The 60,948-nt window shown below is 42.3% G+C and overlaps 2 protein-coding genes across 2 annotated transcripts; both read right to left on the bottom strand.

The window, feature by feature from the left end:
* Window positions 1-2,538: 2,538 nt before the first annotated feature.
* Window positions 2,539-12,878, bottom strand: LOC146962137 (26S proteasome regulatory subunit 4). Its single transcript, XM_085771094.1, has 11 exons — window positions 12,837-12,878; window positions 12,275-12,328; window positions 11,667-11,763; window positions 11,210-11,334; window positions 10,923-11,108; window positions 10,540-10,668; window positions 9,759-9,855; window positions 6,356-6,545; window positions 4,769-4,920; window positions 4,016-4,170; window positions 2,539-2,809 (listed from the first exon to the last, which is right to left on the bottom strand). Exons 1-11 carry the CDS (start codon window positions 12,837-12,839, stop codon window positions 2,675-2,677), a joined length of 1,323 nt encoding a protein of 440 aa, XP_085627220.1. The 5' UTR covers window positions 12,840-12,878; the 3' UTR covers window positions 2,539-2,674.
* A 4,173-nt stretch (window positions 12,879-17,051) lies between these two features.
* Window positions 17,052-28,472, bottom strand: LOC146962136 (potassium channel, subfamily K, member 13-like). Its single transcript, XM_085770508.1, has 3 exons — window positions 27,775-28,472; window positions 21,680-22,464; window positions 17,052-17,757 (listed from the first exon to the last, which is right to left on the bottom strand). The coding sequence occupies exons 1-3, from the start codon at window positions 28,109-28,111 to the stop codon at window positions 17,602-17,604; spliced, it is 1,278 nt and encodes a 425-aa protein (XP_085626634.1). The 5' UTR covers window positions 28,112-28,472; the 3' UTR covers window positions 17,052-17,601.
* Window positions 28,473-60,948: the final 32,476 nt, after the last annotated feature.

The following is a 60,948-nucleotide window of genomic DNA, read 5'->3' as shown; positions in this document are numbered from 1 at the left end:
TGTGTAAAGTTCCTCCAGCCTGTGTGAGTGTGGAGTGTAGGTACCTGACAAAGGCACCACTCAGTGGACAAAGTGTAGAAATGAGGAACAGTTGTTTACAGCAGGCAGCAACACGGAAGGAAGACACTGACTGCAGACAGGACACGTCTCATACGCAGAGTTTGGGCTGTGGACATTACGTTAACCTTGTGTGGCCTACATGTATCTCAGTGGCTGAGCTGTTTCTCCACTCAGAGCTTTGCTATTGGTCTTCATCAGCATGTGAACAGACTCATCATCAGGCCTGGTAGTAAGTTGTACATTTGTGTACATATTCAAGACCTGTGAAGGTATCACTGTAAAACAAGAGACAGGCAGTGTTTGGTTCATTAACCTACACATACTTTGTTTTGTTTTACCTGCTATCACCTGCTTTTACACCTGTAGTCACATCCAGTATATTCACTTTTGGTGCATTTACATCATGTAGGCTACCCATGTTTTTGCAACAAGGCAGAGTAGAGCTTGTCAACACCTAATGGAGATCCAAATAAAGAACTTCAGCTATTTAATATTTTAAAAACTCTTTGAAGATCTTTGTTGTAGTTCTTTAAGTAAAATGCACAAAGTCTCTGCGGTTCAGTCGCGGAGCAGGCTGTTTTGCAGTCTTCTCATCAGGTCAAGTTACTCTAACTCAAGTTGAGCTGTTTCATTTGTTAATCTACTGGAACTAATCGGGACTTCTTACTGAATTTGTTCGGTGAGTTTTGCCCTGTTTAACAGGAGAAATAGCTATTACATAAGCAGATATACATTTCTTTTGCTGCTTTGCGTCTAGCTGTCTCCCTCTCTCTCTCTCACACACACACACACACACACTTCTCCTTTGTATCGCAGCAACACACAGGTGATAGGATGAGCGCCGTTGTTATATCCTTGGGACTACATTTCCCTGCACATTTGGGGATTTGAAACGACAAAGCATGACAACTCCACTTTCCAACCTTAAATCTCCTGCTGTCTTTTAAAAGGCTGAATAAAGCAGGACCTGAGGTGTGTGATAAGGTCACAGCCCACTTGAGGTTTGCAGTTGTTATATTAAGGTAAAGTTACAGTCTTTAGGATGTCTTCAGTAGCTCTTTGCTTTTTTTTGTGTGTTTGTGTATTTCAAATTTTGAAAACAGGGCTTTAACTTGCATTTTTACGCAGAGGAGCTACATTTACCAGAGCACAATCTGTACACACTGTGACTGAACAATAATGTGGATGTGACATTTCAGAGAATGCCAACACCATGGTCAGCCCTGCTGATCATCCCCCATCAGTGTCTGTGCCGCTCACGGGGGCGGTTTAGAAATACCCAACCCGGAGTTTGCCTTAAGCTGACAGGGCAAATGCCTCATTAGAACGCACACTCCTTTTCTTGTAACCCTCCCAGCCTTTCTGGCCCAACACGCCACACTTGATTTAAGTGTGGGTGGTGGTGGTGGTGGTTTGGGAGGGGGGGTGGGTTCTTCCATTTGCTGAATGTGCTGCGATGTATGAGCTGCAGTTGAAATGCGTGACTGATTTAATAAGGAGAGTGTTTCCGAGGAGGGGGCTGCAGTACAACAGCAGCGAGCAGCAGCGGCGGCTCCGGCTCCGTTTCTCACTCCAGCCCAAAGATGGCCCTGTAAAGTGGTTCGATGCTTTGCTGCATGGGGCCACTTTCTGCTGAGCACTGAGTTACACATGGCTCCACATCAAGAGGAATTAAATCAACGCCGCTTGCTCTCCACATGTCAGACTGCAGCAAAGGCAGCTTAGCTGGATTTACTTAACCGTGCTGTAATAACTTACAAGGCTGATTTGAATGGAGACGGCAAAAAAAAAAAAAAAAATCAAATCACAGACCACGCTCATCCAATCCCCCCTCCATGTGCGGAGACAAAAACATGCACCGGGACTCGCTCCGATTTCTCTCTGTTGCAGAGGAACATTTCCCTTTAAACACTTATGAGTGAAGCATTAGTGCATTGACATTACGCAACTCCTGGAGGAAATGTCAGAGTAAAATGCGACAGTCTAGGTGTTTTCTCTCATTTCGTAACCCCGAGATTTAATTTTGTGCATCTGTGTTGTTGTCAAGTGTGAGGGTGTCATATGAAGAATTCTGGTAATTAGTGAATTTCTCTTAAAAGGAGGAAACAAGCAGTTCCTCAGGGCCTTTACTTTGCCCCTGGGCTCTTGAAATAAGAGATATGCCACGGTGAGGATGTAGGCGAGGAGAACAATATGATAACAAACATGACTATGCATACTGACAGGACCAATTGTTTGTGACACCGAGGGCGACAACAGAGACTGAGCTAATTGAATAATTCATGCGATTAATTATCCCAAGATATTCCAGCACGGAATCAATATACAGGAATCTAATAAAGAGCAGACGTCAACAGATGAGGCAACTGCAAGTCCGAATGCTCCTGTAAATACAAAAAGGAGAAAACTGATGGGTTTTTTTTGTCATTTTATTTACTGTCTTAACACATAACGGTAGAAGAGTGGGATAAGCCAGACATGACATGCACAAAATATATCAAAACTCTCTCTGGGGGAGACAGACAACTCCACGGCTGCCTCCTCTCTGTCACACAGCGATAGATAAGGGTGGAGGGGTGAAGGTGGGGGTGGGAGTAACATAAAAAGTTTAAGGTTAAAGGTAAAGCCCCTCTGGTGTGCCCTCCTGCTTCTTGTACAGGACGTTTTCCTTGGACTTCTTGAAGTCTTCGTTGGTGACTTTCATACGGCGTTCTCGCAGAGCCATGAGGCCGGCCTCTGTGCAGATGGCCTGGAGGAAACAGGGAGAGGAGAGAGGAGAGAGGAGCAAGAGTCACACTCGGTCCGGGCTCTAATAAAGGTTATGCCTAGATCAACTGTTGTTTAACTCTTCTTTTTAACAGACTCTTAATATCCAAAAAGGGGAAACTAATCAATGTTGAGACAGTGGATTTGTAGAACTAACAAACACAAATAATTTAATTGACAATGTTGTTTATTGTAAAAATATAGAGTATATTAAACTAAAGATGGCTGTAGTTAGAGTTTGTTTTACTTGTATTTCACCATTACGAGTGCAACAGATGAACTGAACAGCGACTTGTCATACAATCAGATTTCTGGGTGGATGTCTCACCTTATTCATATCAAGTTCTTAAACAACAACTACCCGTATGTAGCTCAAAGTTATTAACGTCTGCAGCCTTGTGTTGTGTTTTCTTTATGATCTTCACTGAATTAAACTGAACAAGAGTCTTGTTTTTATTATCACGTGACATGACACGATCATTGACCTGCTGATGATAAAGACAACTGGAGATTATAATCTGTAAACTACTATTTGTACATTTCCATTTTTGTATCATCTCTATTCCCTTACTCTGTATTCATGACTATAAATATAACTATTTTCTGATAGTTTTAACTTCCTTCGTGTTTCTACTGTATGTTGTGTACTTATAACAAAGTGTGATTTTACAATAAATATGGACATGATTAGATACAATCTGCACTCAAGTCACTATTTCAGATGGAGGCCCATTGAGAAAGCCGTTCTCCAGTGTCCCACATGGGGGCAGCAGAGTTGAGTCCACAAGACTGTTCAGTAAACACTGAGGATCTTTCTGAATGGAGGATTTGAGTCATTTAGAAAACTTGCTATTAAAATCTTCAAACAGCTTCATGTCACTTTGGCTACACTGCCACAGTGTGAAGCCCCACACTGCCCAGATGTGTTGAACTCAGTCACTAAACCAGGTCTGAGCACGGCACTGATGCAAATTACCTGGATGAATCTATGATGTCACTCTAATATTAAAGGCAACATAACATTTCAAATACTACCACATCTGCAATGGTTTATTGTTTTATGACACATTACTCTGAAGAACAATGTGTCAGGTCGGGATGTGAGGATGATTTGCAGGTTTAGGAGTTCAGCTACTGGCAGGAGACTGAAAACCATCATGAAGCTGAGAGACAACAGCCTCGCCCTCACCTTGATGTCTGCTCCTGATAGGTCGTCCTTAGCCAGGATGAGGTCGTCGAGGGTGACATCATCCGCTACTGTCATGCGGCTGGTGTGGATCTGGAAGATCCTCCTCTTGGTCTTCTCATCCGGCAGAGGAAACTCGATCTTACGGTCGATTCTCCCTGAGGAGATGGAGATGGGGGGAAAAGAAATGTGACGAGCTGTTTTCAAACCAGCTCTATTCACAGGTTTCCTTTGTTCTGCCATTTTATTCAGTAATTAAAGCCAATGATAATCACTCAACATCAGTGTGATTAATAGGCAAAGCAGTGCACTACTTCAAGCAATCATTATTTTGTTAATTAATCAAATGTTGATCTTTTAAGAACTCAATTAAGGAAGTGCCTTTGGGTATGATGACTTTAACACTTCAGTACTCCGATATCAGATCTGATCGCTGATCACATAGTTCAAACAAGTGCGAACAGCTCAATCACAATCAATGCAAGTGAATGTGTAAATACAGGCTTTTAAATGAGTAAAACCATGTTTTTCGTAAAAATGTAAATTTATCATTTCGTCTTTTGTTTATAATACCAAGGAAACATGGAAATTCATTTCTTGTGCACAAGTGAGCTCCTTTATCATGATCACAGTTTTTAAAGAGGGCTTGACATTCTAGTTTCTGCTACCTGCTGTGGCTCAGAAACAGCCCTTTCCCACATGCCACTGACTCATACAGTATGTAGATGATACAGTCAGAGGCAGAGTGCTACCTACCAGGTCTGATGAGAGCTGGGTCCAGGGTTTCTATCCGATTGGTCGCCATGATGACTTTCACGTCTCCCCGCGAGTCGAAGCCGTCCAGCTGGTTGAGCAGCTCCAGCATGGTCCTCTGAATCTCCCTCTCCCCTCCAGAGTTTGAGTCATACCTGCACAAAACACACAGGAAACACGGTTACCTTAAAAATTCATGTAATACACTACACCGGCCTACATCTTCAGACTCCACGGGCCTTGATCATGTAGTCTTGTTTTCACCAGCACATTTCTCTGAGCTGTCTGTCGTTTCCGTGTGTAGTAAGAAGCCAATGTGAGCTCATTTATTATTTAAGTCAATATCCAACCAAAGGTAGGTACAGACTCAATCATTTACTTGTACCAGTACATCATGTAGCAAAGCTAGATCTGATATTTTTACACTTTGCCTCTGAAAGGGAAGAAAAAAAAATCGACACACTCCCTATCGCCGCTGGTCTTGTATGTACTGTCTTACATCACACCCACCTGCTAAACAAACTGACAAACAATGATGTGCATAGTTTGTCAACAAGCTTACAAGATAGATTTTTAAAGGGATGCTTCACCCAAAATCAATAATTCACCAATTTTCTACTCACCGTCATGCCAAGCAAGGAAGGGTTTGGAGAACTTTTGGAGTTAAAGGCTTTTGGAGTTCCAGGGGGGGTCCGGCTGTCAACGGATTTTCATATAATGACAGCCGATTGTGCTCACTTTTGAATCGTCCATAACACACACTATGAAACATCTAAATACCTCCATACTGCTCGTCCGTACTGACCCAAGTGTCCTGAAGCCGCCACATGAAAAAGTTATTTGGATAAAAATAATTTGATCTCTGTTTTTATCCTTGTTATAGTAGTAGCTCCCAGTGGCTCTGTTGATGTTTGTGCACATGCACGAGATTTGCTGTGAGATGTTCGTTCGTCGTTGTAAACCATCGGATGTATGATGTAAACACAGAAGAACATCTCACAGCAAATGTCACGCAGCCACTTGGAGCTACTACAACAAGATTAAAAACAGACATCAAACTCATTTTTTTCTAACAAATTTTTCACGTGGCAGCTTCAGGTCACTTGGGTCAGTACAGACGAGCAGTATGGAGGCATTTGGATGTTTCATAGTCTGTGCTCTGGACGATTCAAAAAAAGTGAGCACAATCCATTGCCATTATATGAAAATCTGTTGCCAGCCGGACCCCCCCTGGAACTCCAAAAGCATTTTGATGACTCTGAAAGTTTTTCAAACCCTTCCTTGGCATGATGGTGAGTAGACAATTGGTGAATTATTGATTTGGGGTGAAGTATCCCTTTAAATCTTGCCAGACAATAAAACATCTTCAGGTTGGCGATGAAAAAACAAACTCTGCAGCCTGGAGCTGTTGATGTGCTGTCACCAACTGGATGAAAATACATATGTGGTCTAAAAAAAGGCACTGCCAGTTTTCACACACACTAATCTAACACCTCGTCATCCACTTGTGACTCCTCAGCTCCACAGGAGCTACACCGTCCCTGCTCTGACGCTGTCGCTCTAAGCAGCTTCAAGTGGAGCTCTTTGTACCTTTTAGTGCCGATGGCGTCGATCTCGTCGATGAAGACGATGGAGGGCGCGTGCTCCTCCGCCACCCTGAACAGCTCTCGGACCAGCTTGGGTCCGTCCCCCAGGTACTTCTGGATCAGCTCTGAGCCCACCACGCGCAGGAAGGTGGCTGATGTCTGATTGGCTACGGCCTTGGCGAGCAGTGTTTTACCTAGTACACACACACACACACACAACAGGGGCAAGTTCAGCAAATAGACTGACACATTTCACAGTTTACAGGCGCATCTCAATAAATTAGAATATCATGGAAAAGTTCATTAATTAAGTAGTTCAATTCAAATAGTGAAACTCATATTATATAGATTCATTACACACAGACTGAAATATTTCATGTATTCATATATTTTAATTGTAATGATTGTGGCTTATGTTTAATGAAAGTTCAAAATCCAGTAAATCAAAAAATTTGAATATTGTGTAAGTTCACTATTGTAGCCTAATGGTGTCATACTCTAATCAGCTAATGAACTCCAAACACCATCAAAGCTTCCCTGAGCCTTTAAATGGTCTTAGTCTGGTTCAGTGGCTACACTATCATGGAGAAGACTGCTGAGATATCCTCATTTATTGAGATGCGCCTGTATATTTAGCATAGCAAAACAACAAAAGACTATTTCATCTACAAGAACCATCCTACACACTGCTGAAGACCATATGAATGTCATTAATCCATAGCAGGGTTGAATGGAAACACTCTAATGAGATTTTTGAGACATTTAGAGAAACATTTTCAGTAAAATGGTTAAGAGCTGGTGAACAGTAGCTATTATTTCTAAGGCTCTGGCAGGTTTCCATGGCATTTTTCAAACACCCAGCGCTGAGACAAAGTATGTGGACCTTTTAGAAGTACATTGTTTCGGCACTAATTGGTCATAAAATGTGATTGGACCCTTATCCATGTCAAAACTACAGGCAAGCATAATGTGCTAAAGCTCAAAACATAAAAATTAAGATTTTTATATCGTTATTCAACACCAACATAAAATATTCACTGAGCAGGTTGAGAAAGTGAGAGAACCTTTGGATTTAATAACTTTTCAAAGCTCCTCTGGCAGCAATAACCTGCTCAATGTTCAGAAGGACCTTTGGACTTGAAAGCACAGTTTAGGATCAGATATATTCTTAAGATGTGTCATATAAAGAGTTTTCTTCCACAGAAAAGTTCTGAGCTCTGACTGTAGTTTAATTCATACAGTTCTGACTGCTCCTAGATGACTCTGTAACCTTTTCCTGCTTCATGCAAGCCAACAATTCTTGGCTGTCTGTCTTCTGACGTCTCTTTTTTAATGATACGTCACATCAGAAGATGCTTCTTGTGAACAACAAACTCAAGTGTGAGAGTGAACTCCAGACTTCATAGGTCCTCATTCCTAATATCATTTATAGATGTAACAGGCTGAAGGGTCCTCTTTCCATGGATGTTCGGTTTGGAGGACAATCTTAATGAGAAACATACACGAATGTGTGTGCTGTGAGGTAACGTACATGTGTTTGACTGTAGTAGTAGTAAGCTCTCCCTATTATTTAAAAACGCCCAATCACTAGGAACCACCGAAATGACACAGACCGGCGGTAGGGCTCAAACATACGTCGCTCCTGGTCTTAATGGGTTAAACATAATTTCAATGGGTTCAATTTCTTCTTCCCACTGTATCTCATTTAAATGTCTCATTTCTTTTGGAGCAAGGGAGGAAAGTGCACGCTCATCCAACTGGTAGGCAGGTGTAGGACAAAAAAAGTAGTGAAAGAAAAAGAAAAAATGTCCGCACACTGGTCATCTGATGACCTGAAGAAGACCCAAAAGTGGTCGAAACGTTGTCATTTCTAATAAAAAATCGGGAGCTTTATTGAGCAGTGTGCGGACATTTTTTCTTTTTCCTTTCATTTCTTTTGGAGCACATATGCAAAAGTTCTTTGCCCCCCGGCACATTCTATATTTTGTGGATTTTTTGTTTTATCTGGAAAATCACAAGAGATTTCTGGGGAATGGAGTACACAGAAAGGGTACAAACTGATGCAAACTGATAACATTAAGAACTGTTGGATGCAAAAGGTTGGGCACCCCTGAGCTAATTAGATATTTTGTTGAAGAAGTACATAAAACCCCTGCAGCCAACTAACATTAAAATAAGCCTATAACCCAAAATGAGTGCTCTGTTACTTTTTATCTGTGGTCTTGAAAGAAATGAAAGACCAAGAAAACTTTTGTTTCTTCTGGACAGAAAAGGCAAAGTGTCTCATTTGACTGCAAAGCAGCTGCAGAAGGGTCGAGCTGACACAGGAGTGGTGGAGCATCGGTCCACTCGGCAATGTTGATGCAAAAACAGGGTCGGCATGAGTCATTAAAAAAACTCAGCTTGTGCTTCTTGAGGTACTTCATGGTGGGTGTGAGGCCGGCGTTGGATAATTGTTATGTTTAGGAAAGCAGCTTCTTTTGAGTTTTGCTTCCTTGGCTCGCTGTGTGACATTTGCATCCGTAATGTCCTGATATTTAATGGAATCTATTCCTCCCTCTATCCGTGCCACTGGCTGCCACACAACCCTAGAGCAGAACACTTCTACCCCGGAGCTTAACATTTGGAAAGTTGTCCTTTTCATTAAATGCTGCTCCTTTTCCCCCTCTAAACACACCACTAGTGACTGTGGTCAAAAGCTCAGTATAAATGTAATCTGTCCACAGCACTTGTTTTCAAAACTCCTCATGTTGACTTCATTGCTGGTACATAAACACTGCACTTCCCTTACAGTCCCCTTTACTGTCATATGGGAGGTTTTGCTTTACCATTTCTGTCCAGAAGACATATCTGAACTTTTCTTTTCTTGATCTCCAATTTATTTTTTGGTCTTTCTAAGTTCTTGGAAGAAAAGTAATAAAGCATAAACAGAAGAAAGGTTCATTTAAAAGTAGGTGTTCAGCAGGTAGACGCCTCAAACCTATAAAATATTAAATTTGCACCACAACCAACCGTAATCATAACTGTAACCAACTACTTGTACATAACTGTTGAAGTTCATCACTTTATACACTTTGGATATTTGCCACGCCTGGAATTGTATATTCTATGGTTTCAGGACCCTTACAGACAAAAACACCACACACCATCCAATTCAAGGCAAAATTATCTTGGCATTTTGTTGCCCTATGGTAATGTAATTTGAAGTACTTTCTGATTACTGTTGTCTAGTCATAGTAAACTACTATGAACTGTTGTCACTATCCCACTGAGCAAACGGCTTGAAAGCATTTCATGTTTTCTCTACAACATGATGTAAGGCAGCGAGGATAATAATGATAACAACTTTACTGGTAGGAAGGATAGTAGCCTCTAAAAACTTTTAGATGTTTAATGGAAGAATTTACCTGTGCCAGGTGGACCATACAGGATGACACCTTTGGGAGGTTTAATACCCATCTCCTCATAATACTCCGGGTGTGTAAGAGGCAGCTCCACAGACTCCTGTTTAACACAACAGAGAACAACAGTCAGCTTTGACCTTTAATCATGATGTTGAACTGATGTTAAAAACTTCACATTATATGATGGTTGATTAAGAAACGTAGTTCAAGTGATGCATACACGTTGCTGTGTGGAGGCTATAAGCATTAACGATGCAGTTGGCTGTATTGGGTCAGTGTATGTGTGTTTTTCAGATAACCAAGCAAGCAGAACTATCATATTAAAGGGATAGTTCAACATCTTGGCAAATTGGCCCATTGCCATAATCCCTATAGTTTTAGGAGTAGGTTTCTCACCTTTAATTTTTAGAATGGTGCAGCAGAGCCGTGAGCTGCTCAGAGCTATGCTACGGAGGCTCTTGAATTTGAATGAACAATACACAATCCAATAACTGCAAAACGCTCTCAAGGACAAGTTGCAACCTGCACATTCACCAAGCTAAGAGATAATAACAGAATGTGCAGGTCACAACTTGTCCACCAGAGCATTTTGAAGTTGGTGGATTTTGTATTTGATGAGTTTGATAAGGGAAACCAAGAAATTCCATGAGCCTCCGTAGCGTAGCTCTGAGCAGCTCCGCCGTTATAAAACTGTAGGGATTATGGCAATGGGCCAATTTGCCAAAATGTTGAACTATCCCTTTAAAATGTAGACTTTGGGCTCTCACTTGAGGATACTACGTACCTTGATCTCTTGGATCTGATTGTCCAGTCCTCCAATGTCAGCATAGGTTTCTTGAGGGGCCTTCTCCACCTTCATCACTGTCACCAAGGGATCAGTGTCATCCATCAGCACCCCAATCACAGCATGAACCTAAACAGGATAGACAAACACAGGAGAACTGGTGAGGATTATTTAAGAAAGGTGGCTGTACACAGTGTTGGAGAATCATAAAAACTAACTGCTAGGACTGGTGGACTGTTGAGTAATTCAGATACTACGGTAATTAAATAAAATGAAAAATTACAAATATCAGGAAGCCACAAACTGCAATTAACCCGATTAACCTTCTTGCAGGCAAAAGAGGCCTAACGTCAATATTCGTATTATTTATGATAATACATTACCTTGTGGTTGAGCAGGACGGAGCAACCTGGCTCTAGCAGATCCTTATCAACAAAAGACAAGATGCTAACATAATGCTCTGATCCCACTGAGGTGGAGACAATGGCGTGGTTGTCATCAATGATTTCTTCAAGGGTGCCCACAGACATAGGAGTCCCTCTCAGGTCATCCACCTTGGACCTCTCCTCCTGTTCAGAAAACAAAGACACACCGTTGATTACTTTCTCTAAGTTTTTCCAAAATATGAAAACGCATAAGCATGTGATTTGCTAATGCCACAAAGACTGACCTCCTGTTTCTCTTCCAGGGGTTTCATCTGTTCCTGGTTCCTGATGAACTCTTCCTCCATCAGTAGGTAGTCTTTGATGCGCTCCTGCTTTAGTAGCTTCAGGCGGCACTGAGTGTGAGGGGTGACTGAAATACAGATGGTGTAGACCTCAATATGAGAAATTATATAAACACTGGGACAATAAGATTTTGGCTTTCCTCTTGAATGTGGAGGTCAATATCGTGCATTTACTCCCTCCGGCTACATCAGATCATATTACTATTGCTTACATTCTCTTTTTTCTCAGTATTGCTGCTGACTGCACACCTCCAAAGATGGACAGTGGAGCTCCAATTACACAGTGAAACAGCGAATAATGAGAGAAAACAGCAAAGTGGTGTGGGCAGTGCACTACACCTGAGAAAAGAACAGTACTGACCAATATGTCTTCATAATTCATTGTCTTTTCAGTTCTTACCCAATGGTAGTTTGCTGGCAGCATCTGGTCCCTTGGTCTTCTTCTTTTTCTTACCAACTCTGGTGGGAATTGGAGGTTCATACTTCTTTTTCTTATCCTTCAACACACACACACACAATACAGTGATTAGACACACCAAAAGGAAAAGTACATCAACTATAAAGTTGGCCTTACACAGAAATGTAACAGACATATCCATATTTGCAGCAACATAAGCACAACACAAAAATCCCTTGATTATTATGCTTACATTATCAGCCAACCAAGTGGTATTTTCTCTTTACATTCAATGGATTATTGTAAATCATTGTTTAATCGTAACATGTGTAGTTAACATATCCAGTGGTAAGAAAACTAAATATTAGGGGACATTACTAAATGTGAGGTATTGTGAGTGTACTGGAGTGTGTAGCATATTGCATGGCTGTTACAAAGAACCATCCTATACATAGGTTAATTCATCAAAACACATCAGACGTGCTAATGTTGGTTATTATTTTACTCTAACAATTTAGTGCCAATAACAAGCCAGTAATTGAGGTGATTATATTTGGCTATCACAACTTGCAGGTCCAGTGGCGAGCTAGCAGAAGCTGTGTCATTCTCACCTTGTCATCCTTCTTGCCTCCCCCCGGACCATGGCCTCCACTCTGGCTTTGACCCTAGAAGATGTCCAGATACCAGTCGTTAATGTTGAGAAAGGAGTACCGTAGTTTCTCTGTGTTACAGTGTGTGTGACAGTGATTTCTTTATTATCTCATTAGCAGAACTGTTTACAACAGTTAGCTCACGTCGCCGTTACCTGCTCTGTTAGCAAAACGGGTCAGTTTCAATGAAAGGGGAGCGAATAATAACAGTGTCACTGAAATTCACAAAGAAATACCACTGAGGAAAAAGCCCTCTCGACACTATGAATGACTTCGCTGGAAAAAGCAAAAATATGACTACCGCTAACCGAGAGAAAAGCTAACATCGCTAGCCTTAGGCTAGTGAGCTACTTCAGACTTTTAACTCCGTAGTTACTACAGAAATAAAACACAAAACCGTTTGGAATTACATGGCAATGGGAATATTTACCTTTCAATCACAATGAATTATGTTACAACGGAGGATAATACGTTACAATGTGATAAATATACGAGCCACGGAGAAAATTGCTTGCTCACTTACCATTGTTGCTTGTCGCTCTGGTGTGACGTCAGCGGGTACGGCAAGAATGTAGGACCAAACCGTCAGAGGGAAAAAAAACAAGACACCCACCTGTCGATATCAACAGGCCAGTGTGATGTACTACGGGTTTTATTCGTTTATTTAAAGCATCTTAGTTTGAAAGGTGCTATCAGTATGTTTCTGATCAAACATTTTTTTTACTAAAATTTGTCAATTTGATTTGTCAATTTGTCTTAACATTCAAACATTGTGTGTTAAGACAAACAGTTACAAGACAAAACAGAATAATGATTTTATTGGGGCATCTCATGTAGGCCTAGGTCTACATTAAAATTATTTGAATTGATTGGAGTATTTCCAACAAAACATTTTACTAAATTGTATGGCAATGGTAACTTTAAAAACATATTTGGTGATATCATACCTTCATGCTCTGATTTCCAGTTTGGCTTCCACAGTTGTCTGCAATACAAATTTCATTGTCTGTACTTGTGAAACATACTCTATTGTATTATGTTGTGATCAAAGGTTTCACTTTAAAGTTTATAAAACACATTTTAAGGAACATAACATACAATGTTATGGTTAATTATGCATATTACACATTGTAGGCCTATAGCTAACTGAATAATCATCAGTTTTCTGAACGAGAACGACACAAGCAAAACAAGACAACATAGACTTTGATGCATGACTTTAATGAGAGCATCCTTAGTGCTGCACAAGGTCGTGAATGTGCACAGTCAGCAGCAAGGAATGTGGAATAAAGCATATCCTTGACGAACATGTCACTTGTGCCTGGCTTGCTTGCAATTTACCCTGTCACACTCAAATGCAAATGATAAATCAATAATTATGCACATGACATTGGCAATGCATTCCTTCCATCCTAATTAAATCATTAGGGTAATTTGCTAATTGTGCAGGGATACCATTGTTTGTGTTGCTAATCCCCCCCCACCACCACCACCACCACCACCACCCACATCCTCCCTCCAGCCCATCCGCTGTCTAAAGTGCATTAAGGAAAAATAAATCCACTTTCATTTATGTCATTTATTCTCAAAATAACACAGGACTGTTCCATCAGAGCACATATCCAATAGTCTCCAATCCAGAAGCTACCAAAGCTGTGCCACATGCTAAAGAGTTTGTATATCTGCATCCATCCAAGTCTCACCTGCAACACAAAGGCATACTTGCACAGTTACACAAACAGACACACAATCATTTCTTCAAAGCTATTATTATCTGTGTAGGCACAGCTTCTCATGATATTTTATGAGATTCTCTATTTAAGCCTTTTTATATTTTCCTCCCAGTGTGTGTGTGTGTGTGTGTGTGTGTGTGTGTGTGTGTGTGTGTGTGTGTGTGTGTGCACGCAGCATACATGTGCATGAGCGCGATGGCAAGGAAACATCTTTCTGGTTTGTGTACCAGATTATCTGTCTCAGGGTGAGACTGTCTCCATAGCAAAGAGTGGAGGCTGTTAGATTCAAGTTATTTTTGTCTGTTTTAGTATTCTGTGTAAGAAATTGGATTCCAGCATTCAGGGTATATTATATTTTCCTTCTGTACTGATAATGAACTAACTTACAGATGATCTCTAAGACAAGGCTCAATGTTGGTTTTAATGAGAGCAAAATGTTATGTAGCCCAAGTTGAATTCATAAAGTCAGGTAGGAAATGTAATACTTTACAATCTCAAATTCAGTAGTACAATTAAACACAGTGAAGAATCGTTTCAGATTAACTCATTAAAGCAGCTGCAGTTGATCACTCTCTCAGCCCCCCTGTCCTTAGTTATTGTTGATACATTGTTGTCAAGCTTCAGTTCTCGCTTTAGAGCTTATTTGATGCAGTGATAATGGGGTAATTTTACAGCTTAGTAAATCTTAGTACTTAGTAAATCAGTAAATGGAGTGCACAAAATCAGGCTTCCTATTTCTACCTTTTAACCATCTACAATGCCTACTATAATGACCAGTGCTGCCGGCAGACTTTAGAGAACTAAGAATCAAATACCAGGTCAATGCTTGAAAGCTAATGTTAGCCTCAACTATGATGGCACCCAGGATTGACCTCATCAGAGAAAAATGACATGTTGTAGGCGCTTGTGCTAGCGAGAGACAATGATGTGCTTTTATGCCTCGATGTGTGTCTTTGGCGGTTATGCTGAGTTGCGCAGCACTCACTATTGGAAACTTTACATTCACTTTGAATGGGATGGCACGGCAGGTTGCCAAACTGCATTTTGGTTCCATCGGTCCACTTGCCGTAGAACTTGAAACAAAAGTCAACTTTTCAAGCATCACAGACAGCACAGGTGTCAGCCAATCAAATTGTGTTGAAATGCAAATGTTCCACAGCAGCCTCTAGCCAGTCACATTGCATTGCAAATATTCACAGAGATCCCAGTGGGCACAGGTCTTCATGAAAATGGAGCAGAAACTGATTTTTGATGATTGAAGTCACAGGTATTATGCTCTGTTGGATGACAGCATTTTCAATTTGAGTGCAAAACACACTGGAAACAAAATGTGAAACTATAATAAAGCAGCAAACTACTACTTTATACTATTTCAGAAAAAATATATAGTTATATAGCTATGGGGTCCTAAGCAGTTCTTCTGTTTTGGTATGTATGTACAAGCTGTCACAGTGCAGTCTGTGTCATCCAGGTAAACTGACCTCAGAGATTCTTTTTTTCCGCAGAGATCACTGTTTCATCTAAAATGACCCAAAACCAACCAACATACAAGTGACATACCAGCTCTTCCATGTTTTCCTGCCAAGGCTAAATTAGTTTCCCAGTCCGGACCCTGGTGCCAACACTGGTCTGTCCTCACAGAGGGGAAGAGACCTGGCTAGGAGCTGCTGAAGGACATGGACTCAGAACTGGAATTACTTCTCTTCACTGATATGAGTGAGTACTGCAAACATAATGCTACAAGTGTGTTTAATGGCGACTTACATTCCGCTGACTGATGAGTAAAGTGAAAGGAGGTGTGTGTTGTTTTGGTCCAACATGCTGGTGGTCTTGTGAAACAAATCTAGTGGCAGTGACGAAGGCGATCACATACAGAGCGTCTAATATGCTCTACTGTTCCCTCAGTAGTTTCGTTTTTTCCAGGGGTATTACGAAAAGACACCAAAGTCTAAAAAGCAATTTCTTAGTGATTACAGCTTTTACAGCCAATGTAGCTATGGATTGAACAGTGTATCTCTCTTTCCATACAAATACATTTTTGATAGACATGTTTAATCAGTGCTCTGCACCTGGATCTCACCTCTTCTCAGTTTGCAGATTTCAGTGCCGCCTCTATACAAAAATATTCTCCTTTACAGTTTTTTTTTTTTTTCATTTTATCATGGGTGTTGTGCCTCTGTGCCTGCACTCTGTAAAATCACACACACTTAAGTCAGATATACAAAAAGCGCAGCTGGAGACATCAGAGGTGGAACCTGGATGATCCTCAGACTGTAATTTTAGTGCACTCTCAGGTGCATTTACATCAGGCATGAAGATCACTATAAAATCTGCCTAAATGAAGCATAATGTAGTGTCCACACATCCTTCTTGCTCTGGCTGTTCGCACATTTCAGCCCTGCACCCCACAGGCTATGTTATTAATTATCTTGCCTCTGTCTTTTGTCCATTGTGTTACTGTGCTTGCAGTGAATCTATGTGCAAACAACACAATGCTGACACTGCTTAGGGGAAAAAAATCAAATAATCAAGCCTAGCTTATTTGTTTCACGTCATTTTCATCAATACCAACCACCTGCAGGCCAGGGCCGCATCAAGGTGTGAAAACGTCCCAGTGTTTGTATCTGTGCTTGGATAATGTGCAGCAAAGCTGAAAGTGAACAGCAGCCTCACATAATAGGTTTCACCTCGACTCACATTATTGCTCATTCAGCCTCTGATAGGTCCATTTGGTTTGTAATGAGGTTCAGTTTGGAGATTTTGTCTTCTATTTGGCGTGATAATGAAGAGTGCAGTGCCAAATTGAGTATAGGGGTATAACATGGCTGTAAAACATTTGTCTGAATCATGATGTGAATGAAGAGAACCAGGGATTGTCTGAATGCAAACTTATGTATTCTGCATTGATGATTAACATGTCAGTTACCTGCAGTTGGGCTTCTTTTTTTTTATTTTCTACATGATAGCCTACTGTGGTTTATGTAATAACTACTGTTAGACACAAAACCAAGAAACACTCATTTTATTAAAACTACTTTCCTCATTAATGTCCTCAGTAGAAACCGTAGATACCGTATGGATGTGGGCAGAGTCGTAGTGGGGATTGTAAAGTACTGCAGATGAGTGGAAGTTGTGGTTAGGTGTGTTAAGTAGCAGTGTAGTTGTGCACGAGGTCTTAAAAGCGTAGATACAAAGGCTCTAGGCAGGCTTTTTTGTCACCATGGAAACTGAACTCCTTGCGAGGGAACATTCCGGCATCTGAGCCTGGTCCAGATGTGAGACTCCAGCAAACTATCATGCATCATTCATGCAGCCGTGTTCTTGACAGGAAGGTGGACTGAGATGGTTTGATTCTAAGATGCAGCTGCTGGGGGTCAGCCTGCTTGTCAATGGAAAGGATATATTATGTAGTCATGAATTCACTGTCTTGTAACACCAAGCAATTCAGGTTTCATCTCCAGGAAGGTTATAGTCCTCAGCGTCTGTTTGTGCTCACTAGCCTCATCCTCTCACCCCCATAATATCCTTAGAAAATACATTCACACTGCTTTCCCCCTATCTGTCCACACTAGTCTCTGCCAGCCGGTTGTTCATGATGCCGAGGGCGCCCACCCCTCCTGAGAATCCATTCTGACGTGAACTGGAGCTGGACTGGCGCGGGTGCCCGATGGCCATCTCCGATAGCTGTTTCTGCATAATAGCCAGGTTCACCTGCAGGGATGGGATAGAAAAACCAACACATGAGGAAATATTTGCCTTTTTTGTGTTTGGAGGTGTACGTACAAGCTGAGAAGCGTTATGAAACAAGAATTAATGCAGTCTTGTTGGCAGAAGGCACATCTGATACTGCAGGTGTGATACAGCAGCAGCACGGGGTGTTTTTCTTCTCCTTGCAGTGTTGATTTAAGTCAACAAAGACAACAATACTGACAGAAACCAGATATTTACCCTCCCACACAACAACACATCCCTTGCATTTTCCCTCTATAAGCAATTTGCTCTGTGTTCTAAATTTGTTCAGTCAATATTAAGGTAAATGAGATGGAGCTATTTTATTTTTCTCAAAATTATATATAATACTATACAGTATATTTTTTAGCTTTGCTAAAGAAGACATTCAGCACTTTGGTTCATAACAAAATGTTAACGACACAACCTGAGTACAACATGATTTGTATGTTAATCATAACCAATATGACTGCAGGGCTGTCAATGGCTTTCCATGAAATATTGCACAGACCTTCATAACCCCCTTCATAAAGGATAAGACCCCCGACTTCTAGTACAGCATTACCATGAAGTTGACATTATTGTTTTTGTGTGGAAGATTTTTTACAAATATTAGCTTGGTTGCCATGAAATGTGGTTTAGATCATGAGATCAAAAATGTAATTTTGTCCTATACTTTGGTTTAGGAACAACCTCAGTGATTTTCCCTTTCTATTCTAATACTGTATTGTAAATGTTTGCATGCTGACACACCAAGCTAAGAGTGAGCATGATGATGATAACCATTATTGTCATTTTGAGCAGATTAGCATCTTAAACGTAGCATTTTGCTGAAAGCAGCACTGTCTGTGTCTAAGTATAGCCACCTAGAGCTGCTAGCATGGCTGCAGACTCTTGTTATGACTGCAGCATTTATGAAACATTCATCAAATGTTTGCGCGCACCCGCAAGTTAACCCTTTCATACATGAATAATGAAAGCCCAGGTCAAGATTTTTACTGTGGTTTTAGACTTCATAGATTAGACATGAATTTTTTAGTTTATATAGTTAACATATATTTTTCATTAGGTTTTTGACATGTGCACTCTGGTTGACAGCATTAGTTAAATTTTAAATACCTACTCATGTGCAATCACAGTGTAATAAACAGAATATTGTGAAAACTGTCAAAACATTATCAAATTAATTTCCTTAAATAACAATTGTATCTAGAGCTGCAGTTATTATTCTTTTTATGAATGAGATCAAACATTGAAGTCTATTTTAAAGCAGTATTTCACCAGTTGCTGCAGAGAAATTTACAGTGTTGTTTGCATTTGAACTGAATACCTTTGGGTTATTAATGCTTTTAGATGAGTTAACTTCTACAGTATGCTAAATCATAACAAGTAATGTATGTTCATTTTGATACATGATTTTTTCTCTGCCTGTACAAAATCAGTATTTGGCAAATCTAACAATAATAATTTTCTATCTGCAGTCCTCTTCTATACAGCCACTAGACATACAGTATATTCCTGAGGTGCATACTAGGTCCATCTTGTTGGAGTTTTTAGCTGCACTTACATTTGGTTGCAGTGAGGTTTTACTCCATGGGGTTTTCAAGGACCGTCTACTGAACTGACGGATCCAGACCAGTCTTGTGTACAAAGATTTTTGGGGATTCATTAATTTGAACTTATAACGACAAAATATTTTGTTGAAAGATGGCAGTGTCTAAACTCCATTTAGTTTTTCTCAGTAACTGGATGTGTCTGAGAGGGGGCCATGAACTGTTTCTCCAGTCTCTGGAAGAAGTGTTACAGTAATAGATCTGTTTTTAAGAATTTTACCACCTTGTGCAGCCAGAAAGGCCAACGCAAAAGTAACAGCGTACTCCATTGACACTGAACTCCAAAGGTTATTATGAATTTGAAGTTGATGTTGCCACTGAATTCCACCTACAGTACATGGCATCGACATTCAGCTGTCCCCGACTGAAAATGAAAAGGTCAGCGTGTTACCTTGTGCCGCTGCAACATTTGAACTTGTGGAAGTCTGTTAAATGTTTTTATCTCCAGCTCAAACTCTGTCCACTCTCTTTTATTCTTCTCTCCAAGGGTACACCGTCTACACAGCCAGGCTTTACATGCGCCTTTTCAGAGTGAATGTTCACACAGGCTTCACTGAAATGCTGTTGTGATGTGTTTCATTCATTCATTGATTATTATATATTACAGTATATAAGGTGCTGAACAGATCAGGGAACAGCAATTCAAAGGTCTGGAATCATACATTTCTACTGACAGATGGGGAAATTACATGATTTGTGGGGGAAAAATTGCTGTCAGTCAGCACACAAAAGTGAATACATGTGATGTTTTCAGCCAGCTTTGTGTCTGAATCAAATTTTAGACAAGTTGTTGTTTTATTTTGAAAGGAGACCAGATTGTGTTTTTGGAGTAATATATATTTTAATCAGTGTTTCTATGCAGAGAAAAACAAAGCTATAGCACCATTTGGATGTATCTCTAGAGGAGGCAGGATGGTTTGAACATTAGCTGCACTTGTAAGTGGTTTCAGCAGCATCTGGAGCACGTACAGCATGTGGACAGTTTCTCATAGCAATTACCAACTGTTTTTCTGCAAACCTGCTGGTCCTCCTGTGGTTTACATCTCACTTGGGGTGATGTCCTTGTAATTTAAAGTGGACGGATTTTGTCTGCAGACAGAGCAGTGTCTCCTGTTCAGCCGAATTGAGCACTTGAATTGAACATTTTTGTGCTTGCTGTAAAAAAAAAAAATTGGTGTAAATCCAATTTTTTTTATTATTATTATTCTGGCAAAAACATGTTAATGCATTCATGATTTATTGGTTGTTATTTTATCTATTTGGAAACCAACATGAAAACCATCAGAAGAGCAAGGGTTACAGTGTTACAGACATGATTTGCCAGGGCTCACTGGTTAGCATGCTAGTGACACTTTAATTGATATATTTTACTGATATATCAATGATATAACATCACAATTGTTAAAGTTAATGATTTAACCTAAGGTTTATAGTTTGGTTACATAAAAAGCGATTTGATGAAGAAGGTGAAAGCTTTTGTTGGTGTCAGACTTAGAGGTAGTTCATACAAACATATGTATCACAGATTTGATTCTATATTTTGCACAAGCACTAATCCTCAGGAAATGCATGGTTACACTTTGATCAATGTGTGTGTTGTGTAAGCATGTTTGTTAAGTTTCTGTGTTGGTGGTTTGACGTCAGTTTATTTTATCACATCCTTGCTACAGCATCACCCAAAAAAAAACCCTGGGGCTCTTCGATCAGAATGATCATGAGGTGTGAAAGTGTGGTTTTGACATTCAATAGCTCACACTGCTCATACCTCTTACCTCAGTAACAGTGGGGTAGCACTTACGGAAATGTGTAGACAATTGACACCTGTAAGTGTTTATAAGGACTGTTGAGAAATGTTACACCATGTTTACGTAACCTAGAAAACAGCAGCAAAAAATAAACTGCCGCTCTACAGTATTGGCAGCAGCCTCTTATCAAAATATGAATCATTATTATAAAATATTTAACCTGTTGCTTATCATTTCATACAATTTTGACAATTTCTCCTAAGATTTGGAGTTTTTATAGTAGTATGTATGTTATTAGTTCTGAGTCATGAGGATTCTGCATTGATCGTTGTGCTGCTTTACAGAATAAAGAATTCAGTAAGGCTCATAATGATGGAGAGAGAGGGGGTGAAGGAGTTAATGAGTGCTACAAGCACAGCTACAGGGAAACAAGTGTTGTCTGCTACACATGAGAGCAGGTAAATCAAATTACCAGCTGAATAATATTGCATGCAATAACATGTGAAATGTCACGGCCACAGCCTGCTCTGGCCTTGCAGCTCTCACCTTATTGGCTGCTAAGAAGTCCCTCATGGAGATCATCTCCCCAGACATCCTGCGGCCAGTGTCAGTCTCGCTCTCATTGATGGCGTCTGTCTCTATGGAGGGGTCCCTGCGGGTGCGCAGGTGACCCGGGGCCACCACGTTCCGTCTGGGATGGCGGTGCGGGTGGTGACCCCTCCTGGGGAAACAGCAGCGGCAGGGGGCCTCCAGCCTCCTGAGCAGCCAGTTGAGGACCTGCTTGATGACGATGGAGATGACGTTGAAGAGAGAGTAGATGCAGCAGACGCCGGTGAGGATGAAGAAGAAGTTGCCCAGCCGGTACGCGGCCGTGGCGTGGCCCTCGTAGACGACGCGCTGGCTGCTCACCATATCTCCAAAACCGATGGTGCTGAAGGCCACGAAACAGAAGTAGAGGGAGTCCAGGTAGCCCCAGCCCTCGGCCGCCGAGTACATGAAGGAAGCGCAGCAGGACACCAGGATGGCTGCGGCTCCCAGGATGAGCATGACGCAGTAGACCGAAGGCTTCCAGCCAGACAGGTCCTCCGCTTTCCCACCGCCTCCTGCAGCTCCACCCGCTCTGTTCCCCTCGGACACTTGCCGGCCATTCTGAGGGAGCACGGCCTTGTTGTGGCGTCGCTCGTGACAGGACTTGAGGACGACGGCGATGACGGTGATGACTCGCTCCAGAAAGAGGTTAAAGAAGAGGATGGTGGCCGCACAGCCGAGCAGGCCGTAGAACATCAGGAAGACTTTTCCTCCAATAGTGGCAGGAGTAGTCATACCAAACCCTGGAGACACACAACAAATATGGAGTCAGTAGAAGATCACACACTGGAACAGGAGTTTCGAGGTTAAATGAAGAGAATGTGAAGAGGAGAGGCTGAAATTCCCCAATATTGAGTCCTTGAATGAACTATAGCACCTTTGAACAAAATGAGAGAGTAAAATAATTACTTTACATAAAAGCATTAGATTCACTTAAGTCTTACTCAGTGCTAGTCTGCCGTACACACACTTAAGTGCTCTATGGACATGAATGGATTATTTTCTTGGAGATGAAGGTGGTAATTGCCTCCATCTTATTTTATTCACCTTTAAGACCAAACTTACGTCTTTTTTTGTCATTAACAAAGATGGCTAGGCGAATTACTGATCTCTCCCTGGAAGTGAATAATATAGTCACACAACAGCTTCACTCCACTATGTTGCCATTAGTGATGCTCCTCTCTCTCTCTCTCTCTCTCTCTCTCTCTCTCTCTCTCTGTCACTCACTATAGTCTGAGGTGTTTTCAGTTTAAGCACATCACCACAATCAATTCCAATGTGTCTCTTAATGAGTCAGTTGTTTGACAACTAAAAGACTCAGTTGAGCCATTTCCCATATTGATAAGTTTTCTCATATTTCCAAAAAATCAAGTCCAAGTGCCTGGGGGAACTGAAACTTTCTTTTTTTCTTGAGAATGGGCAGATGAACAAAGTGAGGAGGCTTCCTATTGACTGCAGTCATGTATCTTTTACATCCCTCCCTCAGCAATGAAAGCTCAATAAAGGGCCATCTGTCTGCCTCCTCTCCTTTTCCTCCCATTTATTACATTGTTGAAAATCTGAACATTTATAATTCTCATGCTGATTGCCGTTAGATGAGCAGTGTGCCAAATTGTCTGTTGTCAGGTTTAGCAGCCGTAAAGTCTTACAACACCAGCTCTTTCTCTGTAGAAAAACAAAGAGGAATATTTCCAGCGTCATGAAAAGCATAGTCTGCAGCAAGGCTAATTGCCAGTGTGCCACAGGCAGGCTTCTTGTGGAGGATTTGATTGCCTCCACATTCAAATCGGTTCTCAAGGTGCTAATTGAGCTGGAGTTTTTCTTCCAAATACGGCGATAAAGCCAAATGAGCTGGATTTTATCGGTGTGTTTTTCTTTCCATCTTGTTTTGTTCGGCCCGCTTAAATGCAATGTTTATGAGTCATTTAACCTGTTTAATAAAATATACATCCCATAAAGGAAAGGGGAGAAAGAAGTGTGCTACTGTGTCAGTCTGACATCTGTCAGGATGGCTGTGGAACAAAAGCTGTGAGCATAGTGGGTGTTAATGAAGGTGCAGGACTGTGCGACTCATTCCTGACATTTTCCTCCTGAACACAGCCACACTCACTCAAGAAAAACATTTCAACTAGTGCAATGTCATTTTGGGAAACATACTGAAAAGATGACTGATAGCACCAAATGTCTGTACAGTAAATATAACCAACAGCTAGCTGCCAACACAAATACAGGAATACAGGGAAACCATAGCTCGACTCTGACCTTTTAAGATAACTCTTCTTTCTGTATAGTGTTCGTGTTTTTCTTGTTGTCCCGTTCTGTATACCCATTGTAACAATTTTCTTCAAAAAATATCCAATATCATGGAAGCATGCTTATCTGTCTCAGGAGTTTGATAAGTAAGCAGACTGGTACCATATTTAGACTACCACTAGTCTAAATATGACCTAGAGCCAGCAGTGGATTAGCTTACTGGAAAACAAAACAAAGATCAACAGCTGCCAGGTCCATATTATCTTTTCTCTCACTTTGTACTCTCGCAAACAATATAATTTAATATGGAAACTGTGGATTCTACTGTACAATGTCTTGATTATGTTGGATTATGCCGTGACCACCTCATTTAATTATTTCAGTGTCTTTACTGAGAAACCATGTTCTTATGGTGAGTTTGGCAGAACAGATGGGTTTACATAATGCATTGAGATATGGCAGTGGAGAAGAAGCCATTCATTCATTCATTCATTCATTCATTCATTCATCCATTCGTTTGCCATAGTGCTTAATCCTTCAGTGCAGGACAAGTACACAGTGGACAGGTCTCCAGGCCAGGGCTGACACAGAGACAATCATCCACTCAACCTCACATTTGTGCAATTCAGAATTACAGTACCTGCATCCTTGGGTTGTGAGAGGAAGGCAGAGTACAACCAATAAGAACACCCATACTATCTAAACCTCACCCAGTGAGCCCATTAGGCTCAAATAAACAACCCTGCTTCAAGGATCTTTCTGGGCAAAATGCACCCAGCCGTAGTTAATTTCTTCCCATATTTCTGTATGTGCACAGGCTTCCACATTTGACTGTTTCTCAATTAACTTTTACTGTCTTCTCTGCAGTTTCATACCCATCCAAACTACAGAGATGCACCAGCTGCGACACACTTAATAAAACAAACATGTGGAGTGTGGTATCAACCTAGCAGCTGTAGGTGGCTTTGACAGTAAATCAGCCAATGCACAATGTATAATACATTTAGTGAAATGAAGTTCCCCTTTTCCAGTCTTGTTTACCCATTAGATATTGAAAGGATGCAGCACTCTCTTGTCCATCCTCCATGTATTCCTGGATCCAATAGCACTTTCCTAGAGGATGCAGAGTGATGCTGTGTTTGTGAAGGGCTTTACTCCAAAAACAATGAAAAAAAGATGAAAAGGATGAAGATTGCTACGGTTGAATACACTCAATTAAATGTAAGAAAATCTCTATCTCTCTCTCTCTCCTTCGCTTCAAACTGCTGGATTCAGAGAAACAAGCAGCACAGTACAGCATACAATGAGGACAATACTTCATACTTGCACTGCTGTAGCTGTAAACCACTTGTGATGGTGCGATGTGCGACTGTGGAGTGATTTGCCGGATCATTTCGAAACTGTCCGCATAGCCTACACAGAACAACAATGCTCTCTCTCTCTCTCCCCCCTCTCATGGGGAGGCTACTTGAGTAAAAGATGTGATGAGGTTTGTGTTTAAAAATCAGGATGTTATCGTCACTACTTACCAGAAGGACTGCAAGTACACCAGAGGAAATCTGTCTTGGAAATTGTCAGAGGCCTCAGGAATAATTGGATCAATCCTTGCAGTCACCTTTGTTTCTAGGCTGCGATCAGTCTAATCAATCTATAAAGAAACAGTCTAAAGGTAAAAGGAATTGATTTGTATGGGTGGGAAACTCCAGAGGTCCTGCGATACCATAATATCACGCTACTTGTGTCTTGATACGATATTATTGTGATTCAAATGATGTCTCTGGAAATGAAAACTTTGTTAACATCTGACTAATAATATATGCGATACAACATTGCCACATAAAATATCGCTCGATACTATGCTGTATGGATTTTTCCCTCCACCACTACCATACATTTGTATAATATGTGATCGCTGAGGATGGTGGCTGAACAAACCAAAGGTCCAGCATCACCACCCTCCTGATCTACATTGTGATCATCGAACCGTGGACTAACATACTGTAGGCCTACAGTGGCATGCAAAAGTTTGGTCAAAATATCTGTTCATGTGAACAGTGAAGCAAGTGGAAGATGAAATGATCTCCAAAAGGTGACACATCCCTTTACATTTTAAACAATATATGTTCTAAATGACAGAAAAGGAAAAGGTTTGGGCACCCCATAGTTAGTACCTAGTAGCGCCCCCCCCCCCCCCCCCCCCCCGGAAACTATCACAGCGTGTAGATCGTAAATATCTTGTCTGATACCTTAATTGGTCAAAGTTACATGTCTGAGAGCTCAAGCCTCCTGGGTTTCCCATTCTTTTGCAGGGGTGCTGCTTTGTTTCCCTTTTTCACTCTAAAATTGTAGAAAACAAAAATAATACACTGATATTGCTTAAAATACTGCAAAAGAGTTTCATGTTTAACTTTATGCCTTTTGGAGATCATTTCATCTTCCACTTGCTTAGATGTTCACATTAACAGAAATTTTGACCAGCGGTGACCAACATTTTGCATGCCACTGTACAGTACATTCAAAATCACTATAATTATAGAGGTTGAAATGACACTAACCCACCCTGAGAAGTGAGCACCTGAATGTGCAGAGGTGTCAATAACAGAGGTTTCAGCGCTGTTCCCTACAACCATGGCTTTATCGTCACGCTGACTCAGACACCTGCCTGGGCTGAAACTGACAACAGATTGTCAGGGATGAATCTGGCTTTTGCAATATTACTTTTTTGTTGTTGCAGCCAGAGAAACAGAGGGCAGGGACTAATGCCTCAAAATGAAACTCATCCATGGTCAGAGAGGAGATCTGTCAGACAAACACAGGTGGAACTAATTACATTAATTACGGCTTCATTATGATCAGCTGTGTGCTACAGCCAGGGATCACTGCCCGTATGGTTTATTAGTGGGGGTGGGGGGAGTCCATAACTCACAATGATATATTTGCCTGGCCTCTCTCTACTTTTTATCTGTTTTGTGTGGAAGTTTAAAACCTGTAACTTGCTTCCTCACCAGAAATCAAATGTGAACGAGTGAGAATGCTTTGTGTCATAGAAACTGAGTGACCCACAGCCTTGAGTTTGTTACAGTAGGCTGTTTGAACAGTGTGAAAGAGCTGCCTGTGTGTGAGTTATAGGTTGGTGGGAAAGCAAGAAGCTGCAAAGACACACAACATGCTCACACACACATAGGGTTTTATGTAGGTTTTTTGGTAACACTTTACTTGAAGGTCTCATCATAGGAGTAGCATGACACTGTCATAAAAGTGACATGTCACAGTCATGAACATGTCATAAACCTTATGTCAATTTCATAACACCCGGTTTTGTAGGGTTAGGGTTAACTGAATGACACTTAATAACAACGTTATGATAATCATAATGTAACCCTCTTATGACAGTGTCATCACTCTTATGATGAGACCTTTAAATAAAGTGTTACCTCTTTTGTTATTGTGGTCACTTTTTGTTTTGCCACTTTAATTTATAACCACTGTGCACCACTGAGTTTATGTTTTTTGATTTGGGATGATGATTTATATGTATTGTAAAGATTGAATGTAAGTTTTTGTTGGCTTGTATTGTCTTATTCATGTCGTGATTGTAAATGTTTGGTTACTTAAATGTGGACCCCAGTAACATATAGCGGTGCTCTAGACAGTTAATGGGGATCCTCACAAATAGAACAACAGGCAAATTATCCTCGGACAGAGGTCTAAGTGAATGTGTTTTTGGAAAACATGCATCCTGCATGGCAGCTTTTCTTTTCTTTTTCTTTTTTAAAGCGCCTGTTCATTCTTCATCTCACCAATGGTTGACACCACAGTTCCCACGAAGTAAAAAGCGCCGGTGAAGTCCCATCGAGGTCTGATCGTGTCCACGCGGATGCCGGCTACGTTCGCCTCCTCGTAGTTCCTGAGGAAGTTGTTGAGGTCCTTCTTGCTCAGGTTGTATTTCTGGCTGAAATGCTCAAACCTCTGCGCCCAGCGCTCCTTCGCCTCTCGCTCCTTTGGCTGCTCCAGCGCAGAGAAGACCGCCGCGCCACAGACCAGATAGATGACGATGAACAGCGCCAGTAGCAGGAACCGAGCGTTATCCTCGTTTATTGGACCGGAGCCGCAGCAGCAGCCGCTCCTACATGCCATTATGTTGCTGTAGTCACCGTGGTGCCGTTGCAGTGAGGGACCTGTGGCATGGTGGTCTCGAGGCTGAACGCGCGGTCCTCGGGAGAAACGTTTAAAAAGAAAAAAAAAAAATACAAAAGAAAAGTAACGTGCAAGAAAATAGTCGGTGAGGTTATAATGGAGCAGTATCAAGGCAGTGGATTTGGCATTTTGCCAGCAGGAATCTGCACCATCCGGAGTCCAAACCGTTCACGCAAACTCGTCCGTTAACGACTTCTCAGTTCATCTCTACCGACTGTACTCTGTGGTGCAGGTTGCCAAGGTGCTCAGAGAGGAGGAGAGATCAGCGCAGCAACCTGTGGATGCGGAGAGTCGTGCTGTTGAGCGCTGTGATCCTGCCTCTCTAAAGCGTAGTCTCCACCCCAGAGCGCGCCTTTTTACGCACCGCGGAATAACCACCAATATAAGAATGTACAGTACAGTCTCCGTCCAGTTCTCACCGTTTTTCGAAGTCTATCTTTGCAAATCTACTGCTTCCAGAGCTCGCTTTCCCATCTCAGCCCGTAAAAAGTCATCATAGGAGCCCGTAGAGTGATAATGAGCTCCAAAACGACCCGAGAATGTTCGACCTGACCCCAGCTTGGGATGTTTGATTCTGACAATATGGAGCGCGTTTGCATAGTGAGATCAATACCACTTGACCTTTCAGAGCTCTGATGAGGGATTCATGCTCCTGCCCATGCTTACCCGGGGACGATGTGAGCAAATGTCACAACGGAATGACGGCTGGAGATAAATTATTCAGGATCACAGGGACAACAAAAAGCTATTTCTGTAATATGGGGAATTTAACACAACGATGACGAGTGCAAGGCCATTTCAGCACCATGGACAGAGCGCTGGGTCACACCTAAGCTTTTATTTTTTGGAAATACCAAAGTACTTACCTACATTAAACTACTTAGAAAATCAATTTAAATGTGCTCAAAGTAAACCAGAAAGTGTCCACTGGACCAGCCATTAACATTTTGTACTCCTTAAAGCCCAGATAAGACTTTGGGTTTCAAAGTGAGTTGTAATAGGGCAGGCATCACTGGGACACCTACTTGATGCATAAATTATATTATGAATTCTGAATATGTGGTGCAACATTAGGCTACTTTGAAGTAAGTAATATATGCAGCAATGTTAATATTCAATTCAAGATTTCAACTGACACAGTCAGAATTAATTTGAAACAATAACTAAAGTGGACATTTTGGAACTACCCTTACTGACAAGTGCAGTACCACAAGCTGATGTTACAAAATTCATCATTAGAAAATTATACCATGGGATATATTCAACATTAGTTCCAGACTCTACACTTAAATCTAAGGGCTCTCTGGAATTAATGCACTGCGACATAACAACCACCTGCCTTTCAATGGCAGCTCATCAGCTTGGATTATTCCTGGTGATTGTCCCTGATCGTGGGCTACAGCAAGACAGGAGTGCCAGCAAAATCTTTGAAAACTCAACATTAGAATTACTGTTTAAGGAAGCAGACCAATCTTTCTCTGCCATGCACGGGTCATATGACTGTAAATGAGGTTTTATTCTGAAATATTCTAAACGTAACCATGCTGACTGATATTTGCAGAAGCTACAGGCTGACTGATATAACAGCCATTCCTCTGTCAAATTAGATTCATGACCAATTTATAAAAGTAAGACTGAAGGAATGGTAGGTAAAGTCAATAAAATGGGTCAATTTGACATTAATAAGAAACACAGTGATGATATAAGACAAATGCCTGAACAGAGAAGTTATATTTTCTGAATAATTGGTGTATGAAGCCTGGTAGTTATACACAAAGGAGGTAAATAACACATTTTATGGATGTTTGAAGTCAGGGAACAGTTATTCTGATCGTTAAACATGAAGGAGCAATTGATAAATAGAGAAAACACCTCATAAAACAATACACCAGTGAAAGCAAACAATGGACTATATTATTTTCTGTCCACATGACTTGCAGCCACCTTGCTACTGATTTTATAGACTGGACTAAATCCATACCACACTGGAAAGTATTGATATTTCATGGGCAATTGGTTGTAGATTAGTGTTGACCTGAGTGTTGCTGTCAAAAGGTAGAACAAGTAATGAAACTTTAAAATGTACATGACACTGAAACAAAATGTTCAATCCCACACACTCACTGAAGGTTACACAACACTATTAATTCTGCTGTTTCTTATTTACAAATAACTCAGTTGATACAGTAAGGGTTATGATACTCTCTAGTCTCTACTGCTGTATAGTTTATATTATTATAGTGTTGTAAAAGTATAATATGGTGGATAGTATAATTAAATGTGTTAAATTTAGATAGTGAGAGGTTTTATGTGGTCAGGTTTAAGACGATAAGAAAACAGAAAATAGTTTGATTAATTTCTTCATGAGCCTGGTTTTGTGGAAATTGCTGAAACTCCATAGAGATGGACAGTCAAGTTATCCACAGCCTCTAGTCTCCTGTTGTTGATAGAAGAGGAGTTATTTCCTAAAAGTGATGATAAAAGTAGAACAACTGTGTGCAGCTCTAATCTTTGCTCTTACTGAAGACCTTAGTTTCTTTTTCCTTTCAGCTCTTCTTTGACCCTCTAGACTTCCAAGTGTTGCTAGTACCTGGATATGTATAAATATCAGGTTAATTTCCCATTTGGTTCTTTATTTCACAAAGATTATTGGACTGGTGGTTTTATTAATAATATAAATCATAGTAGACAGATGGATATTGAGCTTCCCGTTAATTCTGTGTACCCTGCAGATATGGACTCAATCCAGTTCAGTTTCAGCAGAAAATGTTTTATTAATGGTTCATGACTTGTTTCAATACACATCTATTGATGGAGACATGAGCCACACCCCTTTCCACACTGCTTTAAATGACTGTTGTCTATAATTAGATGTTTAATGCTAATTTATGAGATAGTAACATGGCTCTGTGTACATACACTATATATTCATGTTTGTGCATGTATGGCCTCAATTATTGTCATTAATTGTCTGGGCATTCACAAGAATGTGTGTGAGTCTGCATATGCCATTTGCTTATTTATGCATGCACACAACCACATACAATATTTTCTGTATGTGGCTTTGATGCTGTTGCCTACAATAGTTACCTCTTTCTTTAGAGAAATTGCTTACAGCCTATACGTGGCCTCATTTTGTACAGCCTTCACCTGCCATGGAAAATAGGCCTTGGTAGAAGAATATACGATTTTCTGAGGACAGAATACCATATTTCAAGCAATCTACACACTCTTGTTCTGTTTTTATCAGTAGGCACTTTTCCAAAGTTTGGTGCCAATCCACAGTGCCACGTTTTTTTTTTTTCTTATAAAATAATAGTTTGATATACCATGTGAAAGACTTGAGTGGTAAACGGCCTCCCATCTAACTCAGTCATCAAGCTAATGAGCATATTTTTAAAAATGCTGAATGATTCTCTTATGTTGAAGTCAAATTTCAACAATCAAATGCAGGCACAATTCATTAACAGAATTAATATTTTAATTAGCGTTTGAGAAAGTCAAAAACATACAAACAAGCAAGTAAAGCTACATTTTGAAGGTTGCATGTTTTGTTTTGATATCCATAAAAAGATCTATTTTGCGGGCATGAGGAAAAGAAGCTCTGATCCTGTCCTGACTGGCAGACTGTTATCTCGACACAAGCAATGTGTTTTTTGTTTTTTTTTTGGAGTGAGATACATTGACAAAAGTAAAGCAGCTTTATAATCCAAAAGACATCAAAGTCCTCAGGTCTTGGACAGTACTTAATTCTACATTTGATAAAATGCCTCTGCTGCTGGGTCTGGGGACTATGAGGTTGAACAGACGTGTGACCCACTCCTCATCTCTGCTTGAGGCCAGTCGAGGTGAATTTTACAGCTTCTTAGATTACACTCTTACATCTGTGACAAGATGCATTGTGGATATTTGTGGATTCTAGGTTTTGAAAACAAAGAACATTACCACACTAAATTTGAAGGATTTTGTCTTCTTTCCTCTCCTGATTCGGGTTTTAGTAACAAATCCATCAATATGAAACTTGCTTTCCATAAGGAGTAATATCTCAAAAAAAAAAAACTAAACAAATCCTATCGTGTGTTTTCATTAAAACCATATATACAGTCATCAATGTGGTAACTCAACAACTGAGTCTCTGAGAGGGACATTTTGGGGTTTTTCATTTATAAAAGACGCTGAAGCAAGTAATCGTTTTATGAAATTTACTGTTGTTTGCTCTGGTAGGTATGAGATCCGTTTCCATGGAAATACATTTTGAATATTCAAATATGGGTTATTCATGAGCTGAAAGTTAACATATTTTGTGACCACACATTACAAACTGATGTAACATAATTCGTTGATGTAATGATACTGTTCCAGCTTCACTACTGGCTGTTATGACTTAGTCTGGCAAGGTCACAGCCATTTGTCATCAGCCTCTGCTTCTGTCAGAGAGCACTTCACCTCATTTCGCCCTGGCTTATAAGCAGCATCATTAAGCCAGTGCTCTAATCATTTACACACAAACATACACGCGCATACACATATACAAGCAGGACCCTATTTTAAGCTCTTGGGTCCACAAGCATCCACACTGCTGAATCGTCCTCAAGCAAGACAATGGACCTCTGCATATCTCTAGCAGCTTTAGGCTTTAGCTGTTTTTTGAAGCTGACCGTAACCTTTGATCTCCCAGTGGAGGGAGAAAGAAAATAGAAATTCTTGTAGAGCAGTGGGCATTATTAAAAATTTTGAACATACTAAGTCACCCTTTTAGAAAAAAAACTGAACTTCAGCTTCACTGTCTTATATAATCAAAAAAATATAATTAAAACCTTGAAGAGAATCCAATCAAGTTTTTTGTCTTTGCCTTTAAACTGATTATAGACCACACTGTGTTAAAATCAAAAGCAAAAATGTAAATAGTTAAAGCACAACCTCCACTGAGTTCTAAAAATGGTTTGAAGTATCTTGAATAATGAATTCCATCAAACAGCCAAACTGTAGAGATCTGCTCCTGCCTCCTGCAGGTATCTCACACTGAAATTCATTCTTTCAGGAAAAGAATCGCTCTGACTGGGCACACAGAAAGAACAGTTCAATGCTCATTTATCTTAAGGCCTTCCCTGCTTAAAAAAGTGGGTGGGCGGCATCACCAGATGTTTGGCTGAGTTTAGAGCAGCCCCGTGTAAAACAACACCAGCAATGCAGCTGTTGGCTCTAGCAAAAACAACAACAAAAAAAAGGCAAGGTCAATCTGACAAAAGTCGAACTGGGCCAAACTTTTGCTGCAATGCAACAAAACATCATCCAGCGAGACTCAGAGGTCGCCAACTGGAATACATGGAAGCACACTCCTTCCAGACACCCCTCACCCCCCCAACGCTGGTTTGAACCTTTGACACCAGACTGCACAGCTAGAAGATTTGCAGCATGACAACTTGTGAGATCGGCTTTCTGTAACCTGCTCTGCTGTGACTGTTATTCAGAGAAGAGACAGGCTTTGACCTTGTCCTCAATGCAGTTTGGTATAATAGGCCTGTGTGGATGTGGTAGACATCAGTAGGAGTCTGTTCCCTGGCTCTGTGTAAAAACATAAAGTTAAGTCGGTGAGACTGACAATAAAATGTGTCTTTATTCATCACTTATACTATTATGGATAGTGCAGTGTTTTGCCCTTTTTGACCTTCAGACTTAGATTTATTACTCAACTCACTGCTATTACAATTGGATATGTTCTGGGATATATGTGCGTGATGTATGTTTTGAGATATCATGTATTCTATTTTAGTACTTGAACGCACATAACCTGATGTGTGTGAACAATACATGAAGCCAGATAGTCTGACTATAGCCTGCTAAACAAGAACAAGATGAAACTGCTGAGTCCTCAGCACACACATGTTGCTTATCACATTCTGAGAACATGCATGGACAGTGGCTGGCCTGTCCACGTTACGGGTAACTGGCCAATTATATTACTTTTGTACGAAAGACTTCTCTGGTTTGTTCTTGGGCTTCCAATATAAGACTCGGGATAACACTGCTTCAAGGATCATATTTCATGTCATGACAGAACCTAAAGCAACACAACCCTTTGCTCTAAAGTGCAGGGTTGTTCTCAGGTTTGTTAGTTAAAGAGACCCCGAGGAGGTATAGGTTATAAAAGAGTCTGATATTAATGTGGACGAATCTACATTACCCACACTTGCGTCCATTTTCAAAACCGTTTTGTCTTTATAGTTATTTTGATATTATTTGGCCGACTCGCCCAGCATTTCCTACTTTCGGTTTCCCGGACGCTGCCCAGCGGATCATGGGAATAACGCCGCTGGATCGCTAGTTGGCATTGTTTATGGTCGGAACTACGACGGTATCTGATCATCTTCGAACCTCCAACTTTCGTTCTTGATTAATGAAAACATTGGCAAATGTTTTCGCTTTTGTCCATCTTGCGCCGGTCCAAGAATTTCACCGTGCGCACGATCCCTTTAATCAGTAAGAGTTCTGTTGTATAGAGTGGATAAACAAATAACAATTAGGTACAGAGCACCACGTTGTGGAGCTCTGTCTTTATTAAAGCAGATGTAAGCGGAATATTGTGTTAATATAAGTCTTAAATAGTTATATCTTCCGACAGCAATCAGAGTGTTTGGTCTGAAACACGGGTCTGTCAGTCACTCTGCTCTGCTGTAAGCCGAGGAGAAAACTTTCCTTGTATCCTACAACCTTTATCCAATGAGGAGAGAGAACGGCATAAAGGGCTGTGTGTGCAGCCAAGGGATGCGCGTGAATGTGGTGACGTAGGGACGAGGGCGGGGGCTGCTAACTCCATCGGCTGACAAGAAGTTAGCCAAAACCACCGGATCGCTTACTTCTGCTTTAATTAAATATTGTGACCTATGTATGTCTCATAAAGTTCAAATACACAAATAACTAGCCAAAGCATCTGCATTTACTTGTTCACCCAACACTATACAGTATAGTATTTGAGCTGTCATTATGGTTTTCTTTGGGCAGTGCTGTATCCCTGCTTTTGATTAATTTTGACTGTGCTTTGTGAGTGTAGATGTGTTTGTGCTTTTCTCTTAAGTGGACAACAACAGAGCAAATGAAACTCTTATTCCATTTTAACCAAATCACAAAATTCAATTCAGTTTTGGCTAATACATTTACAGCACGCATCTCTCTCTCTCTCTCTCTCTATCCCAACTCTCTCTTTTTCTCTCTCTCTATCCCCCCTCTCTCGTTTTCTCTCTGTGATAGAGAGACATTGAGCATGGGGGTAACCATAGTAACTAAAAACTAGGTTATAAAGTACTGTATATAAACAACAGTAAAGTGCACAGGAGCGTACAACGACTGTACAGATCTCAGACAGTCAATATTCTATCAACTAGATGTTCCAGGGAGAAACGTTGAATATAAAGTGTTTTTTGTTTGTCAGGATATAGTCAGTGTCTGACTGTGTCTGAGAGTCGCCTTTGTCTCTGCCTCTAATTTCTTTATCTGATTCTCCCACTGCTTTCACAGCTCATACGCAACCTCGCGGTTATATTCCATGGGCTTCAGCCATACACAAACCTACTGTATGTGTCAGACCAATGTGGACATGGACTACATTAGAGGTGGTTATGATACTCTGTCCAGCTCTTATATACACAGCCTCCTCCACTGACTCTTATATTACACACTGAAATTAGACATGCAGCAGAAAGCATATAGCAGAGACTCTGGGCCCATAAATATCAGAATGTATTTTTTCCAAAGCCTGCTTTTATTACAGACATACCCGCATCATTCGGCTGCACTGTCAGTCAAGGCAAATAGGCCAGGGCTGTTATGTGATTGGATGTCAGTGTTGTCTGAATAAGCATAACCGTAATTCCTATTCTTTATCTGTCAGTCCTCACTAACAGATAAAGGATGAATTATTCAGTATGGTACATATCCAGAGAAGATCATTGTCCACTTACTATTAAAACACACCAGACTCACTGTTCCATTATATCCATGAATTTGGGCGTTATGTTTTTTATTCCAAGTCAACACCTACTTACACTTCGTTATTGTAAATGCTCTAGCCGAAAAAGATATTAATCCCCAGCTGAAAATAGTCCTTGAAAAGATGTATCAGAAAGTTTTTTTTTGTCAGAGAATTTATATTTGTGACACGTTTTCTTTGTTACCATGTGGGAGTGTAGCTCAAGAGAAAGTCAGATAAACTCTCCTTCAGATGACATGAACAGGCAGGTGTGCAAAACAAGGTAATTTTGAATTCTGTCAGGACCACTATGTCAAAAATAATATTTATTTACTTGCACAAGTTTAATTTGGCGGTATGGTACTGTTGGACCCCCTGCTCTTCCACGCGCTTGCGTGGAAAGCCTGAGGCAGGAAGAGCACCTCCCTGCCCTTCACGAGCCATCATGAACGGGATAAGCAGGGAGCGCAGCAGCAAAGAAAACCCAGACAGAGCAGAGCAACCAACATGTACAATGACAGGAGGAGCTGGGGCGGAGGTGGGTTGCAAAAAAGCCGGCAGAGGAAGCAGCAGCAGGACTAGAAATGCATTGCTGGTTTGGTGTTTTCATGGGATTTGTTGACAATAAAATGTAATTAAAGTAGATTTATCCATTTATTTGCAGATCATGTAATGAATAAAATATGAATTTAAAGAGTTAAGAAACTGTTACATAAAACATTCAAACATTCATACAGTTGCTTGTTCAAGTTGAAAAACTCACACAAACCTGTTGCAGCTGCGGTTGTGGCTTGAGATAAAAAATATTGATTAACAGACTGAAGTTTAGGGTGCACAAGAAAAGTCTCCCACTTTTATTTGCCGTGGCTTCAGATGATGGCTTTAATTTTCTCTGAGGCGAATTCTTCTAGGTTTTTTATTTTTTTATTTTAACCTTTTGTGATGTAAATGACTAAATATGCTCGTGTGGAAACCTCAATAACTGGACCGGCGTGTTGAACTGAAAGCAGCGAGCTCCTTCTCTATTGCACAGGAGTTGTATCAGCAGCCAAACAGAGCTGGGATTAGTTTTGAGCCAATTAGCGGCTTTGTGCGCTATGGCAGCTGTGTATGTGTATGTGTGTGTATGTCTGTGGGGGGAAAGCATATAGACATGTCTCTGTGCATATCTTTACATATTTATGTGCGTCTGCTTATTCATGAGAGGTTTTTCTTTGAGAGAAGTGTGTGACTGCATACAAGTTTGGGTGTTGTTGGTGAATATGTGCAAGGCCTTTATCTCCAGTGCCTTTGATGCTCATATAGCCTTCTCCTGTCTTTTGTGAAACACTGGATGGGGAGGGGTTGGGTGGGGGGGGCTTGGGGGGGACTGCAGGCTCTTAAGTACACTGTAATTGGTACGGGAGGAATAATGAGGTTGTTGCATTTGAGGAGGAGTGATGGGCAGGAGAGACAGAGGAGCTGTGATAACAAAGCTAAATTGGAGAGACCTGTCCTCCATCCTGGCCCCACGCCATCGCTGGAGTCAAGGAAGTGATTTGTCATCCCCCGGGAAGGTGATGACAGCTGATCTGTGGTCGGTCACCCTGACTGATGAAACGTCTCCCACCTCTGCGGGAGGTTCATTTTGTCTTATTTGAAAAGCAGCAAATACTTCAAACAGGACCCAGCATGCTCTGCTATGAGCTCCCCATTAGAACAACCAGCGCCGTGCCGGCAGTGTCAGGTTATTGCCACATGCGATGGAGCTACAGTAATCAACGGTCTCTGCCACATCTATGGACAGTATCGATGTTTTAAAAAGTTGTGTGTACCTATTTTTAGCCATGCTACCATCTTTGCGCTGACTATTCCGTGTTGAGGTGTTAGACCATATCACAGCTGATACAAACAGAGGCTCCAATGTTGCACCGTGGCTGACCTGCTCCCTGGAAATATCCCAATTTTTACCTGTGAATTAAAAACAGGTCAGAGAGAGAGGCAGACGTCTTGGCCGGCCTCTGGCTTCAAAAGTGAGGAGTCGCCACCATTTTGTCATTTTTCAATGGTGGTACATCTGATCTAAGTATACTTTTGTACTCATGACAGTTAAAGCAGAAGTAAGCGGAATATTTGTGTTAATATAAGTCTTAAATAGTTATATCTTCTGACAGCAATCACTTCTATAGAGTGTTTGGTCTGAAACACGGGTCTGTCAGTCACTCTGCTCTGCTGTAAGCCGAGGAGAAAACTTTCCTTGTATCCTACAACCTTTATCCAATGAGGAGAGAGAACGGCATAAAGGGGCGGTCCTCTCTGTGTGTGCAGCCAAGGGATGCATGTGAATGTGGTGACGTAGGGACGAGGGCGGGGACTGCTAACTCCATCTGCTGACAAGAAGTTAGCCAAAACCACCGGATCGCTTACTTCTGCTTTAAAGGGACAAGGAGAGGTTTCTATTCGGTTATAAAAAAGTCTCACGTTAATGTGGATGAATCTCCGCTACCCACACTTGTTAATGGCTCCATTTTCGATAAATATATCGTTCTGTCTCTATCGTTATTTTGTTATTATTAGTGGTGGCGGAAATGCTGGTCGAGCAGACCAGCGTTTCCTTCGTGGCGAGTCATGAGAATAATGCAGCCGAATCGCCGTTTATGGTCGGAACTACGACGGTATGTGAACCTCTTTGAACCTCTGACTTTAATTATTGATGAATGAAAACATGAGTCAATCTTGCGCCGGTCAAAGAATTTTACGGTGCGCGTGGAGGCTCATAAATGTAGTGTGAAAACGCTTCGCTTTTCCAAAACTCCTCGTTGTCCCTTTAAACCGTTGATAAATAATTTTAAAAAAACTAACAAATTAATTTCTTGGTGTGTATTGGCAAGAATCTGCAGATAGATGTGTATCACGATACAGGGGCAGTGATATGATATATTGCAATCTATTTATCTATATATTTATTTTTTGACTGCTAAGTTAGCTAACGCTGTGTCGATGTGCTGAATGACTGCTGCCAACCATCAGTCAGAGTTCTGAATGCAACGCAAAAACGAACCACTGCCATTAAAGGCTGCCCGTAGATGTTAATAAAAAGTCAATACAGTGATTTTGAATATTGATACATTGATTGGAATGGCAAAAACATCTAAATTATTATGTGTTGGTTGTAAGTCAGGATTGTCAGCAATAAGAGTGTTTGGGTTGTGACACATGGCATTCAGACCAAGAGAGAACAGGGTTGTTTCCTCCTATCACACACAAATTGCCCTGTTTTAATAGTTACATGGTCAAAATACATAAAAAGTGGAAATGTCTCCTTTTTATTTTATAGATTAAGAATGTTGGATATAGAACTAGAAACTGGAAATGAATGCAGCTCTCATTCAAGAAATGTACTCATCTTTTTATAGGGACTATTGTGAATGGTCAGTCTGCTCATGTTCTCTCCTGATCCCAGTGAAAGTTATTAAAACTGAAGCCAACACTGATAAGTTAAAGAAATATTCCCACAAGTCTTTATTCATACACATACAGCCAGTGTTTTACAAGTGTGTGTGTAGCCCACTGTTGCTTTTAATCAGTGAAGAGAGAGAGAAAATTAAAGAGTCACTGTGCAATATGATTAAAGCATAATACAGCCCAATCATGTGTAGGCCTGTCACAATTATTATGTAACTGCCTGATCGCAATTATTTAAGCTGACCGCAATCATTTTGCATAATGGTTCAAATAGTTTCCATTCATCTGTATAAAAACAGCTGGATGAAACTAACAGAAAAGTCCTATTTCTATCATCACTCTCCACCGTTTGAGGTTTGACGGGTCCTGCTATGGTTTCATTAGTGGAACGCCACAAACTGTTTATCTGGAGGCTCTTCATTTCTAATATTTGATGGCCGCATTTCGATCATGGATTATTTGCAAAGCCTAAAGGCAAACAGAAATGCAGTTTTTATTAATATGTTCCAATGTGTAATTCCAATAAATGGCTCTTCCTCTTCTTCTTTTCTTCTTCCTCTCCTTCTTTTTGTGTGTATTATTAAACTATGTTTAGGCTAGGTGGCATGAAACGATCAGGAAAAGAAAATTACATTGGTAATCGAAATTATTTGTATGGCAATTTCAAAATTTCATGATTGTGACACAACACAACAGACATGTCCTGTGATTTTCTATGATTATATTTATTCTAATATAATATTTCCACCCCATTTAATATGAAAGGAGGCCCCGATATCCCTTTTACACTGCTGACTCATGCGCATGATCCTTAACATGAACTCTTCAGATTCAGTCTTTTTCTCGTGGTTAAGTAGGTGCTGATGGTTTTTTGGTTTCATTGCTCCTTTTTGTTACACAGCTCGATGGATGTTACCATTAAATAAAGTTAGCGTGGCTCTTTCCTTACAGACTGAAGAAATTAAAGTAATTTATCTATCAAAAAAACTCATCAAATGTTAAGAGATGACTTGCACTTTTATGTTGCTCAATATCCCCAACAGAATAGCTTCTAACGGTGCTCCTGCTGCCAGATTGATTCATTTTTCCACCCAGGGATTTTAAATTAAGTTTTGTTTTTTCTCTAGGTGCTCCTCAGCGTGGATCCAGAGCATCTGAGATGTGTGATCGACATGTGGCCGCGTGTTATAGACAAACTCACCTGTTTAGAACCTGCACAGCTACATCAGCATAATATTATGAAGCTATTACAGTGTGCAAATGATTTAGTCAGTGATTGCTGCAACAGGGAGTCCAGGAGGGTTTTATATTTATAAGTTTTGGCAGACGTTCCTATCACATTACTGCTCAGTATTCATGCTTCAGGGACCCAGTAGGTGTTCTTGTCTGTTTTAGCCCATTAACAAATAAATAAATGGGAAAGACAAGAAAAAAGACACATATTTCTATCCCCAGCATCCAGTGTTTTAGATCAATTACACTTTTGCATTTTTGAACCATTTTGCAGTAAATGAACAATGTTGCAAAAAATTATTATTTTTCATTTACTGAGAGTTATGTTGTCATCATTGCTCTTGCAGTCTTGCAGTTGCATAAACCTGCGTTTCATGTGGTCCATTTTTGTCCCTTTCATGCATCAGGATTTCATCAACATCTGATCCTTAAGTATGAGATTGTCTGAGTGTCCTCGAATGCAGCAGCAACTGTGAGGAAAAAATGTGGTCTGGTGATTGAAGTTGTTGAGGAGAAAAATGTGGCTGCTGGCCAACGTAGAGTAAAGACACACCTGACTCTAAAGCTTTGATGTGACCAACACTGCAGTATCATGCTGCTTCACTTTTTGTTAAAAGTGAAGAGAACACAACCTTTTTTTTCCTCACATCACACAAATCATTGCACCTCTGCTGGAATCTCTTGTGTAGCAGATACTTGCAGCCAGAAGTTCCATCGTTTGAAGGACTGCTCTGCTTCTCAGTCGGGAGTTCTCTTTAATCTCATTTATATTTTTACGCTTGGTTCTTGTGGTATCAATTTGAAGAAGCGTTAAGATTTTGACTTTTCAAATGTATCGGTACAAAATATAAAAAGCAGTGTAAGGGCGCTGGCTGAATCAGTGGTGTGTGGCAGGAAGGAAGCACCAGTAAAACATATCTTGTAGATGATTTCCCTTTCAGCAGAGCTGTCACGCATTTTGAACGAGCATTTTGCATGCCATCAAACAAAGTTGAAAGCGTTGGGTGTGTGACGCCTCCTTCTAATTTTCTTATCTGTCCTCGTATCCCTGTGAAACAGACATATCATAAAACGACCTAAAAGACCTCACGCAGTGTTTTTGCCCTCTGTGGCGATGTCATGGTGAGGCAGACCGGTTGCCATGGCTATTTCCAGTGGCTGACCCTTTGATGCGTCACAGCAGCTTTTGCCGCCCGTGTTGTAGCACACTCCCTACTTCAATCAACCAATTAGATCCCAACTGGTCCTCGGATGTTTCATCTATAGCCACAGCATCAATACAGCACTGGTGCGAGCCTTCTAATCACTTGTAAATGTAAATATTGTTTAGCTCAATGACATTTCTGAAATGAAAAACAAACCAAGTGCTTTGTGAGGATTGTTCAGTTTTATTTAGCATCATTGACAAGAAGAAATCATTGATGATCGGTACAGACCATATTTACGTAGCTGTAGCTCCACCTCTGACAGGTGGATCGTGGGTGGACCTGGCTGTCAAAGTGCACCATGGGGGTTTTGAGAGGCAGAAAGAGCAGTTATAACATGATGGACATGGAAGGTGTGGGAATGGCTGAATGAATGGATTAATGAATGAATGATTATAATTAGAGAAGAGTAATTAGGTGTTATAGAATAATTGCTTTTGAATTCAGGGATGATGTAATCCGTTATTCCACAGAGAATCTCACATTTGACACAGCAGGCCCATAATAAATGCCATCACTATGGTTTCAGGGTAAGGCTCATACACAGTAGGAGGTGTTGGAAAGTGGCTCTTTTCAGGAGAAGTTTTGAAAACTGCTGCTTTTTCAATTGAAGCTTAGCGAAAGTTCAGACAGGAAGACTATCTCTTTAACCCTTTGATGCACAACATATGCACACCCCCTCTAATGCGCAACATGGGTCTAAAATGACCCGCATTCATTTTCCATGTGAATTCATGCTGGGTGAGTGTTTCTTTGTGGTATCTTTTAAAATCAATATATTTTATGATTGAATCCTCCAAGTATCATTTGAATATCTTGTTTTTAATTAGTACAGGGTGTTATTTCCATTTTTACTTTCTTATTTTATGAACAAATAGACAAAAAGTCTCAGAGAGTGGACTAGTTAGCTAGCTAGCAGTTGACATTTCTACATTCTACTGTATTAGTTAACTACAGTAGAACATGTCACCAGCTAGCTAGCTAGGTAGCTGTTGACATGTTCTAGCTGGTGACAACAATAGAATATTATTCTATTGTTGTCACCAGCAAGAACATGTCATCATGTTAACAGTTAGCTAACTTGCTAATATTAAGGTATTTCCCTTTATGACAAGTAATGTAGCTACTTATTCAAGGTAACTAAAACCTTATCATTTATGCACAGGTATCTTTAATGAGTCATCAAATGTTTCTTTAGGTAAATTGGAATAATTGTAAAACAAGTAAATATGATTATATGTGCTTAAAAAAGAATATTTACTGAAGAAAATGGTAAATACTGTGCAGTGATTTCAAAGATGTAACATTGAAATAGCCTACTCAGATAGAATAAACTATGGCTATGTTGACCACAGTAGAATATGTCAACAGAGCTATTAATGGGGGGAAAAGGACAAGTAATGACTAGTCATTATTGTAATCAAGGAAACAATGGTCTGTTGTTGGTATAGATAGTGAGGGAATGCTAAAATTAAAGTATTCTTGCTATAGCCTACTTGTTTTTTCATCCACTCACTGAGACATTTTTGTTCATTTTTGTTCACAAGTAAGAAATGAAAAATGGAAATAATGACCCCACTAATAAAAAACAACATATTAAATCAGAGCCATCCTCTTTCTCTTCCACCAATCAGTCATTAGCGTCAAATTTAAAAGTCCTCTCTCTCTCTCCTGTCGTCCAGCCGTCATTTCAGCAAACTCTCAGCCCACCTCCACCCCTGCACCACCTCCATCAAGATACAGACTGTCTTCTATGGATCTTCAACCGAGAAGTTCCCTCATCAGGCGACTTCAAGCTTCCCTACCACCACCAGTGTCTAAGCCCGGGGGGGATATAACGAAGGTTACGATATTGTAACCCTAGTTATATTAACACAGGCGGAGCCCTCTACTGGACTCTATGGGTATATCTCTCCTCCAATCGCGTACGCGCGATGGCCCACTGAAATTTGCATGTACGTAGCCGGCCAGTATGGCGTGCCTACCTTTCCCGCCCTTAGCGGGCTATATAAGCAGATGCACTGCCAGCTGCCCTCATTCCACCAAACTTCAGCGTAAGGCGAAAGAGCGGCAGGGCCCTAAGTAGAGGGCTCCGCCTGTGTTAATATAACTAGGGTTACAATATCGTAACCTTCGTTATATCTCACACAGGCTTCGCCCTCTACTGGACTCTATGGGTACAGTAGGCGAAGCCCCGATTTATGTACTCCCTGTCGCGGGAGAGGCTCCGCCCACTGACCACACCAGCTACCGGTTAGGTACCAAGACCCAGTCACCACTTTATTAATCTTAACCACCGTATGGAGTGATAACGGGTCCAACTTCATCCCAGTTAGCAGCACCTGACTAGGCTGGGTGAAGTTGTGGTCTAACCTCGCAGGGGTCTCAACCCTAGACCTCCTGCGCACCTCATTGACAGTGTCCTAGTTCATGAGGGGGAGGGTGAAAAGCCTCCAACTGGATGATTCTGGACCGAAATGAGCTCCTTATGTTCTTAGGAAGAAAGGAGGGGTTCGGTTTAAGGATGGCACCACTGCGGTCCCCGCGAAGGAGTAAACAACTCGGGTGGACTGACAGGGCACACAATTCGCTCACTCTCTTGGCTGACGTCAGAGCAAGAAGCAACGCTGTCTTGAACGACAACACCTTTAAGGAGGAGCGTTCCAAAGGCTCATAGGGGTCCCTTGTGAGGGCCTCGAGTACCAGTGGTAATTCCCACTGTGGTACAGAAGTGCGTGCCACTGGTCGTAGCCTTCCGACCCCCTGCAGGAACCGTTTTACCAGAGGGTGGGCGAAGACTGGACCTCCGCCCAACCCTTCATGGCATGATGAGATGGCTGCAGCGTAAACCTTAACAGTCGCGTGAGACAGCCCTCTATCAACCAAAAGCTGTAGAAAGGAAAGAGTGTCTCCCACTGAGCATGTCAGTGGGTCCACTTCCCTCTCTTCGCACCAATGCTGGAAACCTAACCACTTAGCCCTGTAACAGGCAATGGTGGATCCAGCCCTAGCCGCTTGGATGGTTTTCACCACCTGCGCAGTCAGCCCAGTCCGCATTAACCTGTCCCTGGCCCAGGCTTGAAGTGACTGGCCCAGGATCGGCAGCGCCTGTATCGCGCCTGCCTCCTGTGACAGCGCCCCCCGGATTTTGGGAATGGGCCATGGTGGGGCCGCCATCATTGTGGTCAGCTCTGCGTACCACGGAGCCGACCGCCGGTCGGGAGCCACCAGAATGACCCTCAGCCGCTCCACTCTCACTCTCTCCAGTAGCTGGGGGATGAGACGGAGGGGGGGGGGGGGCATAAAGTAGCCCTCTTGGCCATGGAGCGTGTGCAAACGCGTCCACCCCCAAGGGTGGATGGTCTTGCGGGCTCAGGGAGAACCAATGGGGGCAGTGGGTGTTTGACCTGTTGGCAAACAGGTCCACCGTTGCCCTCCCGAATCGTGTCCAGATCTGCTGTACCACTTCTGGTTGCAGTCTCCACTCGTCTTCCAGGGGGCCGCCCCTTGACATGAGGTCGGCCCCCCTGTTCTCGATTCCTGGAACGTGGAGGGCTCTCAGAGATTGTAGGTGCTCTGAAGCCCATGACCACAGGTTCTCCGCCATCGCTAACAGGGCAGCCGAATGTACACCGCCCTGTCTGTTGATGTAAGCGACTGTGGTGCGATTGTCGGTCCTCACCAACACGTGTCTCCCCCTTAACAGGTGACTGAAGTGTTGGAGAACCAGGAACACTGCCTGTAACTCGAGGAGGTTGATGTGGCGGTCCTCCCCCGGAGGCCACACACCACCTATCGCCCTCCCCAGGCAGGTGCCTCCCTGCCCCATCAGGGATGCGTCCGTGAACACCGACGTGTACGAGGTCACTCGTCCTAGTGGTGTCCCGGTCAACAAATGTCGTGGGGACCCCCAGTACTTGCAGGTTGCCCCGCACTGTTGGGGGGACCGTCAGCAGCCGAAACTTCTGCCTCTTGAGGTCTAAGCATAGGCTGGCGAACCATCTCTGCAGGCGACGCATGTGCAGCAGTCCTAGTGGAACCACCGGGTGAGCTGCTGCCATGTGCCCCAGTGCTTGCATGACGGTCAAGGCTGTGACACGTGGACCCTGTTGCAACTTGAGAACCTCCTGCTGTAGGGCTGTCCGTCTGGACTCCGACAGAGTGGCTCTCAGGCTGACAGAGTCGAGCACAATCCCCAAGTATTCGGCCCGCTGGTTTGGTTGGGGGTTGCTCTTCTTCCAGTTGATGGCAAAACCCAACTTGGTCAGGTGAAGTATCAACTGAACTGTGTGAAAAATGGCCCATTGTTTGGACCTGGCCATCACGATGAGGTCGTCCAGATAAAAGAAGACCCTCATCCCCTGGCTGCGCAGCGGTTGTAGTGCTGCGTCCACACATTTGCTGAACGTACTAGGGGCCAGGGAATAGCCAAATGGCAGCCTGTTGTATTCGTAGGCTGTTCCCTGGAATGCAAAACGCAGGAACTTCCTGTGTTTTGGTGCCACCTCGACGTGAAAATAAGCGTCCTTCAAGTCGATGGTTGAGAACCGATCGCCTGGTTGGACGAGTACCAGCAGCCTCCTTGTGGTTAGCATGCGGAACGTTTTGCGACCGATACGTGTGTTCAGGGCACGGAGGTCCAGGATGGGTCTGTAGCCCCCTGTCTTTTTGGGAACCAAAAAGTATGGGGAGTAAAAACCTCGTTCCTTGTCGTGAAGAGGGACAATTGACACGGCCTGTTTTGATAGCAGGTCCTGAATTTCCCCCTCGAGGAACTCTATCTCTTGTTGAGAGGATAGATTCATCTCTTGTATGCCCCTGAACGCTGGGGGGAGCCCGCAGAACTGGAGAGAATATCCTAGTCTGAGGGTCCTGTCCAGCCAGTCTGTCAGTACGCAGCTGCTCTGCCATGCTTCGTAAAAACACGTGAGAGGACGCGCAGACAGCTGTGGAGCAGCTTCTAGAAAGCTGTGGTACACAATTTCGGCCCTCTCCGCCGCCAAACCCGCCATAAACGGGAGTTTGGCCCATGGGGGGCCCTCTGTGAAAGGGCTGAGTCATCCCTGAACGCACCAGGCCCGTTGTCCGAGCTCGCGGGGCCGTCCGTGAACGCATCTCTGTTGTCCGAGCCGGCGTGGTGTCACCTGAACGCACCACCGCCGCCCGGCACCTCACCGTCATGACGTCCCTGCTGCTGTTAGATCCGCCCGTGGAAATAACAGCCACAGGACCAGAGCGGTCAGACACGTTGGCCGCTCCACTGCTGTTTACCGAGGAGACAGTTCGTGTTAGCCCGGCCGCTTCACTGGAGCGGCGCGGGTTAGACGAGCGTGAGGCAGCCGTCTCATTGTCCGGAAACACAGCCCTGCCGTGCTGCTGTGAAGGATGCTTGTCACCGCTGTAGCCGTTAGCTCGGCGGTGACAACCATCGCTCCACTGCTATTTACCGGGGAGACAGTTCGTGTTAGCCCGGCCGCTTCACTGGAGCGGCGCGGGTAAGACGAGCATGAGGCAGCCGTCTCATTGTCCGGAAACACAGCCCTGCCGTGCTGCTGTGAACGATGCTTGTCACCGCTGTAGCCGTTAGCTCGGCGGTGACAATCATCGCTCGTCAGCCGGTCAACACGCTGAGCCGGACGCACCGTGGAAGTGACACGGTGTCGGCTAGCAGCGCGCGGGGCTAACTGTGTGGTCGCTACAACCAGTGGGGAGCGATGTTTTCTTGTGCAGCCTCGCCGGTTGTAGCGCTCATATAGAGGGACAACGGTAGCTTTTACCCGGTTGACAACGGTGCTCCACTCTACCGCGTCTCCCACAACGGGGACGGTAGAGGGTGTGTTGTGTGAGTGTGCTTGTGAAACCGTGACCGGGGGGCCTTGCTTGCCGGGCCCGCTGCGGGGATGTGACGGTGTAACACAAGCCACCGGCAGCCTGATCGACGGTGTAGCGGTGACTACACCGGCCGGGGCTGCGCGGCAAGCGGGGAGCATGGTGGAGGTGGGAGGGGGGATTTTTGCTCTGTTAGTGAAGTAACATGTTTAATAAAAACATTTTTCACATCCACAGAACAGTGAACACAAGCAGAACATACAGAACCATATGAACAATGAGGGAGGGCGGCGAGGCAGCCTGCCGGTGCCGTCCCTCCCGTTAACTGTCACTCTGGTCGCTGTGTGCCCCAGGACAGCTTCGGCCAGCTTCTGGTCGCTGTGTGCCCCAGGACAGCTTCGGCCTGGGTGTGCTTCGGGACGGGACGCGCTGGGGTCCCGTGCGGGGCGTTGCTGCGGCGGGCCCGCTGGGGCCGGCTGTGGGTCAGCTGGGGGATCCGCCGCGGAGAAGCCTCTTCGCTGGTGGCGATCTCTCCGCCTCGCCGTAGTGTAGCGGCGGGGCAGCTTGACCTCTCCCTTCTGCTTGGCGGCGACAGCGAGCGGTAGATGACGGCTCAGCTGCGCCTTTTCCTCCTCCAGCCTCTTTAGCCGCTGCGTCACCGTAGTGAGGAGCCAAAGAGACCGGTGCAGCCAGAAGATCCTCTCGGTCCCTTCTGGGGAGGGCGGTGAGACCTAGCCAGACGTGGCGAGAGCCGACGCCCGACAGTGACATCACTCGTCCGGCAGCAGTAGCAACTCCCTGTCTTGTTCATCTGACCGATGGTCCGGCCGAGATACTCCATAGTGTCAGGGGAAGGGGGGGCGTCGCGCGGGAGTGAAGCCGCCGCTGCTACGCCCAGCACACCGAGGTTGTTTGCTGCTGCTGCTAGTTGCGCGCCCAGCTGGAATATCTTGTCAAAATATTCCAGCGTGTCCTTATCCTGCAGCAGCGGTGGTAGTGGCTTTCTGTGTCCTGACCAGCCGGCTGAGTGCGGGATAATGAGCGCAGAGCCCAGAGCGTCTTCGAGCGGGGGCACACCGGGGAACACAGTCTCCGTCTCGCCCTGCACACGCGGAGGCGGCTCACCGGCTTCGGGGGCAGTGGGGGGGGCAGGGGAAGCCCGACACACTCCGCTGCAGTGTCATGACTTACGGGAAGTTGAGCTTGATAGAAGCGGCGCCAAACACCGTCGAGCCGTCGGAGAGGGAGAGTTCATCCTCCTCGTCTCGTAGCGGCGGCGAGTCTGCAGCAGAGGCTGAGGCGGGTCTGGGCGGCGAAGCTTCATCAGGCGGCGTGGAGGTGGTGTACGCTGGAGCGGCGTCCTCCTCCTGCCGTCGCTGCTCCAGCCCGGCGGTGGCGCGCTTCCTCCCGAGACGCTCGAAGCAAAGAAGATGTAGGTCTGCCGGGGCGATGATGCCGTTAGGGCAGGCCGGCAGAGGCGTTGTTCCTGAAGCGGCGACTCCATCCTTGGAGCTAGTGTGACACTCGCCGACGCTGAAGTAAAAAGGAATGAGGGCAGCTGGCGGTGCATCTGCTTATATAGCCCGCTAAGGGCGGGAAAGGTAGGCATGCCATACTGGCCGGCTACGTACATGCAAATTTCAGTGGGCCATCGCGCGTACGCGATTGGAGGAGAGATATACCCATAGAGTCCAGTAGAGGGCGAAGCCTGTGTGAGATATAACTTCTTCAGATGCAAGCTTCTCATCCCCAGATCAGTTTACTCAGCTGGTCTACACCCCGTGGTCTAAGCGCCAAAGTTAATTTTGTTCACAATAAATGTAATTTCATCTTCATCTTCAAACCTGGCTCTCTCGTCGTAAATCCTGATTGAAATGGTTTAGTGATAGCACAAATATTGCACACTTTTATTTCTGTAGTGCTGGTTATGGGTGCATGCCATGTATTTAAGCGCTTTTTATTTCTGTGCATATTTTGGTATTTTCACAAGTATGTTTCTTTGTATCAAAAACTGCCAGGGTCACTTAAGAGACCACAATGCAACCATAAACATGAAATGAAACTCACAGCCATTGCATTACCACAAGCAATATTACACACTTGCAGCTGTACTAAGTGGTGCACACCATGTGGTTTAGAGCTGATTGCATGTGCTCATCTGATTACTGCATGCAAAAGGAAACAATATACCATTTGAACCACTTACTCTTCTGCCAATATAATGTGCATACTGACCATCTCCATTCTTCAACTTGACTATTTTCTATCCGCACTTAGGGACAGCACAGCTGCAGGGAGGATCGCTGAGTTAATCAGTCTGCCACATTTGTATTTTTGTGAAATATCTCAAGGACTATTAGATGGATTACTACGAGGTTTTCTACTAATATGATCTCCAGAGGATGAATTTAAGAAAGAATTAAAGATTTTAGTCAGTAGATCTACTTCTCCTCTGAAATGTATTTATTTCTATGTGATGTATTGGCAATATTTTAGGAATCTATGCAGTCCTGCTGTACTTTGTGTATAATGTTAAATAGCAATTGTTAGCGTGCTAACATACTAAATAAGGATTGTATGCATTGTAAACATTATACTTGCTTAGAAAACCGTGCGATCATCATTGTGAGAATATTTGCATGCTAATGTTAGCATGTGCATTAGCACAGCCTCATTGTTTTAGATATTTACTCCCCTGATGAGCAAACACAAAGACTGAAATATGACACATTCCTAGTTTACAGCTTGTTTCCTTTCCAGTATTTGTTGATAGGAAAGTACAGCTACAGAACAAAGGTAGAACTCTACAACGCTGCACCAACAGTATATAAATCACAGCTCTGAGACTCACTTTGAAGAGAAACTGAACAATTCCCTCATTGTTCTCAAAGAGCAGCAGTAAAAATGTTTATTAGGCTTCCTCTGCTTGTCTCTACAGTGTCGGTCTGTGTGAGCAGGGCTTGTGCAGCAATCTGGCGCAGTTCACCAACGAGCCTCACAGAGACCTGTGACAGATTGGATGATGTGAAAGAAAGAAGAGTAGCTAGTCCCCAAAGATCACCCTTTGATGTCAAGACACAAATGAGCTTGTTGTTGGAATCGAAGCCCGGAGGGACAACTGCTGAACAAGTGTTGTCTGGCAGAGATTATGAACATGTATAAAAGTTAGGTGAGTTTAATCATAAAGAGAGAAAATATGTCCTTAGATGGTAGCATATGGTTAAACAGGCAATATATCAGACCTGTGATACATATAGCATATGTGGCATGTATTTGACATTTATTTATGGATAGTCCCTTGAGATGAGCAGCCATCTCATTTTCGAGGGGGTCCAACATAAAACACAAAGCACGTACAACATACTGTATACAACAAAACATGACAACAGACATACATAGAAGCTCTCAAATACCCATCCGCCCCAAATCCCAAAACCTATCCATCCACTATTCAACAACCATGGCATAATATGACATGACACACAACACAGCACAGCACAGGCATAGTATAGAACAACACTATGACGCAATAAATGCAAGACCATGCCGTACAACACAGTAGCTACAATACTGCATGGACATAACACAGTCGAGTTCAGAAAAGGAGCCAGAAGACACCAGCACTAAAAGCACTGATGTGATGTTTTAAGTCGAGACAAAATTGCGTCGTTAATAGGACGAAAAGAACTGATTGTTCTTATGGTGTCAGGCGGTGTTCCAGTCTGAAGCAGCTTTAAATTTGAAGGCCTGTCTGCCAATCTCTTTATTGGTTCTCGGAATCAGAAAAAATTGTTGCTGGATGTGTCTGAGTGAGTATGGGGAAGTGTATGGTAGCCTACTAAGTATTGCTTTACAGTAAATAGGTGGAGTAATTTAAGTGGATACATTTGAAGATATATTGTAGCCAGTGGTGTCTTCTTGTATTAGGGGGTAACCAGTTTAGAGTTTCATACATACAGCAGTGACGAGTTGAAAATAGACACCTTAAGATAAATCTGGAGAGACTATTTAAGATTACATTGAGGGGCTGTATAGGACAAAAGTTGAAGCATTAAAGCAGAACATGTCTGCATTTTAAATCTGATGTGGAAACACTGTGTGGGTAATGATGTATTGGTCGAGCAGCAGCACTCAACAGCTCGGCTTTGCCTCAAATGAGCTTTTCCTGAATGATAAACAACTAATTAAACGCTAACAAATCAATTACTGTGCAGGGCTGTATTATTAACTTTACACATGCTAACTAACCAACCAAGCATCATCATCATCATCATCATCATCACCACCACCACCAGCCGCTTCCAGCTGCACTGGAGGCAATTCATTCCCCCCTCAAGGCCTCTGTGATTGTGCTGTCATTGCAACAGCTGTAAATTAACACTTCTCCCATCCTCATCTGGCCTCTCAGTAGTTAGTCACCAGCACGGTGCTGCAATAAACCTTTTCAGGGACCAAGGGATCTGCAGCTATTGGACTGAGTTTGCAATAAGGGGAGAGAGCTCAAGCTGTGAACTTGCGACAGTTCATGTCTTCCCTTCCCTCCTGTGTCATCTCTTTATCGCTATATCTGTAAGTGTTTGTACAGCAGAAGGGAACAAGCAGATGCACTTTAGAGAAGTTTGCCTGGTGCTTTCACATTATGCAAACAGTAACAGTTGGAGGATATGGTATCTCAGTTCACTCTTAGATGAAGTACTTCAGCTGTGTTAATGCTTTCAGTGACACTTAAAGCAATGGTTCAGAAAATCTTTTTCTCTCTTGTAGCCAGTGTAGCTACAGTAGTTTTGGTAAAAGTATCAGTAATAGATGTAAGTGGTAAAGGTCAGCTAAATATGGACTAAATTGCTCCAGTTACTGTGCAGCAGAGGGTTGAGCCTGAGCCTGGTTCTGGTGCAAACCTCTGGATGGTGACCATCTGCAGTGTCATGGTTTCATAATGATAATGGATTGGATTCATATAGTACTTTTTTAATGACACCCAAAGGCGCTTTTCACAAACCATTATTCATTCATACCATATTCACACCAGTTGTATAAACTGCTCTGCAACAGATGGACAGAAGTGTGGCAGCCAGTGTGTGCCAAACGGTCCCCACCACCAAGCAAGGTGGGTACTACATATGTTGTCTTGCCCAAGGACACAGTGACTGGGATGGAGTAGGGATTCGAACCGCCAACTGTTGCCCCTGTCTCCATCTCCGAGACACTAAAAGACACTAAAAAACATTATTTACTGCTGATAAAACTGTCCATTCAAGGGGAACTATGCAAGTCCTGACACTTGTCTGCTGTTTTGCTAACCCTCATCCCGGCCATGTGCATTTGTTTTCAACAAAATAGGCAAGAAATCAATCCATGGAGTGGTTTATGATGTTATACAGTATATCATAAACGTGTTACAATGTGTATATTTGTGTAGTCTTACCTGTCATAAACAAGAGATTACAGTTACGGGGCCATGCGATTGTGTTGTAGTGCTGCCAAGACAAGAGCTGAGACACCGGGGCAGAGGCTCTGATCTTGCAAGGTTGGTGTTCAACCAAGAGACGCTACATTGAAGGCAGAGAGCCTCCATTCTCCCTGGAACAAGTTACAAATAATTCATTTACCCATCACAATTACTCCAAAGCTGTTTCATTAAGGTGAAAATGTAGCATAGTGTAAGATAAAAATCCTCCATATCCTCTTTAATGATATGGGAGATTTCAGGCAAACAACTGGAGAAACCACATCGGGCCATAGTGGATTTTGGTAGATCAGGTGGTGGGCACGGCTGAGGACAGTGATTGTTTTGTTGAAATGAAATATGCATCTAAAAAAAGAAATGCCTTCCATCCCTCTAGATTTTACCTGTTGATCTCATTTGTTCAGTGTAAATAGACAGTGTTTTTAGCAGCACAGTGACTTCCTGGAGTCTGAAAGTCTGAAGGTCTGGAAGCCAGGCAGCCGGCAGAGACACTGGTTTGTGTACTGATCAAACAAACAAGATATCACATGTTTATTAGTTGGCTTTAGAAGTTTCTTTATGAACATTGGACAGAGTCAGCTGCTTCCCCCTGCTTCCAGTCATCATACTGAGATGGGCTTTCTGCTTCACTGGATGCAACTTCATATTTATACCAACATCAGAGTGATATTCTCAGCTCGAAAGTACAAACAGATTTCCCAATGTTTCAAATGTTGCATGTAAAAATAAAATGCATCAGGAAACCCTGGTAATGAATATCATTTACTTTCTTTGAACTTTAAAGTGTTAAATATGATCTTTATAACTGTGTCATACATAACAGGTGAAAACAAACCTTCAGTCTGAATAAGAGAGTCTTTCTTGCTTGAACGTCATTGATTATTGCTGCACCATTAAATAAAACAGGCAATGGCAATAGGGAACATGTTGTAGCTTCATGAAAGCAGAACACAAACAGACTACATGCACACGTTGCTTGGGTCGCCATAGCAACACAAAAGATGGGGTTATAATCAAGAATGATCACTCATTTTGCTCAGAACAGCATGTTGTTGATTGGTTGATTGATAGCAGAGTAAACAGGATGGATGGTGGTTAGATTTTACTGACGAGGTTGATGGCAGAAAATGTTTTTTGAAGTTAGCAGAAAGTTTGAATAAACCTGAACTGATCACTGTTTCTGCCATTGTTGTTTTTTTCAGTGGGCTTGTTATGTAGCTGGTCAAGACCCTGCTCTGCACAACTTTTTCACTGAGAACAACAGCCTGCTGTGCCAGAAAAAACCCAATAACAACACTGACAGGCAACGAGAACTACTAAACCAGTAATTATGAAGCCAAAATTCATCGCAGTGAGATAAAAGATACAGATGCACTTAATGGAGATTAGAGGAAATAGAGTTTGGTGAATAATCTCTGTGGTTTTGTGACTGCAAGCATAGGTGTTGCACGCAATGTGCATAAGATTTCTTCTTTTTTTTAAAAAAAAAAACATCTTCAAAATGAACTGGTGACACCAGGCGATTTGTCTCTTTGTGGCTGCATCCACTTGCTAATATTATGTGTGTAGATTTAAGCTGAGAGCAGGAGATGAAGGAGTTTGGTGCTGTGAGGCCCAGTGATGGTACTGCAGAGCATTGATAAACATCCATCATGATACGGGAAGTGATGTAGAGGCCGCTCTGCTCTGCAAGAATTTGATGTAATTAGTTGACACAGAATAAACTTGAGAATGCTATTTAGTTTTATTTTGGCTTCTTGTTTTTAGAAGTTATTTCTACCCTTAAACCCCTGCATGAAGAAACAGTAGGCTATAGCTAATGGGTGGATGGAGGATAAAGGATGAAGGATGGTTACAGTTTTTGCTGATTGCGTACACACGTTTTTCAAAATTTGGCTCATCACACTACAAGCAAAACATTACAATCCTTTTAAAAAATATATCATTCTAGCCACAAAATGATACACATGCATAATTTTGAATAACTTTAAAATCAACCCCACTGAGTACTTTTATCACTATTTCCGCAAGCAATTCTGTGTGGAGCTCTCAGGTTGAATTTCTTCAGTAATTAGCTGACAGGGTTTTTTGCAACAAAGTTTCTTTTCCCCCTTTTTCTTTTTTTACAGAACAAGTAAATAAAAAAGTCTTAAAGTAAGAAAGATAGAATACTATAGGCTACAGTAACAGTGTCAGTTACATGATTACAAAACAAAACAATTACAGTACATTTGTTTTACTAAACACAACAAATAGAGAACAAAAAATATTCCAGGGAAATGTAAAAAAGATCGTATTTCTTTTAGGTTATGGATGGTTATGGATCTTTCTATGTGGATCTGGCCACAAGACCTCATTGTTTTCAGACAGTTCCTGGCTAAAGAAGGCAAAATATCACCAAATCCAACCTTGAACTGAACACACCTGAATATTCCTGCATTGCTCTTACATTGCATATAGTCATGCAAGCACCACAAGTAATACTGAGATTGAGCTGTAGCTAACACAGTGTTAGTGGTCGGGCTAAGGCAAATCAAATTCTCTCTCCCTCTATCTGGTTCATGTTGCCCACCCCCACCCCCCAGTCTGTTTTAATGAGGCTGTCATTGGTTCAGTGCAGCTCCTGTTGACTGGTTATTTCACTCATGACACATCTTGCAGTACATTAAAAACACAACATGGACGTGTTAACAAGGTTAACAAGTATTTTTCATTGGATGGGGTCTTGTGTCATTACTCTAACGTCGCTGTCAATTTCAAACAGAGACAGGAAACACTTGTGGATGAGAAGAACTTCCTTGGAAATTATTCTGTGTTCAAATTCTGTGTTTGTGAGCACACACAGTAGGAATGACTCGGCAAACACCTAAACCACTGAAATCAACTCTCTGATTCCATGAATATGCTAATTAGTGCACAACATCATTTAGCTTTTCCATCAGGATTTAGCTGCTTTCTGTTGAAAGAAGTTATTTACAGCAGCTCCACAACAGTGTTCAATGCTATGGACTCCATTTTGTACATTGAACATGCAGAGTGTGCATATACAGCAAAGTTAGACTCAGACTTGTTTAACAATTTTAATCAAACAATATTTAACAGACAGTGACTATACAGTATGTCTTTGGGACTTCTGAGTGTGTAGTACTGGCACATAGCCACTGAATGGAAGTGGCTGTAAGAAATTGTGCTGTGGCACAATGGAGATCTTTTCTATTCAGAGCTGTGGAGACTATAGGATTTCTAAAGTACCTATATATATTTTTTTCTTCTCATTGCCAGTGCGCCAGCCTTTTGCACTGTTGGTGGTTCATGACTCAACTTCTTCACCAACTTTAAATAAAAAGGACTTGAGCAGTAAAAAACTTTTGTGTTGGCAAAACATGACCCCATTGAGTTTACTTCAAGTCACTCATTAGCTTCAGTCTTTTGCACATTGCATGGATATGTGCAAAAAAGTAATTGTACATTCTGCACTTTGATAAACATCCGCATCTCGTGGTTGAATAGAAATTGCATATTAAATTGGGCTCACGCAGCGGCTCACTGCTGGTGGGAACTCTGAGAAGATTAAAAAGAAAAGCAGAATAAATATGGAGAGATCGAAGCTCTTTATCAGCCCATACCTCGCTCTTCAGCCTCTATCCACCCCTCCACTTATCCAGTCCTCCGCCCACACGACTTCAAGGAATCACCGTTACCTGGCAACCCTGGGGTGGGAAGTGTGCCGGGGATGTAGGGCCGAAAGTGGGGAAAGGCGAAGGTGGACACATGTCTGTGTTAGGGAGGACAGGGGCCTCTGATCATGAATTCAAGCTAATAATGTTTTCAAGGGTGTCATGGCAACCAGCCTGTGATATAAGATAGGGTTATTGGGTTTGGAGCCACGAACATGTAAGTACATTCTTTTTTTTTAAAGCACTTTTTTCAGGTTATTGAACACAAAACAACAAATCCACCCCACCCCATCCACCCCAAGGCCAAATAGAATAAATAAATAAATAAATAAATACTGTAAATAAAACAAATAGTACATTAAAAAAAAAGCAAAGCAATACTGTATCTACATATAGATGTAGACTCACATACGTATATAACCTAAAAGAAAAAGCATGTACATATTCCTACACCTGCACACTGTGGATGCACTCATACTCATACATGTGCACGAACATACACATATCCATACTTTTACTTAATCCTAATCATGACTCTTTAGTCAAGTGATAGGAACAGATCAATGAGAGGAGACAGACAGAGGAGCTCTGCTCGTGTGCAGCACTTCCACTGTTTACCTGACTGAAGCATAAATTGGCTGTTTGGCAGTCAACATGAGTTGGGTTGTTAGCTCAAGCAGTGTACGTCTGAGAGGAGGCTGCAGAGGGGGACGGAGCTCAAAGTGGAAATATAACAAAGAACTCAACAGAAATGAAACAGATGAAAGATGAACAGAAACAGGATTGAACAAGATAACAAGTGATTAGGATGAGAAAAAGCTTACAGGCACATAAACGACTCTTGTGCCAGAGAAATGAATCTGCTTCACAGGGATGAAAAAATGCTGCTTAAGTGTGTGTGTGTGTGTGTGTGTGTGTGTGTGTGTGTGTGTGTGTGTGATTGCACTGTTTAACGCAGTTCACGTTCCAACCATAAGTGCTATTTCGATCTTCTCTCCCCCCGAAGCCTCTCTCCCTGAAGGAGCCCAGATGTAGGCCCAGCACTTTTTGGCAACGGTGTTACCGTGTCATTGCTATTTTTAGGTACCCACCTCGACTGCCTGCCTAATTAACATCTTCTGACATTGGGAGAGAAAACAAAGCTTTTGATTGGCTCGCAGAGTCTGGAGTGCCTTAACAGAGCTTTTGAGCTTCTCAAGAAATGAGCAGTGGGGACTCATTATATCCTGATTTGACATCGTTACCTCTTTTGTGTGTGTGCATACATATATGTGTGCAAAATAAGTGGGACTACAGGGTTGGCAGTTGGAATCTCCTAAACAACTCTGACCATAAATTAGAATAATTGGTACCATCGTGTTGCTAAGAGGCCGACCAGCAGTAAAGAGGCTCTTATTCTGTTGCTGTGTGTGACTCAAAAGGGAAACTAAAGAAAGGTGTAAAAGGTCAGATTGAAACAGCAAATGAAAACCCTGTGAGGTCAGAGAAATGACATAATGACCAAAATGAAAGAATATTTTAGAGAATGGTTTTGTGAGTGGAAAAAGGTAGTACTGTGTATTGTTCAATGGGTGAATACACACAGAATAAAAAAGGCTTTGCACTGGCAACATAAACTGGGTCGTACATAATGGCTAAATAATGGATGTAATGAAATAAAGGGGTTATGAATGGAAAGAAGGTGTTTTGATTGTAAGTTTTTGTATTTTTTTAGAGTTATATTGGTTTTGGACTCGTTACAGGGCTGTGGAATCAGCACTTGTGTTGATGTTTCCTAGGAGTTAACAGTGGATAACTTACTGTAGCGGACAGCCATTTTGATAAGTGTGAATATCCTGAGGAATGTTTCCAGTCCTGGGGCTTCTTTAGGCTGAAGAGCAATGCTCTGGGCAGTTTTCAACAAGTGCAGATGCCTGGTGGAAAAAGCAACAGCTCTTTCTGCGGTGATGCTGGTACTCGAGAGACTACCCAGTCTCCTCCAAGTTGAATCCAGAAAATATACTTTTCCACTTGAAGAGTTCATTTGCAAAAGCAGATAAGTGCCATTTTGAAAAAAATGAGCTGAGGCTTTGTAATTATTCTTTGCAAAGTGTTCTTTTCAATAAAACTTTATTTTTTTGAGATATGTCTGTTTTGTTACATCTCAAAGTCACTCAACTTTGGTTTAACTGATATCACCTTATGTAAATAAAAAATAAAAAATGAAGATTCTGGAATTTTTTAAAAACAGAGTTATCTGCTTTTGCAAATGAACTCTTCACTTTCTTTCCGAGAGTTGCATGAGAAGATAGATACTGTGGTGCTAGACTGATGCTATTTGTTTCTGTTTGCTGATGGTGAGTTTTTTCTGCTCTTGCTACAGAGCCAGCGGTAGCATTAACAGTCTTGCTATTGTCTTGCTGACAGCTTCAGCCCTCAATGTATTTATGATATAGGAAGTTACAGTGCATAAAGGGTTACTGATTGGACACAACAGTGACTATCAAGAAATGACAGAACAAACTCGCTGGTTAGCATACAAATTTTGGTAATACAAAAGCATATAGAATCTACTTGCTGTGTTTCCTAGACTAACAAGTAGCTGTTGGGTGATTTGCTTAGCTTAGCATTAAGTCTGAAAACAGGGACACAGCTAACCCAGCACCTCTTGAATAGGCAAAGCAGAAGTAAGCGGAATATTTGTGTTAATATAAGTCTTAAATAGTTACAGTATATCTTCCGATGGCAATCACTTACATAGAGTGTTTGGTCTGAAACACGGGTCTGTCAGTCACTCTGCTCTGCTGTAAGCCGAGGAGAAAACTTTCCTTGTATCCTACAACCTTTATCCAATGAGGAGAGAGAACGCCATAAAGGGCTGTGTGTGCAGCCAAGGGATGCGCGTGAATGTGGTGACGTAGGGACGAGGACCAATAAATCCATGATAAGGGCGGGGGCTGCTAACTCCATCAGCTGACAAGAAGTTAGCCAAAACGACCGGATCGCTTACTTCTGCTCTAATAATAATTCATAAGGTAAGAATTACATTTTTTTCACAGTGAGGGAAGTTTTGTTTTGGAACAACTACCCATCCACTGACCGTGTGCTGTATCTTCATCTATACATACTAGTGGCATTTACAGTCGATGCACACAGGGCCAACACATAGAGACGGTCAACACCCTCACACTCACATTCACACCCTCGGGCAATTTGGAGCTTCCAATTAGTGTGCATGCCTTTGGACCTTTGGAAGAAACTGGAAAACCTGGAGAACTCATGCATGCACTGGGAGATCATGTGAGGTCCAAACAGACAGGCCCTGGGGAATATACCCAGAAGACCCTTGCTGTGAGGTGTCAGTACTAACTGCTGCACTATGCAACATGTTGCCCTCTGTACAATGGTTGCAAACCTGAGAAACCATTGCATCTAATGATATTTATTAGGGAGTAGCTCCAAAATATTAGGCTAAACTCCCTTGAAACTATAAACTGCCAAACTGACATTGTTGTATTCTGTTGTATTGGCTGTACAGCAAGCAACATCTGCTCTCAGGCATGGAGACACTGTAGGACAGGTGCAGCATGGAAGAGGTGGGTTTGGACTTGCAGTAAGTCGACCAACATGGCACAAGGCAACATCAACCCAGAGGAGAAAATCGGTGGTTGAAAACCTGGAGCATCGTAAGCTCACATGGAAGCCAACTCAGCTTCATCATCAGAGCCATGATGTTCTTTCCTCACCCAAGAACCTAAACCAGTGGCTAGGAGAGGATCCAGCATGTGCTCTCTGCCAAACTCCTGCATCACTCAGGCACATCCTCACTGACTGAAAAACCAATTTGGCCCAAGGCCGCTACACCTGGAGACACAACCCTGCGACAGCTGGCAATCACCCTGGAAGGAAGGAGGGCTATCAACAATGCTCTTCCTCCCCCGATGTCCAGACGTCCAAATACCACCCCTTTTCTAAGA

Source organism: Trachurus japonicus, chromosome 24, assembly GCF_045865225.1.
Source record: "Trachurus japonicus isolate A0001 chromosome 24, Traja_1.0".
Taxonomy (NCBI): domain Eukaryota; kingdom Metazoa; phylum Chordata; class Actinopteri; order Carangiformes; family Carangidae; genus Trachurus; species Trachurus japonicus.
This window is presented reverse-complemented; position numbering and strand designations above follow the sequence as displayed.

Excerpts from the sequence above, each read along its gene's own strand:
- LOC146962137 (XM_085771094.1), bottom strand. Across the intron at positions 11,335-11,666 it reads TGCCAGCAAACTACCATTGG|TCACCCCTCACACTCAGTGC; the intron begins GTAAGAACTGAA and ends TCTGTATTTCAG. Across the intron at positions 4,921-6,355 it reads GACGCCATCGGCACTAAAAG|GTATGACTCAAACTCTGGAG; the intron begins GTACAAAGAGCT and ends TGTTTTGTGCAG.
- LOC146962136 (XM_085770508.1), bottom strand. The coding sequence starts at position 28,111 with ATGGCATGTAGGAGCGGCTGCTGCTGCGGCTCCGGTCCAATAAACGAG. Across the intron at positions 22,465-27,774 it reads AACTGTGGTGTCAACCATTG|GGTTTGGTATGACTACTCCT; the intron begins GTGAGATGAAGA and ends GTGTGTCTCCAG. Across the intron at positions 17,758-21,679 it reads ACTTCTTAGCAGCCAATAAG|GTGAACCTGGCTATTATGCA; the intron begins GTGAGAGCTGCA and ends CCATCCCTGCAG.